A 72,089-nucleotide genomic window follows, 5' to 3' on the forward strand; every position below is an offset into this window, starting at 1 on the left:
AAGCTCGGCTAGAAGGTTCCATTGCGGAGGGCTACATATCGAAAGAGTGTACGACGTTTTGTTCAATGTATTTCCATGGAGTTGAAACGGTGTTTAACTGGGAAGAAAGGGACTACGATGGGGGTGACAATGGACCGGGGTTGGTGATTTTCACTCAAAATATTCGTCCTTTTGGTCACCTCCCAAGGGCAATTGATGTGTCTGTAGCTGACCGCGAATTGGCTCATTGGTTTGTCCTACACAATAGTTTGGAAGTGGACGAATATCTAGAGTATGATTCCTCATCATATATGCAACATACATTTCTTACATGGTTTTTATTTTTTAAAGTCTTCATTATTCCAATTACTTATGACTTACATTGTATTAACTAGGGAACACAAGCTCGTGTTGCAACAAAAATATGGAAGTTCATGCAACATTGCAATGCGACAATGCAAAGAATTTCCTAAATAGTTCAAAGATCGTGTAAACTAAAACTCGTTAGTGTATCGTTTGCAGATAACGTTTAATTATTCTAAGTTTGAATTGACATGGCATACTTTCTTATGTAGATGAACTAATTGCGAAATCAAAAGTCACCCGAAGCAACCGATGAGATGTGGTCATTAGCCAATGGACCTAATGCCTTAGTGAACACATATTCGGGATGCATTTGTAATGGCGTCCGATTCCATACTATCGACCGTGATAACCGTCGTAAATGTCAAAATAGTGGGTTGGCAGTGGAAGGCGACCACCAAGGCCAATTGATAAAGTTCTATGGCTACCTTTGTAAAGTGTGGGAACTGACATATTTGCTTGGACATCGGGTTGTTTTGTTCCAATGTGAATGGTATAACACTGGTAGTAGTCGAACTTTGCGTGTCAAACCACATGTGACAACTGTTGACGTAAGAAGTCGATGGTATAAAGATGACTCGTTTGTGTTCCCAAGCCAAGTTCAACAAGTTTTCTATGTTTATGATACGAAGTTAGGGCCGAATTGGCGAGTCGTGAAAAAGTTTCAACATCGACGAATTTGGGATGTGCCAGAGCTGGATGTGCCAAAATTTGATGAAGTGTTGCAAGATGATGAAGCCAGTACTGTTGTACCAACTGAGCCTATTGATGATGATGTTGTTTTGCATCGGGATGACATTGAACCTGAAATTATTTCAATGGAAGTTTCTCAGTCCAATAAGCGTGTACAACTCGGGGGTGTTATGGATGATGCTTTCATCTGTGATGACGATAATGAACTAACAATCGCGGGTGATGGTGAAGAAGAAGATGATATAGAAAGTGATTTTGATATAGATACGGACCTAGAGTTTTAACTCAGTTTGTTTCAGGTCAAATTTTTCATTCGGTCAGCTGTGCTGTTTGGCTGATTTTTTCACAATCTTTGGCAGATTTACTCATCTGCTTTGTCTCTGTTTGCTGACTTGGACAGTTCACTGCTGTTTTTGTCCACTTCGGCTGCTTGATGCTTGATTTTTATGCTTAGGTGCTAGCTAATGGTAGGATGGTTGGTTGGCTGAGTTGGGATGTTGTGTTGGTTGCTTAAATGTATTCATGCTGCTCTGCTGAGGCCTTGTTTTGTGTGCTGCTGTTTGGTTGTTAATCTGTTTGGTTGTTATTCATGTTGTGTTAGTTATTAATCAGACACAAGATTTAGTCGTTTGAAAATATATTTTGAAGGGAACAAAGCCATGAGAACACTCACATTTGCTGCTGGTTTTGTTTATGCTGAGAACACTCACATTTTGAGAAGTCATTTTTTTCACACTTTGGTTGATATTGCTTCCCAAAAGTCCAGGGGATTTTAATGTTGCTAGGTTCTGTCATGAAAAAGTTGGGGGGTCTAATACTTGGTCTAGTGCTCAAGAGTTGTTCAATACCACCCTCCTTCAAGTTTCTCTGGATAATATTTCTTATACTGGTTGTCAATTCACTTGGGCTAACAAGCAAACTGATGGTCTGTATATTGCTTCCAAAATTGATAGAGTTATTGTCAATGATAAATGGCTGCAATGTTTTCCTTCTATCCTGCAATGTCTTTTTCTTCCCATGTTTAGGATTTGCTGGAAACTTATGTCTCTTAAACCTCTGTTAAAAAATCTTAATAAAAAAGATTTCAGTGATGTGTCTACCAGGGTCTTTAGTTCTAGAGCTGAGTTAGATTAATAAACTACTGAGAGAGCACTGTGCAAGAATTACATCAACCTCTGCCAGGTTGAGGAGAGGTTAGCCCATCAAAAATCTAGGATTCAGCGGCTTTGTTTGGGGGATAGAAATAGTAATTTTTTCTTCAGATCTGTCCGGAACAATCAGAATAGGGGTAGAATTTGGAGAAAAATTGTCATGGCTTTGTTTCCTTTGAAAATATATTTTGAAGGAAATACCTGTGTTTCTTTCTCTTTTAATTCTGACTTTGATCCACCTCACCTGCTTGCATGTAATGCAGCTGTTTGACCAATTGGTAATTCCATGAGTTCTGTATAAATTGTTACATGCTATTCAATTTTTTGAAGTTTGGTCATCAGAAAACTCAGTTCTAGCTTGTTAAAGGATCAGAAATTCTAAGGAATTTTGAAATCTAAATGCTCTAGGTTTTAATGGTTTCTTTAACCCTTGCATAGTGAGTGTGATTTGAATACAAATTTTTTGAAGTTTCATTTTCATGTTTGCTCTATAGCTGAACCTCTCTTTTAATTCTAAGTACACATACAAAATGACAGTATATTTGTATTTGTTGGTACCATGTTTTCTCTACAACATGTTTGCTCTACAGAAAATTGTCATGTATGTTTGTTACGTAATGTAGGTACCATGGTTCCTAGAATCAAGACGGGGCGGCGGAAGAGAGCAACAAGTGGCAACGTATTATCAGCCTCTGAAGCATGTCCACAGGAGATTGGCACCCCGCTGACATTCTCTGATGAGACGCAACCACCAGATGATACACAAACAGTGGTGGAGGAGACGCAGCCAGGTGGAGTGGGTAAGAGCATTGAACTTAGTTGTTTAAAAATATTTTTTTTTTTTTTTTTTTTTTTTTGGGTGCATAAGTCATCAAGTAAGGCAATGAAAACCCCCTGAAGACAAAGAAAAACAAAGAAAAAAAAAAAAAACAAACATTACTTTGCACATAACAAGGACACCTACACAACAAATAAAATATTAGATAAATAACCTTCAAATCAGCTACAACAGCAGCAACAACCAATTGAATGTTGCCCCAGCTGCATCGATAGCAGCGAAATCCAAGTTGTAGCATAATTTACCGAGACTTTATGCAGCCAAACAGTAGCTGGCAGCAACAGTAGGCAGCAAAAAAACTAACAAGACCCACAACCAACATTTTTTTTTGAAGTTCATTAGCAATGTTTGTAATTTGTGACTTCCTTCCCCTTTTGTACCAGGGCAAACGAGGTCAACTCATGTACGAGGACCAACATTAGGCAAAGGAGTGCAGAAAAAAATTGCTAGGAAAAAGGGGGAGAAATTACATGTCTATGTCAATCGGGTGCTGAACTCAATCACAGGAGGAAATGCCACCCCAACAATGAATGAGTTGGGCCTTCAAATTAGACGGTTGTTCCCTCTTCAGAGCGTGAAGTCATGGAGAAAAAATGATCAAACTAGCAAAGATGCGGTCGTCCAAGCGGTGCTAGTATGAGATTCATCTTGCCATAATGTCTTTGTTATGTTATTTGTAATTGCTTAAATTAATTGTTGTACTACTTCTCTTATTATGTTTGTAGGACAAGTTTGTTATCGGCTATGATTTTGATAATGATGAACAAGCTCAATAGATCCTCAATAGATAGGCATATTTGCTATACAAGGATTGGAGGTACAATCTAAAGCAAGAGTTCCTCGAACTTGAGGAAAAGGGTGTTGATGACCCCTATAGTCATCCGCCTAGTGGAGCGAGCTTGGAGGACTGAAAATATCTGATTGATCTTGTTTGGAAAGAAGAATCTCACTTGGTAACAAATTAATTTGAAACCCCATTATTGAAATTAATTTATGTGTTAATATGTAAAAATTCTTCACTAATTTTTTTTTTCCCTATTTTTTTAGAAATGCTCTAAAGCGGGTAAAGAAAATAGGGGTATGCTCCCCTATAATCATACAAGTGGATCGCGATCATTTCCTATAGTAATGTCGCTTATGGTGAGAAGTTAATTTAGTAATGTAATGAATGATTGATTCTTCTTGATTTTGAATATTACCATGTACTAATCCCTGCATATGGAATTTTTCCAAACCTAATAGGCAAATGAGGATGGAGATATAGATTTTCCTGAATTTTATAAGAAAGCACACAAGTCCAAGAAGATGGGAGATTGGATTGACCCCAAATGTGGTGAGCTACATGTGAGTATTGAATGTTGAAACCAAGTGTGTTGCATATCAATTAGTAAAGTTGTTTTAAATTCCTTCTTTCATCTTGACTTTGTTGTTTTTTTGCCATGACATGATGATATGGTGAATCTACAAGTGGCAGCCACCGATACAGGGTTGCCATTGACCCACGAAGAAATATCAAGGCAAGTGCTCGGGGAAAAAAAAAATTACTTGCGTGGATGTGGGATAGGCCCACAACCCTCTTCCACAGCTTCTAGTGCAGCATGAGCACGTGATAAACATATGGAGTCAATGAGAGCGGAACTGGAGGTTCTTCGTGAGGAGCGCCAAAGAGATCGGGAGGAAATTATGAGGGAAAGAGACCAGCTGATCAAACAAGTCGATGAAGAAAAAAAAAAGCACGGGAGGCACAACAAGTACAACTCAATCATCTGAACGACGTCGTGTCACGGCTCACAACCCTCTTGGAGGGTTCAGATGGTCATCCTACTATTCGGTAAACAAAATTTTATTAACAAGCTACTGCAACTTCTACAAAAAATATGGATCATATTGACATAGAATTGTTTTCTAAAGTTGATATGCAAATTTTTTTTTTGTTATGTGCTTCGAATAGGTTTTGAGGCATAATGTGAGTAGACTTTGCAGCAGCCGACCTGGTGTTTTGATACATTACACAAAGGACCGTAATCTGATTTCCATAAGGTAACCACATGATTTCAATGAAATATTAAGTTCCCCAAAATTGGGTATGATGAGCCTATGAATATGAGGCATATTTACTATATTAGCAGTGATATCCAATTGAATGTCATTTCAAATTTAAGACTAATTGAATAAACCATGTGAAATTGGAATGAATTTTGATTTAGTACAATATAACTAGTACAACTGGACTGGTCTAAAGTGCATGCAAGCCATTATTGGTTCATAGTGATGAGTTTGAGAGAGAGAAGAGCTGTGAAGATACAATGCAAATTGAGAGCATTGAAAGGTACAAAAAGGAATTGGTTGGTTTTAGTGTTGACAATAAAACCGAACTGAAAACCGATTTTTTAGAAAACTAAAATGTTATTTGAATTTTTTAAGTTAGAAACAGTCGGTGGGTTTTAGTCGAGTCAATCGGTATATATTTTTGTAACGCTTCTATGTACAATGAACCTAGTCATTGTTTCTAGAGTTTTGGGGTCTGTTACTGGACAACAATTTTTATATATCCAATTGTTTAACAATATTTACATATCACAAGTATTTTGTTTGCCATGTCTCAATAATTCCACTATACAATTGTCATTTTTGTTGCGTAAAAAGGATGCTAATACGTGAAATAAATTAATGAAAGCCTTATTGTGCATTAGGAGTTCTGAACATTGAATCATGATTTTATTTGGGTTGTAATCAACATAATTCCGGGTCTATTTCCCCCTATTGACCATGTTCAATACGTTGGACAATTATGAGCTTCATTATTGTCATATTGGAAAAATATATTAGTTCAGTTAATCTCCTATGTAAAATGTCGTCTTACCAGAACACCATAAACTTAGCTGAGAAAAGGCCTTCGAAAAAGAGTTTTGAAAGCAGCCCTCGAACCACTGTGGGGATGGCATGGGTAGCTTTCTGGTGTCAAATAGGACCTATAGGGATAGACGGGACGTAATTAGCACGTGTACGTTGGGAGTTGGTGTGAAAAACGCCATAAACTTAGCTGAAAAAGGCCTTCAAGGGCCGAAAATTGAAAGTAGCCCCCGAACCACTGTGGGGATGGCACGGGTAGCTTTTTCGTGTCAAATAGGACCTATAAGGACAGATGGGACATAATTAGCACGTGTACGTTGGGAGTTGGCGTGAAAAACGCCATAAACTTAATCGAAAAAGGCCTTTAAGGGCTGAAAATTGAAAGTAGCCCCCGAACCACTATGGGGATGGCACGGTAGCTTCTTCATGTCAAATAGGACCTATAGGGACAGACGGGACGTAATTAACACGTGTACGTTGGGAGTTGGCATGAAAAACGCCATAAACTTAGCCGAAAAAGTGCCTTCGAGAGCCAAAAATTGAAAGCAGCACCCGAACCATTTTGGGGATGGCACGGGTAGCTTCTTTATGTCAAATAGGACTTGTGTGGATAGACGGGATGTAGTTAGCATGTGTACGTTTGGAGTTGGCGTGAAAAACGCCCTAAACTTAGCCGAAAAAAGGCCTTCGAGGGCTGAAAATTGAAAGTAGCCCACGAACCACTGTACGGTTGGCACGGGTAGCTTCCTCGCAACAAATAGGAGCTGTGGGGAAAGATGGGACGTAATTAGCACGTGTATGTTGGGAGTTGGTGTAAAAAACGCCATAAACTTAGCCGAAAAAATGCCTTCGAGGGCCGAAAATTGAAAGCAGCCCCCGAACCACTGTAGGGATGGCACAGGTAGCTTCCTTGTGTCAAATAGGACTTGTGCGGACAGACGGGATATAGTTAGCACGTGTACGTTGGGAGTTGGCGTACTTAGCCGAAAAAAGGCCTTCGAGGGCCGAAAATTGAAAGCAGCCCACGAACCACTGTTCGGTTGGCATGGGTAGCATCCTCGCAACAAATAGGACCTGTGGAGATAGATGGGACGTAATTAGCACGGGTACGTTCGGAGTTGGCATGGTAAATGCCATAAACTTAGCCGAAAAAGGCCTTCGAGGGCCGAAAATTGAAAGCAGGCCCTGAAACACTATAAGGATGGCATGGGTAGCTTCCTGGTGTAAAATAGGGCCTGTGGGGACAGACGGGACGTAATTGGCACGTGTACGTTGGGAGTTGGCGAGAAAAACGCCATAAACTTAGCCGAAAAAGGCCTTCGAGGGCTGAAATTTGAAAGCTGCACCCGAACCATTGTAGGGATGGCATGGGTAACTTCTTGGTGTAAAATAGGACCTGTGGGGACAGACGGGACGTAATTAGCACGTGTACGTTGGGCGTTGGTGTGAAAAATGCCATAAACTTAGCCGAAAAAGGCCTTCAAGGGCCGAAATTTGAAAGCAGCCACCGTACCACTGTAGGGATGGCACGGGTAGCTTCATGGTGTAAAATAGGACCTATTGGGACAGACGGGATGTAATTAGCACATGTACGTTGGGAGTTGGCGTGAAAAACGCCATAAACTTGCCGAAAAAGGCCTTGGAGGGCCGAAATTTGAAAGCAGCCCCCGAACCACTGTAGGGATGGCACGGGTAGCTTCCTTGTGTCAAATAGGACTTGTGCGGATAGATGGGACGTAGTTAGCACGTGTAGATTGGGAGTTCGCGTGAAAAATGCCATAAACTTTGCCGAAAAAAGGCCTTCGAGGGCCGAAAACTGAAAGCAGCCCACGAACCACTGTGGGGATGGCACGGGTAGCTTCCTCATGTCAAATACGACATGTGGGGTCAGAAGGGACGTAATTAGCATGCGTACGTTGGGAATTGGCGTGAGAAACACCAGAAAGCTTATAAAAATATATTAAAGCTTATATATTAAAGCTTACAAATATATATTTTCTATAAGCATCTCTATATATGTACATTTATGAATAAAATATATATATGTTTACACATTAGACTAAACTTGACTGGGGGCTCATGGTTGACTTGGGAAATTTCTTTGCACTATCAATTTACACTTTAAATACAATTTAAAGTGTAAAGAAACTATATTCAAATTCCTAAATTCAAACTATAGTTAAATACAATTTCAATTACAATTGACATCCTTGCAATTTGTGTTTTGGAGATGGCTATAGCTTTTTGTTTACAATGGAACTAATGGGTGTAATTCTTGTTGTGTATATGGCTTTTGGCATTGACATGTGGATCTTCTATTTTTTTGTCCGGAAGATAATTCACAGTTTTACAAATTTGGGAAGTTTTTTGTCGTCCTATAGTTTTTGTGTGGACTGTGGATGCATCGTACATATAATTTTTGGCGGGGTACATAGTATTTTTGAAGCTTGCATTAATTGCTCTGGTGGTATATATATATATATAGATTACCCTTTGTCGTGGTACATATTACCATGGTAAGTTGTACCTTGCGAAATGGTCATTACAATGCATAGTATCCCAAATCATGTTGTGTATAGAGGACATTGTTTTGGTAACGTATTTGGAATGTGTGATGTTAATATTTGTAATTGGAATGTATGAAGTTATATATAGTTGGTTTGTATATAAGTTTACATTAGTAGGTGTTCTTTTTTGTTTGATGGTTGTAAGTGAAACATGCGTTACGGAATAGGTGATAATATATATAGGTTGTATACCTATTACAGGTTGTAGTGGATACATACAGGTTCTGACAAAATTTATTAAAATGAGAAAAACAAAACAAAAATATAAAATGACATTTTTTGGTGACAAAACAATTGGTAGCTAAAAAGAAATAAATCTTTTGGCAACTAAATATTTAGTAGCCAAAACAAATCGAAAACAGTTATGGCGACTAACTGTTTAGTAGCTAAAACTCAAAACACTTTTGGCGACTAAATATTTAGTAGCCAAAAACGAATCAAAAACAGTTATGGTGACTAACTATTTAGTAGCTACAACTCAAAACACTTTTGGCAACTAAATTTTTAGTTGCCAAAACATAATAAAAAAATCATAGGCGACTAACCTGTGTAGTAGCTAAACAAGAATGAACCTTTCTGCGACCAAACATTTTGTAGTTGAAATAGCACTATTGGCGACTACTAATTTCGTTGCCGTACATATTTTTAGTTTTTGCGACAAAAGATTTAGTATCTAAAGATGTGAGTTAAACGAATTACTGCACCCTTTGGCGACTAATATGTTAGCCGCTAATGTCAGCCATCAGCGACTAAGGCTCTTTTCGTCGCTAATACCTGTTACTTTTGCCTACTAAAATATTAGTCGGTATTTTTTTAGTACTTTTGGCCACTAAATGTTTTTTAGTCACTAATACCTTCGGCGACTATGTATCCCCGACAAAGCCAGCGACCAAAATTTTTGGTCGCAAAGTATTTCGGCAACTAAAATCAATACTTTTGGCGACTAAAAATTAGTCACCAAAAGTGTATTTTCTTGTAGTGATGGTACATCGATTAGAGCTTCTTAATGGAATAATCGACTCGGGTACGATTAAACAATCCACTCAGTGGAGCTCAAACATAACCATGGTACTTTTAGACTGTCGCCTCAATGGCTGGGACTATCTAAGGATGCCATTGATGGATTTTAAACAAAATACAAGATATTCGTTCATTCAGAATTAAAATAAAGATTTCATAATCCATAGCACATCATCAAGTTTTCAAAACTAATTTATGAACATAACAGTACAATAATATTACTCACAGATGGCTCGTGCTCAGCTTTACACAGTAATGGCCTCGGTCTCTATGGACTCCGATATGCACTAGGTCGAATGGTTAAAAAGGGTGCCTCGGTAAAAATCGAGGTTTGTGTTCCCATCGTGGTAGAGCTCGTAACCGGCCAGCCTTATGGCACGCGGCCTCCGACAAACCGTCCAGGAATAGCAGACAACAAACATGGTGTCCTAGGCGCACCAATGCAAATGCAATGCAAAGAAGCACATAAGTGTAGATAAAACAACATATCATGAGTTTGAGTCAAGTTCTCTAAATCCCCAGCAGAGTCGCCAGAAACTGTAGACCGCCTGAACTCCGCTCCACGCGCGAGGGCGCAGATTAGGGTTCTAGGTACAACAGTTTGGACTCCTGTCACGGTTCTGAATCTAATCTCACAAAGTGCAATGTAAGACTGATAAATCACCAAAGAGTCCAAATCTGGCAAATTGTTTTGGAAAATCGATTTTAATCAAAAACGCCAAGCATGGACTGCTTTGCCAGATTTCAGAGTCGCCACCTAAATATTTTATTTTGGGAAATTTAGGAAACACTGACTCGTGCCTAAGGCCACGTGTCCGTCATCACCAAAGTTGCCTCGGCTCAGGAACTTGGTACGAGGGGGAAAGGTCATGAAATGAGCACCCCCGCTCGCCCGATCAAAGATCGGCCTCTACTAACGTGATATGTTGTTTTTGAAAACACATGTGTTTTTATTCTGGTTTACTAGCAAGCTTACTATGTGATGCGCACAACGTACAAGTATAGACTCAATCACGTGGATTGGAACAAAACAACTTATGTTTGTTTTTCGAAAATGGTTTGAAGATGCTACCCTTAAGTAGGCTAAAATGCAGATTTGCCACCCTCAAGTGGGCTTGAAACATGATGATTTTCCACTTCAAGTGGGCTCAAAACTCACATTTTGATGAATTGTTCCAATTCAAGTAATGAAGCCTTCATCCACAGGCATTCATGTAGTTAAACACTTAAGTAGTTAGCCTCATGGCAAGCATGCTATCATGGAAGTCACTTACACACAAGCAAGGATGCTAAAGCATAAACACTCACAGTGTACTCCGAGCCAAAACAGAAGCTATGTTAGAAAGCAATGCATGATCCTAGCTATGTTAACAATGTCTAATGCAACACATGTAAAATGTAATTAAGTAGGCTCGACTATCTAGGATGGCATATGAATGCAGCTTGACAACATGTATTCAAATTGGTATTGAAATACAATGCGGTTTGTATGATGCGCCGAGCCCGGTGCATGTGATACGAATGAATGATGTACGCATGCAAAGTATAAGTATGCTAATTGAAACATGCCCTAAAACTAACCGCTGAAAGCCGATAAGTAAAAGGGAGAAAGACGTGGGGTTGGAAGACATGCATCACACAAACGCACACTTATTACAACATTTGCCCTCTCGATGGAGGGTCTAAATGAATTTTCCTAACTAGCTACGCTAATTAAACTAATTATTAGAAATCAACTAATTAACTATGCTAAGCTAATTAATTATTACAAAACTTAACTAATTAAACAAAATCAATTAAGTTACAAAGCCAATTAAACTTAAGAAATAAGGCTTTAAAATGTGCTGCCACAGCTCTGTTTGGGAGAAACGGAAGATGCATGCTCGGTTCTCGCCCCGAAAAGCTCTCCGATTTCTCTTAAGAGGCTTTGTCTGTAGGGTGTCCTTGAGAACTAGCTGCTGGATCTCACCAAAACAGTGCTGAGGAGTGCACCAGTGGCCTGCCGGCCATGAGAAGCTGCTGCCGACCCCCCTGCCGACCAAAAGTGTACACTGCCGGCCACAAATGAAGAGCTGCCGACTAACAATAAGAGGGTGCCGGCCTCTGGTGTGCTGTGACATCAAGCTGCAGCAGAGCACAAAATAGAGAATAGAGAGGGTCTCCCAAGGGTATGTACGTACTATGCCACTCCATATCACCTCAAAACATCAAGGGAGAGGCATAATTGGATCCAAGACCATCAATCACGCATCTCGATGCATGATGGCCAAAGATCCAACTTATACAAATTTCAATGAATGTATGACAAATAAGACACGTAGACCATCTCCTTATCATGGGAAATCAAAGGAAATGGAGACCAAGGGTGATTGGCTCATTTCATCACTTCGAGTATGAAATGAGCTAATCCCCCCTTGTGTTCAATACGACAACCGATTGAACACAATGCAATGCGCACACAAACAACATGTTATGCAGACAACCATGCTAATCTTGACATGTTAAGATGGCATGCGAGACTTTAACATGCAAACACTCATGCACCACATGCTAAGGGCCAAGAGCACCAAGGCTAGTGAAGAGAATAACACTATAAGCATGCATCACAATGCTCAAACAACCAAACCAGCCCCAAACAGAGTTACGTCATGACCAAAACAGTGGCAAAACATGCTAAGATAGAAGCTCAAAGGACTAAACAAACAAGCATACATGTTAGTCCAAGATTAAGGCACAAGACACAACTCTCCAAAAGCGTTGAAAGAGTGAAACATGGAGTGTAATGGCATATGTTCCAGCATTGAAATGCCATGCTAAATGACTGGAAATCATGCAAACAACCCATGTAATGCTTGTTGAAAGGTTTAAGCATCAAAGCTAGTGAAGTGTATTACACTAGAGACATGCAAGACAATGCTCAAATGGCCAAATCAGCCCCAAACAGACCTTATACAGGCCAAAACAGTAGCCAAAATGGACTGAGATAATGGCCTGAAAGGCAAGAAAATGAGGCTCATGCAATGGCTCACAAATAAGGCATAAAGGTACAACTCTCAAGAGCACTTAAAGAGTGAAAAATATGAAAGTGTAACAACACTATATGCTCTAAAATATCATTCGAAATGATACGAAAACATGCAAATACCTCAAGTCAGGCATGCAAGATACCTCGAAACTCAAAGCTAATCAAAGCTATTGCACTACAAGCATGCATAACAAGCATCATTTGACCAAGAAGCCTCAAAATAGAGCAAAAACATGTTAAAACATGAGTGAAAACTTGCTGGAATGGAGCCAAAACATGCTAGAATAATAGGCCAAAACACCAAGTATACTAGGCTAGTGAGCAAGGTTTACACTACAAGTGTAAGAAGCAAATGATGGATGCACTAACCAACCAAAAACAAAGTTGTATCATGCCAAAATAACACCAAAAACATACTGAGATAGAGCCAAAGTAGGCTAGCATGATGGATCATGGCATTGAACACACAAGGCTAAATGGCAAGTTTACACTACAAGTGTAAAAAGCATACATGAGGTGACCAAACCAGCCATGAACAGAGTTATATTAGACCTAAAAACTCACAAAAACATGCTCACACTAAGCCTTAAGCGGATAGAAATACATGCTCATTTGATAAGCCAATAACACAAACAAACAAGACAGGAAGAGAGGGGACCACCCCCTCTCATTTGAGGCCTCAAAACTACATTTCTACCACTAAAAATCTATTGGATTTCAGTGGCTAAAAGGCCAAACAAAGATGAACTCAAAGGCTTTAAGAGATGACTCTAAGCCTAAGCAAATAAGGCACACAAGAGGGTAAAACACCCTCAACACCAAAGAGGCCTCAAACAACCATCTTAAACACTTAAAATCAGAGCTTTTTGTAGTTGAAAGCAAGGCCTAAAACAATATGCAAGGATGGCCAAATAAGCAATGAATATAAAGCTTTAAAGAGGATAAGAGACTCACTCTTGAAGCACAGAAATAACAGCAAGTTTCTGAGGCAAAACCAAGCTAAAACCACTCAAATACAACCTCCAAGAACCTCAGCTCAAGAGTGAAGGTGTTATACTAGGTGTTGTAGTGCAAAAGTGAAGAGAAAATACAGTTTAAGGCACAAACTAGCACAATACAGAGAGAGAGATATATATATTGTCTCTAAAATTTGCTGAACCTTTGTAAAGAGGAAGGAGCCTCCCCTTATATAGAGGCATGCGATGCAAAGCTTGTTAAACAAGCTTGAAATGGGCTTCATCCCTCCATACACGTGTATGGAGGAGGGCTTAGTGAAAACCAGCTGGCTCAAAAGATCTAGCACAAAATCTGCTGAGACAAGGTGTTTTGCTGGGTAGTGCCTCATTGATGGCCGGCAGACTTCATCAATGGTTGGCAGGGCTAAATACATGGCCGGCAGTGCCAAAAAGTGGTCGGTAGTGCACCATGATAAGCATGCTGAAAGGACCAACACATGGTCCAAAAATGGGGCAGAAAGGATATAGGGTTTGGAAAGCACAAACCTGTGACGTTCCGTCGCGAAATTTGAGTACTCGACGAGCAATCGAACTTGTCACTGGATGTACCTGCAAGCATATCCAAGTCTTGAGGACGGTCAAAAATGGGGTGTCTACAGTTGCCACACGTGCGGGGATCAATTCCACATGTGCGGAATGCTGGCCGCATGGGTGGTGTTTTAAGCTGCATGTGTAGAAATTTGGGTAGGTTCGAGTTCTTGGCTGATTTTGGGCTTCCGAACTCATTTTTCTCACTTTTAAATTCCAAAACATGATATATGACATCCTAATATGAAAAAACATGATGCAAAATCAATGGAAACATATTTGTATCCATTGATTTTAGATCAAAACAACTCAAAGATGGATTTAATTCAATTCTCATTTCTTTTTCAGACTTCTCTTTGCTTCTTTACTTTCCATTCTCTAGGACAAGATTTGAGGGTTCCTAAGTATAAACAGAGGATGTAGGTTCATGGCATAACACTTGTTGTCATGACCCAAATCCACCTCTATAGGTTTAGCGTCGTGACCGGCTAGTAATCTTGGATTACCTATGGCCTCTGTTAACAAAACATCTTTAGATTAATTTGCGGGGCCTAGTGGAAGCAATATAAGACTTGAAGATAATCCATTGAGCCGTGCTTATATGAAAAGGCTTCACATTAAAGCTATGCAACCATTCATAAAGCACACACATAACAAAAGTTTAAAACATCCAAGCCATCCAACAAAACTCCACAATTTATAATTAAACAGAAACCCCTATACAAAAACCAAAACCAAAAGTTCAAAACAAGAGTTCATAACAAAAGAGGTTTAGACTTTGCTTGGCTCCATACAAGCCCAAGTTGGCTCCTTTTTGGAACCTCTACAAAAGGCTAACAAAAGGGGTAGACCTCAAGGCATTTTCTATCCTTGATGCTCAAATTGCTCACCTACATATACATATAAACAGTGAGCTAGGGCCTAGTGACTAATAATAGAACAAAGAGGTTATATGAATGAAGTTCAATAACATTTCAACTATTAGTTCCAATTCTATTGAAACCTCGATATCAATACCCATTTCATTCAATATATGTGGCATATCCAGTAGAGTAACAATGCTTTAATGACAATGGGACCATAAGGGTATTTCAATGGGACCACAATGGGTCAATCAATATGTGACAACGTGGGTTTAACATCAGAGATTTCTATGTTTCAATTGATCCAATGGACCACAGTATTGTTTTTCCTAGGCGAGGGCCAATGGGCCATGGTATTGTTTCCCCCAGGTAAGGGCCTATTAAATAATGGGCCATGGTATTAATTTCCCTCAAGCAAGGGTTTATTAAACATATGGGCCATGGTATTATATCCCCTAGGCAAGGGCCTCACTAAAGGATGCTACGATTACATTTTCAAATGGAACTCCATTCATTAAGGAAAATAGCATTTCAATAAACCATTCCATCAATCATCATAACATTTCAATAAATTATTCAATCATTCATGTATCAATTTTAAGAATAATAACAGTTTCGAAAGTAAATATCACTTAAACATATCGTTATAAAGTTACTACTCATAGTGGGTTCTATCGATGCTAGGTTTCAGATGTCCACCTATACAAAACACATAACAAATACACAATTGAAGCACCATTCAATGACCATTTCACTTTAATTCAACTTTTCTTATGTGTTTCTATCTCATTCCATGATTATATGAGTCCAATTGGTGCCTAAGGGTACTTGAAATGATATGAGGATGTAGGTATGCACTTAAAAGGGTTAGTCAAAATTTGCTGAAAACATGGTCTTCGCTCAAGTGGCCTGCAAAACTCTGTAAAAGTACTGGTTGCTTGCCTTTTAGGCTCTAGCCAACTTTTTGTCGCTCGAGCCATGAGTAATGCAAAACAAGGTTCACTCGAGCGCAAGTTTTGCCGCTTGATCCACCTTGCAATTCTATGTAAAACTTTTGGGAGCTTAACTTTTATGCTCGAGCGCCACTTCCTTCGCTTGAGCGAACTGGTAGAATTTTAGATTTTCCAGATTTATGTTTGAAGCTCAAAACATGATTCAAAAGGTTCAAAGCTTGCAAGTTTGGTATAAAAACATGGAAAAACATTGTGTGACATGAAAACACTCTCAATTTGAAACCAATTTCTCAACATCATGAACCAAATTCCAAAATTAAGCTTAAATCATGAGGTTGAAACCATGCATGACATGAAATGCACTATTTTGTTTTCAAAACTCCCATGCATGAGATGAGAAATGTTAGAACTGTGGAATACCTTAAAAAATATCAAGTATAGATTTATGCATGTGGAAGATTTCATGAAATTCAAACTCAAAATGATGATTCATGCATGCATGTACATAATCATGCTCAATTCCTCCATAATCAAGATGATCCTAGCTTATACTTCCTAAATTCATGCAAATGGTCTCAAAATGTGGTGAATTCAATTCCAATATGGATTATCTACAAGAATTGAGTTCAAGTGTAATCTTAGCTCAAATCTTCAAGTCTCCCACAAATTCTTTACAATTCTCTTCTCCATCTCCCTCTAGAGTTGATTCTCTTTCTCTTCTCTCAAATATCAACTCATGTATGTATATAATATGAGTTCAAGACATGAGTTAGCTTATACATGGTGTAATTAACTTAAGTTAATTAAGCTTGCTTAAGGATATTTACTCCCACTCAACTTTGATTAGTTCTAAATATTTTATTCTAATTATTTTGATCTGAATCAAATTTCAATTAAAGTTGCCATAAAATTCTAAATACCCTAATTAGTCTATTGGGCTAGTCAATTTTGGTTTTTGAAACCGTTTGGGTCTTCAATTTCTAATTCTAAGTTGATAAGTGAACAAATATTCCATGCAATAATAGATAATCATAGAATTAAGCTTTTAATCACACAATTTAACACATAATCATGCAATTAAGCTTATTAAAATATTTGAATATAATATTACGGAGGTTAGGGTTATCACAGTCTCTCTCCCTTAGAATGTTTGGTCCCCCAAACTTTAGTTACCTTCAAACGAAAACAAATGCGGATCTTGTTGCCGCATCTCATCATTTTTTTCCCAAGTGGCTTCTTTCCCATAATGTTCTTTCGACTCGACTTCACCATAGGAATAGTGTTATTCCTGATTTGCTTCACTTGTCGGTCAATGATTTGTACAGGTCTTTCTTCATAAATCATATTCTTGTCTAAAGCAATTCGATGGTGATCAATCACGTGAAACGGATCTCTAAGTTACCCATGACGCATAGATACATGAAATACATTGTGCATTTGTTCCATTCCCGGTGGCAAAGAGATACAGTAGGCAACAGGGCCCAATCTCTCAAGAATCTGAAACGGTCCAATGTAGTGAGGAGTCAATTTTCCCTTTCTGCCAAACCTTCTCTGCCCTTTCATCGGTGTTGCTTTGATAAATACATGATCCCCCGCTTCATACTTTAAGTCACTTCTTCGTTGATCCGCATAGCTTTTCTGTTAGCTCTGTGCAGTTTTGAGCCTTTTCTGAATGATTTTTATCTTCTCGGTTGTCTCTTGCACAATTTATGTTCCATAGATAGCCCTATTACCAACCTCTGTCTAACAAATTGGCAATTTACACTTTCTACCATGCCATATAGTGCCTCATATGGTGCCATACCAATGCTAGCGTGTGTAGCCGTCCCACGAACGCCCCGGGAGAGGAACGAGTCCCCCGTTCCGTTCGATATTGGGCTCACTACAGTTCAGGACTCTTAATTTTGTCACGGTTCTAAGTCTGAAGCAAAGAGTCCAAATCCGGCAAATTGTTTTGAGAAAACAGATTTTTGAAAGAAGTGCCAAACATGGACTGCTTTGCCAGATATAGAGTCGCCACCTAAATGTTTTATTTTGGGGAAATTTAGGAAACCCTGACTCGGTGCCAAAGGCCACGTGTCCATCATTGCCGAAGTTGCCTCGGCTCCGGAGCTTGGGTACGATTGGGGAAGGTCAGTTATGAGCACCCCCTCTCGCCCGATCCGAAGATCGGCCTCTACTAACCGTGATATCGGATTTTTGAAAACATTATGCGTTCTTATTCCGGTTATTAGCCTAGAATTACTATGTTATGCGCATAGCAAACAAGTATAGACTAGATTGCCTAATTTGGAAATAAGCATTGCACGTCTGTTTGTCTTGAAAAACACTTTGGAATTTGCTACTCGCAAGTAGGCTAAAATACGGATTTCAACGAGTTTTTCCAACTCAGACAATCTAACCTTCACCCACAGGCATCCAAACAGTTTGTCACATAAGCAACTAGCCACATGGTAAGCATGCTGTCATGATAGCATTCACACGCATGCGATATGCTAAAGCATAAATACTTACATCGTACTCCGTGCCAAAACAATAAACTAGTTAGCCAACATGCATGGTCCTAGTTCATGTCAAATTGACTAATGCAACACATACAAGATGCAATTAGTGCAGGCTCGGCTAACCTAAACATGGCATGTGAAATGCAATCGATTGATGCACGTATTCAATTTGGAATTGAAGTGCAAATGCAGTTAGCATGATGTACCGAGCCCGGTGCATGCAATATTGATGAATGGATGCACGCATGCATAGCATAAGGTATGCTAATTTAAACATGACCTATTACTAACCATCAAAGCAGGTAAGTAAAAGGGAGAAAGAAGTGGGGGTTGGAAGACATGCACACACTCACCCACACTTATTACAGATTCACCCTCGTTTGGAGGGACCGAAAGAATAATACAAATTAACTAACTGTGGCAGCGCCCGCCGGGGGGGGGGACCTCGCTACAGTTCGGACTCTCGATTTGTGTCACGGTTCTTAATCTGAACCAAAGAGTCCAAATCTGGCAAATCGTTTTGAGAAACAGATTTTTGAAAAAGTAGTGCCAAACATGGACTGCTTTGCCAGATACAGAGTCGCCACCTAAATATTTTAAAATGGGGAAATTTAGGAAACCCTGACTCGGTGCCGAAGGCCACGTGTCCGTCATCACCGGAGTTGTCTCGGCTCGGGAGCTTGGGTACGATCGGGGAAGGTCAGCTATGAGCACCCCCTTTCGCCCGGTTCGAAGACCGGCCTCTACTAACCGTGATATCTGATTTTGAAAACTTTATGTGTTCTTAACCCAATTGTTAGCCTAGAATTACTATGTTGTGCGCGCAGCAAACAAGTATAGACTAGATTGCCTAATTTGGAAATAAACATTGCATATCCGTTCGGTTTGAAAATGCTTTGGAATTTGCTACTCGCAAGTAGGCTAAAATGCGGATTTCAACGAGTCTTTCCAACTCAAACAATCCAGCCTTCACCCACAGGCATTCAAACAGTTTAACACATAAGCATCTAGCCTCATGGCAAGCATGCTGTCATGGCAACATTCACACTCATGCGATATGCTAAAGCATTAAAATACTTACATAGTACTCCATGCCAAAACAAAGAACTTGTTAGCAAACATACATGATCTAAGTCCATGTTAAGTGCCTAATGCATCGCATACAGAGTGTTGTTAGAATAGGCTCGGCCATCCTAAACATGTCATATGAAAATGCACAATTATCACGTATTCAGTTTGAAAATTGAAGTATTGATGTAGTTAGCGTGATGTACCGAGCCTAATGCATGTAATACAAATGCATGGATGCACACATGCATAGCATAAGGTATGCTGAATTAAACGTGCCCTAATCTACCATCATAAGCAGGTAAATAAAAGGGAAGAAAGACGTGAGGTTGGAAGACATACACACACTCACGCACACTTATTACAGATTTGCCCTCGCTCGGAGGGACCGAATAAATATTACAAATTAATTAACTATGCAAGCTAATTAATATTACAAATTAACTAATTTAATTAACAAATTAAATAAATTAATTAAAACAGGAAAACGCCTCGGGAAGTGCGCCACCATGCGTGGGCTGCCTCTGTTTTCCTTCTTTTCCTCCTCTGGAGGCTGTCAAAGCCTCAGGACTGATCCCTTGGACAGAGAGGATCATCACCGGCTGGTTGAGATTGCCACCGGCAGTGTGGTATGGCCATCGGCACAAAATTGAATCTGTCGGCAGAGAAAATGTTGCCGGTCGGCACATTACACTGCCGGTCGGCAGAGTATTCCTGCAGAACCTACAACTCACAGCAACAGAGGGCAAGACAAAGCATGGTAGCACAATTCAAAGCATGTATGCACCAACCATGTCTCTTATCATTGTAATGACTCAAAGGGACATGTGCCTCGATTCTCGGACCACCAATCACGCATTTCCATGCATGATGGCCCAAAGAACTAAGTATGCAACTTTGATTTCAAATGCATGCAAACCAATCAAACAAACAAGGCCCAATTCCTATCATCAAGTCAAGGAACAAGGCATGCATGCAAGATGCAATGCAACCTAGGCATACAAGCTAAGGATGCAACATGGCATGGTGACAAGCTTATGCAAGCATACAAGCATACATATGGCAATGCAAATGGATGGCAAGATGGACTTATACATGAATTAGGCAACTCTAAAAAGGGCCTAAAACAGTGGCCAAAGTGCTTTAAAATGAGGGCTAAATGGCATGCACACACACATGCACATAAGGACCAACACTTAAGCACAAATCAAACAACATTCAAGCACACTTGAAAGGGGGGGATCATGGACAATTAGCATGCAACATAAGCATTGAAAATGCATGTTAGGATGGTGCCAAACCAAGCAACTAATCAAGCTAAACATGCAACAAAAAGTCTAAGTGTTCAAAGCAAATCCAAGGAGCATTGAAATACACTTGCAAGACTAAACATGGTATGAGCTTATTAACCCAAAACAGAGTTTTAGCACATAACATAAGGCCCGAAAGACCACTTAGATGGCATCTAGATGGCTCAAAGACAAAGGCATGCAAAGGCACCAAAACATGGAGCAATACTACACATGCTTCCAAAGCATTAAAGAGGCATGCAAGGCAATCCAACAAGCATGGAAATAGGACTGAAATGGCATGTAGAATGATCCCAAATCACCAAAACAATGCAAAGGTGCCATGCTATACATTCACATACTCAAGGCCAACAAGCCCAAATACAAAGGAGCTATATAATGCATGCTAAAATCGACCCAAACACTTATGGACAGACTTAGAACATGGCAAAATAAGCACATAATCTTCACAAGACTAAGCCTAAAACATGCTCCAACAAAGGCTAACAACCTAAGGCACATTAAGGCACAAACAAGGCATTACATGGCAACTATGCTAAGCATGCATGGAGTTCCAAAACCAACTTGAAATCATGTTATATTATAGATATATAAGCATGAAAAACAAACCAAACATGCTCAACACACACTCAAGCATAGGCTTTCTTAAGAGGCCAAAATATGTCCTTTTCAAGGACAACAAGGAGAGGGGGTGGCCCCCTCCTTCTTGGGACTTCAAAGCATCATCTTCACCACTGAAATCCCTCAAGATTTCAGTGGTGAAGAGACCTCAACACCAAAATCCCGGAGCTAACACAAAATGGCTCAAAAAGAGGCCTTTTGAGGCCTAAGGGTGGTCAACAACCCTCAAACCGCCAAACACTCTTAATAAACAATAAAGAGGGCCTAAAAACAGAACTTTTTTATGTTATACAATAATCACAAAAACAGCTCTAAGATAGGTATAAAATCAACGCAAAAATGGGGAAAAAAAGGACTAGAATCTCACCCTTGAAGACCCCTTTACAAATGGTGCTCCAATGGCCTCCTTGAGCTTGAATCCAACACCAAAATCTCAAAACAAGCTCTTTAGAACCTCAGCTCCAAGAGGAAGGTGAAGCACTAGGTGTTTGTGTGCAATAGTGAGACACAAAACACCTAGTGTACAAATAAGAGGGAAAGAGAGATAGATTGTGTATCTAACACTAACCCTAGAACCAGAGCTCAACAATGGCTGTTCTTGCTCTCCAAAAATATCTAAAACTCTCTTTTTTTGCCTTAGAGAGAGCTCCTCTCTATATGTCTTGTAAAGCTTACAAGACAAGCTTTACAAGGGGGAGATCCCTCCATACACGTGTATGGAGGGGAGCAAATGCAAGACAGCTGTCTAAAAATATCTGCAAAAGCAGATGAACAGCAATCGGCCGGCCAAAAATGCTATCTTGGCCAAAAAGAGTGCCGACCGGCACAAAAAAGTGCTGACCGGCAACAAATAGTGCCGGCCGGCAAACTATATTGCCGGTGGCAGCAGACACCAGCCGGTGGCCTCTAGCCACTGCCGGTGATGGGTAGGGATGGTCTACAAGCCCCACCCTGCCTCTCAAGGGCAAGATGCAAGTGTTTGGTGCAAAACCAGACACTAAACGGTCGAGTTCGGAGATCCTGAGGCAAGGCACGCGAGCCGAGGCCTCCGGGAACTCCAAACGAACACAAACATGGAAGATCACCGTGTGTTCAAACGGTGACGTCCAAGTCTTGAGGACGGTCAAAAATGGGGTGTCTACAGTTGCCCCTCTTTGACAGAACTCGAAAGTCATAACAATGACGGGAGTGAATGTCAAAGCCCAGAGACGACCCATTTTTGACAAGGCCGAAGACTTAGACAAACATACAAGAAAAATAAGATATGCGCCCGAAGGCAGGGGCAAAATGCAAGACAATGCACGGAGCCGAGCATAACTTATGATCATGCAAAGAAAGCTGTAACGAAGCAAGCATGCAATAGTTTTAAGCTAGCATACCAAACTACACTACAATGCAGAAAGGATGTAAGAGAATTATGGGATTCTCAATACGTCTCACTCAGAGGATACAATACCTGTGCGGCTCGTCTGGTTGCACCAGCCTCAAATGAACCGTACATACAATATCGTTCCTGCAAAGAAAACAAACTTAACAGGTATAATATTGTTAGCAACATGCATGACAATGCAAGAATAGTGGTGTACTCGAAATGCGTGACAGCGCAAAGCAAGTGGGGAGCATAACAATGCTGTGGAAATACAACTAGGTACGTGGAGCAAGCGGTCTACGCAGGCGACGAAATTGATCATAAGCATGCGGTCTACGCAGGTAACGAAACTAATAAGCGGTCTACGCAATTTAAAACATGCGGTCTACGCAGGTGATGAAATTAAACATGCGGTCTACGCAATTAAAACATGCGGTCTACGCAAGTGTTGAAATTGAATATGATGCGGTCTACGCGATCAAAGCATGCGGTCTACGCAATCAAAACATGTGGTCAATGCAGGTAATGAAATTGAATATGATGCGGTCTACGCAATCAGAACATGCGGTCTACGCAGGTATTGAAATTAAACATGCGGTCTACACAATCAAAACATGCGGTCTACGCAAGTATTGAAATTGAATATGATGCGGTCTACGCGATCAAAGCATGCGGTCTACGCAGGTATTGAATTTAAACATGCGGTCTACGCCATCAAAACATGCGGTCTACGCAAGTAATGAAATTAAGCATGCGGTCTACGCAATCAAAACATGCGGTCTACGCAGGTAATGAAATTAAGCATGCGGTCTACGCAATCAAAACATGCGGTCTACGCAGGTAATGAAATTAAGCATGCGGTCTACGCAATCAAAACATGCGGTCTACGCAGGTAATGAAATTAGGCATGCGGTCTACGCAATCAAAACATGATATGCGCAAAGCCGCGCAACGGAATGCAATGCGCAAAACAGCGCGATGGTTTGAAATGCACAAAACAGTGCGATGCGCAGAACAGCGCGAACAATTTTGAAATGCACAAAACAGTGCGATGCGCAGAACAGCGCGAGGTTTGAAATGCACAAAACAGTGCGATGCGCAAAATAGCGCGAACAATTTTGAAATGCACAAAACAGTGCGATGCGCAGAACAGCGCGAGGTTTGAAATGCACAAAACAGTGCGATGCGCAGAATAGCGCGAACAATTTTGAAATGCACAAAACAGTGCAATGCACAGAACAGCGCGAGGTTTGAAATGCACAAAACAGTGCGACAATTTGAAATGCACAAAACAGTGCGATGCTAAGAGCGACACGCATGCCACACGGAATGTAAACGGGCTTAAATGCGCAACAACGCACGTATTCCGGAATGCATGACAATGCATGGGATGGAAATGCAATGATGATGCATGAGAAATGTGCACGACAATGCAAAGGGGTGCGTGTTGCGACGCTTGTAACACGTGCATAACAATGCAAATGAGTGGCGCACGACAGCGCGATGTAATGCACCGAAGTAGTGTGATGAACTTGTGCAACACACATGGGACAACTTTTGAATTCAAAAGGATACAAAAAGGATACATCTTGTACGAATTCGAGTGCCACGCACTGGAGACACGGCCGAAGTCAAAACGGAGGCTGGTTGAACGTCGGAGATACACTTTCTTGCACTTTCTTGAGCTATGAAGACCACAAACTTCTCATATGGCCTAACCAAGGCTGTGGGAACCCCACCGGCCGAAAGATGAGGCCACCGGCTGGCCACCGGCACAAAAATAATTCCACCGGCACAAAAAAAAGTGCCGGCCGGCACAAAATATTGCCGACCGGCAAACAGTTGCTGGTGCGGGGCAGTTTTGACTTTTCACCTTGGGTGTTATAAAATAGGGCTTCAAGCCCTATTTCCTCATTTCCTCCACGCCGAAAACCTTCACACTCTCTCTCTCTAGAGCATTTTTCCTTCCCCGTTTCTCCGTTTCTTCGCGTTCTACGCCCGTTTCGTTGTTGGATTCGCGTTTCTCTTCGCGTTTCGGACGTTTTCCACCGATCACATTTTCGTTTCGGTGCCTCGTTTGGCGTTCTCGCCTTTTCGGGGTTTGTTCCCCTCACTTTCCTCTTCATTTCCGTGCCTTTCCACATTCCGGCCTTCCCGGCCATTTCCGACCCTCTCAGGAGTTGACTTTTCAGTTGACTCTTCACATTCCGACTCGGTTTTCCTTTTCCGGGCCATTTTCACATCATTCTCTTCATGGCGGACGACATTCCATGTGGCGGGACTCCCTCGGACCACGAGATGGATCCCGGGGTCGAGCTCTTACCACTGAGCGAGCGCCCGTTCGACCCGGCGACCTACCGGCCGGCGATCCATGTTCTGCCCCCAGACGGCCTGCGTCAGTTCCGGAGCTTTGAGAGGCATGTGGCGCCTGAGCTACTGCTGCGTGAGCCTACCTCCCACCTTTCATTCGGCACTTCCGAGGTAACTCCCTTCTTTCTGCTTTACTTTCTGCAATGTAGGATACAAAACTGCCATAGTTAGTTGTATTCTCTAACTGCTGAAATCTGATATGCCGTAGACCGTAGTTGACTGTAAACATACATACAACTGATATCTGCTTGAGATTGGCACATGCACACACACTGCACTAACCCCGAATCACTCAAACACACGGCACACACTGTTTTTCACTGTATACACACTGGCATCCAGTATTTGTCCGAATCTGTTAGATTTGCACACATGCTACATCTGTTCTGAAATACCTAAACACGCTGACATAGCACACGTATTTTCCTGTAAGTACACCGGCACCCGGTATTTGCCTGAATCTGACAAACTTGCATACATGCCATATTTGTCCTTTCAAAACTGCATTTTGAATGTTGTCTTGCAATTGTCGTTTTCTGTTTGCAGGAGGGTTCCCATACCATTCGCGGGTATGGGAATACTGGTGCACGGGAGTGGTATGATGAGCTCCCTGATGCGGTCCAGCGCATCGTGGACCGAGCGGGCTTCGGCACCTTCTGCCGAGGGCTCTCTAGGTTGTCCACATGCAGGCCTCTTCTTGTTGCTTTGGCGGAGAGGTGGTGGGACACCACCGATTCTTTCCACTTTTCTGCTGCAGGGGACATGACGATGACCCCTTATGACTTCTCGATGCTCACAGGCATCGGGGTAAGGGGGGATCCGATCCCTTTCGACACCGTCATGGATGAGTGGACCGCCGCTCAGGTCCATCTACTGGGGGAGGCCCCGCCACTAGCTCGTCCAGGTTTCGTCCGATACTCCTGGTTCGAGGTCCAGTTTCGGGTCCAGCCCGCATTGGAGGAGGAGGCGCAGATGACCCCGGAGGATGAGGAGAGGTATGCTCGCGGCTTCCTCATGTTCCTGTTCGGGACTACCATCTTCGCCGACCGGGCGAACACCGTGCCTCTCTGTCTTCTCAGCGCACTGGTGGACGTCCGGGACATCTTGCACTACGACTGGGGTGGCGCTGCTCTGGCCACCCTTTACGGATACATGAGCTCGGCTTCTCGCGGCAGCGGCCAGCTGCTTGGAGGCTACTGGCGGGCTTGGGAGGTACATTTCTTCTCCGTTTTTTTCATTTCTATCTCGTACTTTCTGTACTCTGTACACTGCACACACTGTGGTCTACTTTACACTTACTGTATACTGTACACACGGCACACACATACATTCTGCTTTACACTGACTGTACACTGCTCACACTGTACACTGTACACAATACAAAACACGGCTCTGCCATTCCTGCTTTATTCTGCATATTCTGCTTTATCTGATGGTCATACTGACATCTGTTTTACAGTTGTGGGTTTATGCCTACTTCCCTAGGCTTGCACCTGTGCCAGTTGCGGAGCATCCTCCGGCTGTCCCGTTCTCGAGTCGCTTTGACGGGAGATGCACCCGGCGACCACGGGAGACTTTCGGCTTCTTCCGCCGATATTTCGACACCATCACCCCGGCCGAGGTATGCTTTACTTTCAGTTCATTTAGGCTTCGCTTTCCCACTGCATATTTCAATAACAGTAGATAACAAACTGTCTGTCACTTTCAGATCACATGGCGGCCATGGGCTTCCTTGCCGTCGGCGATGCGGGGTCGGTTCCCTGGTGCTGAGGAGACCTCGCGTTTCCGGATCTTGCTAGAGGGCCCGGTCTGTCGGGCTTGGTACCTGGGGGAGCGTTTTCTACGCCAGACCCGCGGGTTACCTGAGCAGATAGTCCCGGCTCACCCTCCTGCAGAGATGAGGGAGACCGAGGGGCTCACCACTGAGCAGCTGGATGATTACTCCATCGGCTGGGAGGAGGCCGGCTTCCGAGGCACCGGCGACTATCAGGAGTACGTGCGGACGTACCTGATGCGCCCCTTGAGCGGCCGTCGAGCAGAGGGGGCCAGGCATGTGGCATCGGCGGCTGGGGCCGGAGCGGGAGCAGGGGCTGGATCTTCGAGAAGGGCCCGGGTCCATGGTAGGGGTAGAGTGCAGGGAGGACGAGGAGCTGGCTAGCCTGCCCTGCCTGCTGTACTGACTTTCCAGGGGCAGGGTGGGTCGACCTATCAGATCCCTTTCGCCCCTCCACCGGCTGGTCATGAGTTCGTTGACGTCCCCGACTTACCGCCGGTACGTATCACTGCATTTTGTACAGTTATTAAAATCGATTTACTTGATATTCCACAGAATATTGATGCGTCTGATACTTTTGCAGGCTTCTTCTGAGTACACCCGCCAGTCGTTGGCGATGAATGCCTCGATGATGGGGATGCTCCAGCGGACATTCGACTTGCTAGCCTTCTATAGCATACCGGTATGTCCTTCTGACACTGGCCTCAAACCATTCATCCACTGCTTTACATAATCTGATTCATGGCACAACACCTGACACACTGATCTCACAGCATCTGATACACTGCATACACTGCATTCTGCACCGTACTCTGTACTGATAAACTGCTCACGGCATTCCTATACTGTACTCGCACACTGCATTCTGCACTGTTAAACTGCTCACGGCATTCATTCACTGTACTCGCACACTACATTCTGCATTGCTAGACTGCTCACGGCACTCTTACTGTATTCATACACTGCATTCTGCACCTTTAAACTATTCACAGTGTACTGATGCATTTCCCTTTTGTGTACTTTTTCAGCCTCCTTTCCAGATTCCCATGGCAGGAGGTGCTCCAGCTGGGCCTTCCGTCCCTGCTCGGGGGAGAGATGAGGGGGGCAGGATATTTCCCCGTACCAGGGGAGGGCGTACTCACGTCGGGAGCAGCTTGCGAGCTCCAGTCCCGGATGATGACGACGAGGAGGAGTCAGAGGCGGAGGCAGAGGCGGAGTCCGAGTCATCGGAGGAGGAGACCGGAGACGGTTCTAGCTCGGGCTCTGACGACGATGCTGATGATGCTCCTGGACCCTCGTCCAGGAAGAGGATCAGGACAGGCTGACGACCCCCCCCGGAGTGCTTGATATGGATGTAGATTTTTGCTATCTTCTCTTTCTTTCCTTGTACTTTTCTTTTTGTTGGTAGATAGATTACCTTGTACTGCCGCAGGCAGATTTTTGTTTCCAAAACTTGTACATTTGAAAAGATAATGAAATGAAACGGACTTTTTATCTGAAAAAGTGTTTACATTTACACATTTCATGTATTGCATCGCATCTCATCATGTTACACCTCAATGTAAACGAAATTGATTGGTTATCTGAAAATTGAACACTTGCACTGGTAATAATCAGATAACTAAACAGCCGACGGCGAAATAACCCAAGCAATCCACTGCCTGATTCTGGACACACAGCCCTTGCTCTACTGGGGATTAATCTGTATACAGCCCATAACACAGCATTCAATTTATTCTGCACACGGAAAATTCTCAAACGAACAGCCCAATCTGACAGGACGGACCTCAAAGATGGAACCGGTTGGAGTCGAAACGCGTTCAAATGTAGAGAATGGCACAGCATTCTGAGCATAAGCGATTTTTGAAATCGAATGAGGGTTTTTCAAACCGGGATATCGAGCCTACAACTGAACACAGCGGGGAGGACTCAAACAAAGAGGTACACGACCTAAACACAACGAGACACACTCGGGAAAGACTATAAACAAAAGACGAGAACGTCAAATGAAAGAGACACGACACACAGACGCGTTAGCGAAGATGGGGACCTCGGATTGCGAGGAGCCAGTTCAATCTGGGTATTGTTTCCCACCCTTTCTGATTTGTGATTCTCACATCACTCGACTCTCAAGCTCGGATTTTTCTCTCAAAACCCTTTTTCTCGCTTTTCTCTCAACTCACACCTCTCTATTCTTCATTCTCTCATTTTTCATCCTTCCCCGGGGTGGTTGATGGATAAAAAGAAAGGTGTGGATTCATGCTCAACATCGTTAGCTCACAGCTATTTCTTCTGGCGGGTAGAGCGCCCTTCTGGCAAGTACGTCGACGACGGGGGAAAGACAGAACGCCTGGCTCGACTGTGCCTCTAGTTCATCATTTTAACCATTTTTTGTTTTTGCTTTCTACTAAAACAGTTTTGATCAAAATGAGAGTCGTATTAACGTACTTGTTCGATTTTTGATTTGAAAACCGTGCAAGTCAGGTTGTAAACACTGAAAATTTTCCTCTTTTGGGTCCAAGACAATGGTCCGATTTTGGAAAATGGAATAGTTTTCGAGAAAATAGTCAACCTCAGTAAAAATTTTCAAAAACTATTTTTCAGACAGCTGATGCTCAACAAGCATGGAACTTACCCTTTGAGATGCGCAACCTCGGATCGGAGGCAATGGAAAATTGCCCCTGGTTTGAAGGAGGGTGGGAGGCAACGGAAAGTTGCCCCTAGTTTGATCGGCGGCTCACGGCGGCTCGTGGCAACGGAAAGTTGCCCCTTGTTTGGGATGGTGCCGCAGCAATCTGTAAACAGTCTTCATTGGCGATGGTCGAACTCTCAGACACAGAGATGACGAAGACGGTCACAACACATATATGGACACAATCACCTTGAAGGGTGTTGGCCACTGGACTTTGGGATGAAGTCGAAACCATTGCATGGACTGAGACGCTATGAAAGCGTTGGGGGCTGGACTTCATGATGAAGTTTCCTACGTATCCCAAACATGGGAATCAAGCCGTACGTAGTTCCGGTTAAGGTCCACTCGGGTATTTTAACCTTCACTTTGTTTGGCTCTCACTTTTGCCAAGGCGCCCAATGCGGGTTTTCGACCTTGCGAGCTTCTTTTCATTTTCTATTTCTTTTTCTTCTTTCTTTCTTCCTTTTTTCTTTTGCATTTTTTGTCTTTTTCTTTTCTTTTCTTCTTTTTTGTATTTTTTGCTTCTTTTTTTTTCGTATTTTTCTCTTGCTCTAACTTTTGCCTGGGCCGCCCTTCCGGGTTTTCGGCCCAGCGAGCCTCTCAAAGGGTAAAAGTGTAGCAAGTCCATGCCAAATGGTTTTCGAAATTGAAGCCTCTCTGTGTCTAGGAGAACGGCTGTTGCACTGATTTGCGGGGAATCCATCATGGCTGCTCCACGAGCTTCTTCCGGCGAGATCTACTCCTTCTGATTCGACTTCGATGCTTCTTGATCGAAGGCTACTTCAAAACTGGCCATACAGACCTTTCATGGCGTTTGTCCGTTGAACTTTCTGAACATTCTGAACGGGTTCAAAGTCGGAAAACAAACAGGTTGGATCTTGAGGCTGAGAGCGATCCTAGGCTGCGCGACCTCAAGAGGGATTCCACACAAGTCTTCGCAGGGCCGCGTAAAACATTTGTTTTTGAAAGTTTTTAAGAAAGCGACGAATCGCTCGCGCCGAAGATAGTGCGGAACCAATCTGGATCAGGCCAGGATCCTTCTCAGTACTTACGCTGACAAGCATGGTTTCACTCATTAAAAGGCTTAGCACGCCTTTCTTTCTCTCAAAATGATCAAAATTTTGCAAAACCCGAGGAATTCCTTCCGCTTCGTTTTTATCACCGCGGTGTTGAAAGAGGCTGTTTTTTGGAAAACTTAGGTTAATACAATGAGTTTGGGCACACAGGAGAGCAGGCGAGATGTACTGTCAGCCCGATCAAATTCTCTGGCACTTATGCTAAAAGCAAGCATGGAGTTTGAGATAGCAACAACTGTTTTAATCGGCTCTGTTGGTGCAACTGGCTCCTTGGCAGAAACAGACTCAAAACAAAAACAGATAATTACAAAACAAAACGGTGTTCGGGACAACAACCCCAGAATCACCTAGTATTATATGCAACAGGGACTGACTCGATACAACAAGACAGACCCTTAAGCAAAAAAGACTGACTCAAGACAAAGAGACAGACTCGAAACAAAAGACTGACTCGATATCCAAGCCAGGATTTACAAAACTCGGTTTCACCGATGCTCAAAAATGCATGCCAGACGCTTCAAAAAATACACCAAATGTTGCCCGCAGGCGGTTCACTTTACATACTCGCAGTATCTGAGCCCTCGAAATCCAACAACTGAGTGGTGACGGGCTTGCCTGAGGTAGGTGGTAGGATAACCTGGTTATCAATCAAATCCTGCACTTCATGACGAAGGCGGGAACACCCATCGGTACTGTGACTGGACTGTTGATGGTACGCGCAGTACAAGGTAGCATCATGAGTGGTGGGGAGATTCTTCGGGAGTGGCCGGGCCTCCAAAGGCTTAAGATGCCCATTCTTCGCCAATATTAACAATGCCCTAGACAAAGGCATGTGGAGGTCGTGAAAGACTCTGCGCCCTCGGGGCAGGTACTTTGCAGTTTGAGGATTCTTGCCAGATGCGCTGGCGAAAGGATCAGCTGGCGCTGCCTTGGCCTTTTGAACCTTTCCCGGTGCAGGGGTGGGAACTACTGGAATTGTCTGGGCATGACGGGGCCCATCCCGGTTTTCTATCTGGCTTGAACTGCCTTTGGTTGGAGCGGGGAAAGCATCATCTACAGCTTTGGTCACTATTGCAGATGTTTGTTGCTTGTTCATCCCTCTGGCCTTCAGAGCCTCGACTGCCCACAGCAGTTGCTCAATGGGGTCGGCGTCTATCTTTGCCTTGTCCTTTCCTCTGGCCTCAGCCTGATCAAGGGTCTGGGTTGGTGCTGGCATGTCGTGGCTATAGCCGGAAGCCACCTCTGGCTGGCTGAGCTCTATCACAATCCGCCCCAGTAGCGGGGGCTCCTGTGGTACAAAATTCCCGGCATACGGCGCCGCTGGCAGTGAAGCCGACATTCCATAGGCGAGGTCTGCCACAGACCTTTGGAGATCGCCTATCATCCCCATCAATTCGAAGGGGGTGGGCTCTCGAGCCTGATATAATTGGGGAGCCCAAACCGGGTGCACAATGGGCGACCTGGGCGGGTATGACATACTGATGCTGGCCTCATTCTGCGGAGCGGTTCCCTGCTCCGATGCAGGTGCCATAACCACAATTTCTTCTGAACTTTGTGCCGCCATAAATCCTGCCTCAGCAAGGGGGGACACTGGCTATTCCGTATCAACTCTGCAACTCTCTGAACTGAAAGAAAAACAGATAGCATTTCAGCCCAAACTGATCGGATACGGGCGTAGTCAAACAACTGTACCCTACTGCTGATCACTGTTCCCAGATTTGTGTTCCCGAAAACTGAACCGATACCCGCGGATAACTGATTCCTGATAACTGATTCTCAACAATACTGATTCTGGTGCCCCCAGGTTTGATACTCAAACTTGCAAACTGACATGTGCGTTCCTGTAGAGCAACACTCTAAAAACACATAGCAAGTAAAGAGAACAAAACACCCCTATGTTGGGGGAGGGTTTCCCTGTCCTATTTTGTCAGGAGCTAGGGTTTCACTACGCACACAGCGATTTTCAAACAACCTAACATCGGGTAAGCAACCTGCCCTAGCTTGGAATGGTCATTATGGATCCGAATATGCACTAGGTCGAATGGTCAAAAAGGGTGCCCCGGTAGAACCGGGGTTTGTGTTCCCACGCTGTCAGAGCCCATAGCCGGTCAGCCTTATGGACATGCCTTGACAAGACAAGCCTCCGGCAAACCGTTCAGGAATGGCAGATGGCAAACACTGTGTTCCTAGGCGCACCAATGTACATGCAATGCAAAGAAACACATAAATGAGATCAAAACAGGATATCACGAGTTCGAGTCAAACTCTCTAAAACTCCCCAGCAGAGTCGCCAGAAACCGTAACAGCGCCCGCGGGGGGGGGGGGGGACCTCCCTACAGTTCGGACTCTCGATTTGTGTCACGGTTCTTAATCTGAACCAAAGAGTCCAAATCTGGCAAATCGTTTTGAGAAACAGATTTTTGAAAAAGTAGTGTCAAACATGGACTGCTTTGCCAGATACAGAGTCGCCACCTAAATATTTTAAAATGGGAGAATTTAGGAAACCCTGACTCGGTGCCGAAGGCCACATGTCCGTCATCACCGGAGTTGTCTCGGCTCGGGAGCTTGGGTACGATCGGGGAAGGTCAGCTATGAGCACCCCCTTTCGCCCGGTTCGAAGACCGGCCTCTACTAACCGTGATATCTGGTTTTGAAAACTTTATGTGTTCTTAACCCAATTGTTAGCCTAGAATTACTATGTTGTGCGCGCAGCAAACAAGTATAGACTAGATTGCCTAATTTGGAAATAAACATTGCATATCCGTTCGGTTTGAAAATGCTTTGGAATTTGCTACTCGCAAGTAGGCTAAAATGCGGATTTCAACGAGTCTTTCCAACTCAAACAATCCAGCCTTCACCCACAGGCATTCAAACAGTTTAACACATAAGCATCTAGCCTCATGGCAAGCATGCTGTCATGGCAACATTCACACTCATGCGATATGCTAAAGCATTAAAATACTTACATAGTACTCCATGCCAAAACAAAGAACTTGTTAGCAAACATGCATGATCCAAGTCCATGTTAAGTGCCTAATGCATCGCATACAGAGTGTTGTTAGAATAGGCTCGGCTATCCTAAACATGTCATGTGAAAATGCACAATTATCACGTATTCAGTTTGAAAATTGAAGTATTGATGCAGTTAGCGTGATGTACCGAGCCTAATGCATGTAATACAAATGCATGGATGCACACATGCATAGCATAAGGTATGCTGAATTAAACGTGCCCTAATCTACCATCATAAGCAGGTAAATAAAAGGGAAGAAAGACGTGAGGTTGGAAGACATACACACACTCATGCACACTTATTACAGATTTGCCCTCGCTCGGAGGGACCGAATAAATATTACAAATTAATTAACTATGCAAGCTAATTAATATTACAAATTAACTAATTTAATTAACAAATTAAATAAATTAATTAAAATAGGAAAACGCCTCGGGAAGTGCGCCACCATGCGTGGGCTGCCTCTGTTTTCCTTCTTTTCCTCCTCTGGAGGCTGTCAAAGCCTCAGGACTGATCCCTTGGACAGAGAGGATCATCACCGGCTGGTTGATATTGCCACCGGCAGTGTGGTATGGCCATCGGCACAAAATTGAATCTGTCGGCAGAGAAAATGTTGCCGGTCGGCACATTACACTGCCGGTCGGCAGAGTATTCCTGCAGAACCTGCAACTCACAGCAACAGAGGGCAAGACAAAGTATGGTAGCACAATTCAAAGCATGTATGCACCAACCATGTCTCTTATCATTGTAATGACTCAAAGGGACATGTGCCTCGATTCTCGGACCACCAATCACGCATTTCCATGCATGATGGCCCAAAGAACCAAGTATGCAACTTTGATTTCAAATGCATGCAAACCAATCAAACAAACAAGGCCCAATTCCTATCATCAAGTCAAGGAACAAGGCATGCATGCAAGATGCAATGCAACCTAGGCATACAAGCTAAGGATGCAACATGGCATGGTGACAAGCTTATGCAAGCATACAAGCATACATATGGCAATGCAAATGGATGGCAAGATGGACTTATACATGAATTAGGCAACTCTAAAAAGGGCCTAAAACAGTGGCCAAAGTGCTATAAAATGAGGGCTAAATGGCATGCACACACACATGCACATAAGGACCAACACTTAACCACAAATCAAACAACATTCAAGCACACTTGAAAGGGGGGGATCATGGACAATTAGCATGCAACATAAGCATTGAAAATGCATGTTAGGATGGTGCCAAACCAAGCAACTAATCAAGCTAAACATGCAACAAAAAGTCTAAGTGTTCAAAGCAAATCCAAGGAGCATTGAAATACACTTGCAAGACTAAACATGGTATGAGCTTATTAACCCAAAACAGAGTTTTAGCACATAACATAAGGCCCGAAAGACCACTTAGATGGCATCTAGATGGCTCAAAGACAAAGGCATGCAAAGGCACCAAAACATGGAGCAATACTACACATGCTTCCAAAGCATTAAAGAGGCATGCAAGGCAATCCAACAAGCATGGAAATAGGACTGAAATGGCATGTAGAATGATCCCAAATCACCAAAACAATGCAAAGGTGCCATGCTATACATTCACATACTCAAGGCCAACAAGCCCAAATACAAAGGAGCTATATAATGCATGCTAAAATCGACCCAAACACTTACGGACAGACTTAGAACATGGCAAAATAAGCACATAATCTTCACAAGACTAAGCCTAAAACATGCTCCAACAAAGGCTAACAACCTAAGGCACATTAAGGCACAAACAAGGCATTACATGGCAACTATGCTAAGCATGCATGGAGTTCCAAAACCAACTTGAAATCATGTTATATTATAGACATATAAGCATGAAAAACAAACCAAACATGCTCAACACACACTCAAGCATAGGCTTTCTTAAGAGGCCAAAATATGTCCTTTTCAAGGACAACAAGGAGAGGGGGTGGCCCCCTCCTTCTTGGGACTTCAAAGCATCATCTTCACCACTGAAATCCCTCAAGATTTCAGTGGTGAAGAGACCTCAACACCAAAATCCCGGAGCTAACACAAAATGGCTCAAAAAGAGGCCTTTTGAGGCCTAAGGGTGGTCAACAACCCTCAAACCGCCAAACACTCTTAATAAACAATAAAGAGGGCCTAAAAACATAAATTTTAATGTTATACAATAATCACAAAAACAGCTCTAAGATAGGTATAAAATCAACGCAAAAATGGGGAAAAAAAGGACTAGAATCTCACCCTTGAAGACCCCTTTACAAATGGTGCTCCAATGGCCTCCTTGAGCTTGAATCCAACACCAAAATCTCAAAACAAGCTCTTTAGAACCTCAGCTCCAAGAGGAAGGTGAAACACTAGGTGTTTGTGTGCAATAGTGAGACACAAAACACCTAGTGTACAAATAAGAGGGAAAGAGAGATAGATTGTGTATCTAACACTAACCCTAGAACCAGAGCTCAACAATGGCTGTTCTTGCTCTCCAAAAATATCTAAAACTCTCTTTTTTTGCCTTAGAGAGAGCTCCTCTCTATATGTCTTGTAAAGCTTACAAGACAAGCTTTACAAGGGGGAGATCCCTCCATACACGTGTATGGAGGGGAGCAAATACAAGAGAGCTGTCTAAAAATATCTGCAAAAATAGATGAACAGCAATCGGCCGGCCAAAAATGCTATCTTGGCCAAAAAGAGTGCCGACCGGCACAAAAAAGTGCTGACCGGCAACAAATAGTGCCGGCCGGCAAACTATATTGCCGGTGGCAGCAGACACCAGCCGGTGGCCTCTAGCCACTGCCGGTGATGGGTAGGGATGGTCTACAAGCCCCACCCTGCCTCTCAAGGGCAAGATGCAAGTGTTTGGTGCAAAACCAGACACTAAACGGTCGAGTTCGGAGATCCTGAGGCAAGGCACGCGAGCCGAGGCCTCCGGGAACTCCAAACGAACACAAACATGGAAGATCACCGTGTGTTCAAACAGTGACGTCCAAGTCTTGAGGACGGTCAAAAATGGGGTGTCTACACTAACTCGCAAGCTAATTAATTATTACAAATCACCTAATTAATTAACGAGCTAACTAAGCTAGAAAGACAGTAAACTGCCTCAGGAAGAGAGCTCAATGCAATGCATGCTCGGTCTTGCTAGGGAATTCACTGCCATGCGCAATCTGCCTCTGTTTTCCCTGCTCTGCTCCTCTGAAGACTGTCAAAGTCTCAGAATTGCTTCCCTGGACATTGGGAGACACCACCGGCTGAGTAGAATGGTCACTGGCAGTGGTTTAGTGTCCATCGGCATATAATGAATCCATCGGCTGACGATTTATTGCCGGTCGGCACTCTATGCAGTCGATCGGCAATAAGTTCCTGCAGAACCTATTTGACAGCAGCAGAGGACAGGACTTTGCATGGCAATACAATTCAAACCATATATGCACCAATCATGTTACTTGTCATGTGAGTGAGTCAAAGGGACATGCTCCTTGATTCTCGGACCACCAATCGCGCATTTCAATGTGTGATGGCCCAAGAGACCAAGCGTGCACATTTTGATGTCAAATGAAATGCAATGCACACAATCAAACCAAGAGGCTTCTACCTCCATCATGACTTGGTCAAGAGGTAGAGCATGCATACCAATGCAATGCAACTCTAATCATGTGAGCTAGCATGCAACATGGGCATACAAGCAAGTGATGCGCACTAGGTACATAGACTAGGCAAACAAGCATACAAGCATGCCACACTATGCAAACTACTTAGAGCATGCAAGATGTGATCTAATCATGCAACATGCTAGTAATTTGACCAAGGGAATGCATGCCAAATGCAAATGATTTCAAGCATGCAACACATGCAACCAAAGCATGCAAACATGGGATAATGTAACAACACTTGAATGGCATACAAGGGATGGACTTAAACATGATTTAGGCAGCCTTAAATCGACCTAAAACAGTGGCCAAAGCCAAGGAAATGAGGCCCAAAACACACGCACACATGTATGCGACTATGGTCCTATTCCAAAGGCTCACCAAAGAAGCATTGAACTACACTTAGTGCAACCACACATGGCATGAATTAAATGACTAAAAACAGAATTTTAGCATATTAAAACAAAGCCTAAAGATCACTTAGATGGCATCCAAATGACCTAAATTCAAAGGTGTGCACAAATGCCAAAACATGGAGCATATAACACAAGCTCATAAGACATCAAAGGGGCATCCAAGGAAAACATACAAGCATGCAAAGGGGACTGAAATGATGCCATAAATGGTGCCAAACCATTAAAATAAAGCAAGTAACGCATGGTACACACTCGCACACTTAAGGCCAACAAGCCGGAATGCAAAGGGGCTATACCAAACATATCATGGCCGACAAAAATGATGAAGGACAAACCTTTAGCATGGAAAAATAAGCACAAAAGCTTCACAAAGCTCGACCTAATACATGCCTGGACAATGGTTTACAACCTAAGGCATGTTAAGGCCTAAACATGGAATTACAAGGTAGGTATGCTAAGCAAGCATGGTGTACCAAAACCAATTAAAAATAGAGGCATATTATGACATAATAAGCACAAAAATCGGCTAAGGCATGGTCAACATGAAGCTTAGCTAGGTGCTCCCTCAAGAGGCCAAAAATGGTCCTTTTCAAGGACAACAAGGAGAGGGGGTGGCCCTCTCCTCCCTAGGACCTCAAGGCACCATCCTCACCTCTGAAATCCCTCAAGATTTCAGTGGTGAGGAGGCCCAAACACCAAGGTCCCGGAGCTCACTCAAAATAGCACAAAATGGGGCCTCTCAAGGCCTAAGAGGGGTCAAACACCTCCAAACCACAAAACACTCTAAACAAACTATTTAGAGGGCCTAAAAACAGAACTTTTTTTATATTATACACTAAGCTCAAAAATAGTTCTAAGATAGGCAAAAATAGTATGCAAAAATGGGGAATAAAAGGGCAAGATTGTTACCCTTGAAGGCCTCTTTCACAAATGGAGCTCCAGCAGCTCCTTAAGCTCCAAACCAGCTCCAAAACTTTGAAAACAATCCCTTAGAACCTCAATAGCCAAGAGAAGGTGTAATGGTAGGTGTTTGTGTGCAATACTAAGAACAAATGCACCTAGAACACTTAAGAGAGAAAAAGAGAGATAGAATAGCTACAACTATACTAACCCTAGAACCAGAGCTCTCCTCTATATTTTTTGTCTCTAAAATGCCTAACCCTAAGCAAGGGAGAGGAGGGCTCCTCTTATAGAGAAGCCAATCTTGTAAAGCTTACAAGGTAAGCTAACAAGAAGGCCATCCCTCCATACACGTGTATGGAGGGGAACAAAATGCCATACAGCTGTATTAAAATATCTGCAAAAGCAGATGAACAGTAGTCGGCTGCTCAAAATTGCCATTTTGACAAAATTGACTGCCGACCGGCAACAAAGAATGCCGACCGGCAATATACATTGCCGATGGCAACAAAACACCAGCCGGTGGCCTCTGGTCCAAGGCAAAACACAAGTGTTTGGTGCAAAACCAGACACTAAACAGTTGAGTTCGGAGATCCTGAGGCAAGGCGCGTAGCCGAGACCTCCGGGAACTCCAAACGAACACAAACATGGATGATCACCGGGTGTTCAAATGGTGACGTCCAAGTCTTGAGGACGGTCAAAAATGGGGTGTCTACAGTTGCCCCTCTTTGACAGAACTCGAAAGTCATAACAATGACGGGAGTGAATGTCAAAGCCCAGAGACGACCCATTTTTGACAAGGCCGAAGACTTAGACAAACATGCAAGATAAACAAGATATGCGCTCGAAGGTAGGGGCAAAATGCAAGACAATGCACAGAGCCGGACATAACTTATGATCATGCAAAGAAAGCTGTAACGAAGCATAACATGCGACAGCTTTAAGCTAGCATACACCAAACTACATTACAATGCAGAAAGGATGTAAGAGAATTATGTAATTCTTGATACGTCTCACTCGGAGGATACAATACCTGTGCGGTTCGTCTGGTTGCACCAGGCTCAAATGAACCGTACATACAATATCGTGCCTGCAAAGAAAACAACTCAACAGGTACAATATTATTAGCAACATGCATGACAATGCAAAAATGGATGCAAAATGATATGCAATATATACAAAACTATGTATAAACAATGCAAATGAAGATGCAATGTGATTGAAACAATGCAACTATATGCAAAGCAGTTGAATCATGATCCAATCATGAGTGGTTCGAAACCACACCTATGTCAAATAGATTGATGGAGGTAACAAGTCTGTCTACCATAGAACGGTCAACTGAACTATGAGTAATGTAGATGGACGCAAGCACAAGTATTGGGGGGGGGGGGGATGACATAAGTGGGGAAACGACCCGCTGAAGAAAGGACAATGATCCTAATGCCGGATGCAAAAATTACACTACAATGCAATATATATATATGGATATGCTGGGGAGATGGCAATGGATATGGCACGCGGGCCAAACCAAATCTTGCCTAGGGAAGGCATGTACGCATACAAGCCATGTTTAACATAGAACGGTCCACTGAACTATGCTTTGACACGAGAAGTATGGGCACATACCAGACCAAGCTTAACATGGAGAGGTGCGAGCCATAGATGGCGGTGGTGCGATGAATGCATGCGATCTACAATGCAATATATACAAATATGCAATGGAATGGAAATGCAATATAATGGATATGGCCTGCGGGCCAAACCAAATCTTGCCTAGGCAAAGCATGTACACGTACAAGCCGCGTCTAATCATAGAACGGTCCACTGAACTATGTTTCGACATGAAAAGTATGGGCACATACCAGACCAAGCTCAACATGGAAAGGCGCAAGCCATAAATGGAAGGTGATGCAATGAATGCATGCAAGCTATAATGCAATATCTACAAATATGCAACGGAATGGAAATGGATATGGCCTACGGGCCAAACCAAATCTTGCCTAGGAAGGGCATGTACGCATACGAGCCATGTCTAACACAGAAAAGGTGCCGCAACCCTCAAACCAACATACCAGCGTGGAATAGGCGCGTAAACATGCAGAATTGTGCTTTAACGTGAAAAGTAAGGGCGCATACCAGACCAAGCTCAACATGGAAAGGTGCAAGCCATAAATGGAAGGTGATGCAATGAATGCATGCAAGCTACAATGCAATATCTACAAATATGCAATGGAAATAGAAATGCAATATTTACAGTGGAAATGCACGACGAATGCACTATTCTACGATGCATGATGCATGGAATGCGCGGCAACACGCGGCTTTTGAGACACACGACAATGCAAACGAACTGTGCACATCAATGCGCCAAAGGTTTTGCACTTTCCAAGGATTTAAGGTCTCCTAGACCGTACAATTTAAGGTCTCGCCGATTGCATGGTAATGCATGTGACCTTGCCAACAGTCGTTCGAGCACGACAAACACCGAAGGACTTGTACCTTCAGAGGATTTAGGGTCTCCTAGACCGTACAATACCTGTGCGGCTCGTCTGGTTGCACCAGCCTTAAATGAACCGTACATACAATATCGTGCCTGAAAAGAAAACGAACTTAACAGGTACAATGCATATTAATGTATTTGAAAATGCGTGACAACGCAAAGCAAGTGGGAAGCATAACAATGCTGTGAAAGCACAGACATGTAAGTGGAGCACGCGGTCTACGCAGGCAACAAAATTGATCATAACCATGCGGTCTACGCAAGCCATGAAATTGAACATAAGTATGCGGTCTACGCAAGCAGAACATACGGTCTACGCAAGTCATGGAATTGATTACAAATATGCGGTCTACGCAAGCGAAACATGCGGTCTACGCAGGTAACGAAATTGAACAAACATGCGGTCTACGCAAGTAATGAAATTGAACAAACATGCGGTCTACGCAAGCAAAACATGCGGTCTACCCAAGCAAAACATGCGGTCTACGCAGGTAGTGAAATTGAATGAACATGTGGTCTACGCAAGCAAAACATGCAGTCTACGCAGGTAATGAAATTGAACAATCATGCGGTGTAAGCAAGCAAAACATGCGCTCTACGCAGGTGATGAAGTGATTACGAACATGCGGTCTACGCAAGTAACATAATTAATCATAAACGTGCGGTCTACGCAAGTAATGAATTTGAACAAACATGCGGTCTACGCAAGCAAAACATGCGGTCTACGCAGGTAATGAAATTCAACAAATCATGCGGTCTACGCAATCAAAACATGCGATCTACCCAGGTAATGAAATGAACAAGCATGCGGTCTACGCAAGCAAAACATGCGGTCTACGCAAGAAATAAAATTTGAACAATCATGCGGTCTACGCAAGCAAAACATGCGGTCTACGCAAGCAAAACATGCGGTCTACGCAGGTAATGAAATTGAACAATCATGCGGTCTACGCAAGCAAAACATGCGGTCTACGCAGGTAATGAAATTGAACAATCATGCGGTCTACACAAGCAAAACATGCGGTCTACGCAGGTAGTGAAATTGAATGAACATGCGGTCTACGCAAGCAAACCATGCGGTCTACGCAGGTAATGAAATTGAACAATCATGCGGTCTACGCAAGTAAAACATGCAGTCTACGCAGGTAATGAAGTGATTACGAACATGCGGTCTACGCAAGTAACATAATTAATCATAAACGTGCGGTCTACGCAAGTAATGAATTTGAACAAACATGCGGTCTACGCAAGCAAAACATGCGGTCTACGCAGGTAATGAAATGAACAAGCATGCGGTCTACGCAAGCAAAACATGCGGTCTACGCAAGAAATAAAATTTGAACAATCATGCGGTCTGCGCAAGCAAAACATGCGGTCTACGCAGGTAATGAATTTGAACAATCATGCGGTCTACGCAAGCAAAACATGCGGTCTACGCAGGTAATGAAATTGAACAAACATGCGGTCTACGCAAGCAATGAATTGATTGAATGCATGCAGAATGCAATGAGATGCGCAAAACCGCGCGATGCGTTTTAGACAACGCGAGCGCACAAGACAGTGCGATTGATATGCGATACGCATGGGGCAACTTTTGAGTTTTGTAAAAGCCAAAAGGATACGAAAAGGATACACCTTGCACGAATTCGAGTGCCACGCACAGAAGATACGACCCGAGGTCAAGACGGAGGCCGGTTGAGTGTCGAAAATGCACTGTTTTGCACTGTTTTGAGCAATGAGGGCCCTGAACCACAGATATAACCCAAACAAGGATGTAGGAGGCTCCAAAAACACTGTAGGAAACCACCGGATGTGCACCGGCCATCATAATGCATCACCGGCCGTCCATCGGCCATCATACAATTCCATCGGCAAAATATATTGCCGACCGGCAAAGAATGTGGCCGACCGGCAAAGAATTCCTGTATCGGGACAGTTTTGTCAATTGGCCACGGGTCTTTTAAAATAGGGTTTCTAACCCTATTTTCTTCATTTCTCTTTGGTCGAAAATCCTTCCCCCTCCCCTCTAGGGCATTTTCCTCCCTTGATTCTCTCATTTTCTTGCGTTCTAGCTCCCATTTCGCTGTTCGATTCGCGATCTCCTTCGCGTTTCGGACATTTTCAACCGAACGAAACTTCGTTTCGGTGTTTCTTTCTTGATTTTCGCCACTTGGGGCTTATTTCCCACGAGTTTTTCTCGATACCCGTACCTTTTCCGTACTCCGGCTTTTCCGGCCTTTTCCGACCCTCTCGGGGTTTGACTTTTTGTTGACTTTTCACCTTCTTGCCCGATTTTTCGTCTTCCGGCCATTTTCGCATTCTCTTCGAGATGGCGGACGACCTTCCACAGGGCGGGGCCCCTCCAGAGCACGAGATGGACCCTGAGGTCGAGCCCTTGCCACTCCGCGTCCGGCCGTTCGATCCAGAGACCTACATGCCTGCGGTTCATGAGATGCTTTCTGACGGACTACGCCAGTTCAGGAGCTTTGATAGGCACGTGCCACCCGAGCTACTACTGCGTGAGCCTACCTCCCACCTGTCCTTCGGCGCTTCCGAGGTAACTTTCCGTCTCTGCTTTACTTTCTGCAATGTAGGATGCAAAACTGCCGTAGCTGGTTATGCTCTTTAACTGCTTAACTCTGATATACTGTATACTATAGTTGATCGCAAACATACGTGCAACTGATATCTGTTTGAGACTGACACATGCACACACACTGCACTGGCTTTGAATCACCCAAACACACGGCGCGCACTATATTTCACTGCATACACACTGGTACCCAGTATTGGCTTGAGTCTGAAAATATGCACGCATGCCGTATTTGTCCTAGACCACTCAAACACGCCGACATATCACACGTCGTAGTTCACTGTAAGCACAACGGCACCCCGATATTTGTTTGAATCTGTTAAAACTTGCACGCATGCTACATCTGCCCTGAACCACCCAAACACACTGACACATCACACGTTGTAGTTCATTGGCGAGTACACCGGCACTCGGTATTTGTTTGAATCCGAAAACATGCACACATGCTGTATACCTATATGCTTCTTAGAACTGCATTTTGAATATTGCCTTGCAATTGTTGTTTTTGATTACAGGGGGATTCCCATACCATCCGCGGGTATGGGAACACCGTCGCTCGGGACTGGTACCTCGAGCTGCCAGATGCGGTTCGTGACATCGTCGACAAGGCCAGCTTTGGCATCTTCTGCAGGGGGCTCTCTCGACTGACTACTTGCAGGCCCTTGCTCGCTGCTCTAGCGGAGAGGTGGTGGGATACCACCAACTCCTTCCACTTCTCCGTCGCAGGGGACATGACGATGACCCCTTACGACTTCTCGATACGTACTGGCATTGGGGTAGGGGGTGATCCGATCCCCTTCGACACGGATATGGACGAGTGGGGCGCTGCCCAGCTGTACCTACTCGGCACTCAGCCTCCCCTCGCTCGAGCGGGGTTCGTCAGGTATTCCTGGTTTGAGAACCACTTTCGGGTCCAGCCGGCCTTGGCAGAGGAGGCGCAGATGTCTCCAGAGGAGGTGGACCAGTATGCACGGGGCTTTATCATGTTCCTCTTCGGGACGACTCTCTTCGTCGATCGGGCGAACACCGTGCCCTTATGCCTGTTGAGTGCGCTGGTGGACGTCGGGCAGATTCGCCATTACGACTGGGGTGGCGCAGGCTTGGCCACATTGTACGGTTACATGAGCTCTTCTTCCCGCCTCAGCAGACAACTTCTCGGTGGCTACTGGCGAGCCTGGGAGGTACGTCCTCTTCCCTTTTTACATTTCTGCTTCCTGCTTTCTGTATTCTGCACACTGCACATATACTGTACACTGCCCCACACTGACTGTACACTGCACACCCGGCACACATATACTCTGCTTTACTTTGACTGTATACTGCACACACTGTATACTCTGTACAATACACTGCACAACACACAGTTCTGCTATTTCTGCTTTATTCTGTATTCTGCCTTATCTGACAGTCATACTGACATCTATTCTGCAGTTGTGGGTGTATGCCTACTTCCCTAGGCTTGTCCCAGTGCCCGATGAGGAGATCCCACTCGGCGTCCCCTTCTCTCATCGCTTCGATGTGTGATGCGTGCGGAGACCACGGGAGTCTCTTATTTTCTTCCGCCGATACTTCGACACCATCACCGCCGCGGAGGTATGTTCAACTTTAGAGTTTATTTTTTTGGCTTTGCTTCCCACCGTATGTTTTCAATAACAGATAAATAATAAACTGCATTTCATTTTCAGATCACCTGGCAGCCCTGGGCTCCGTTGCCGGCTGTGGTGAGAGATCACTATGAGGGCTCAGGGGAGGCTGCCCGTTGTCGGATCTTGTTGGAGGGCCCAGTCTGTCGGGCTTGGTACCTGGGCGAGCGTTTCTCGCGTCAGACCCTAGGTTTACCGGAGCAGATAGTGTCGGGTCCACCTCCTGGCCACATGAGAGATACAGAGAGGTTCACCGCCCGGGAGATGAGGGAGTACACCACCGGCTGGGGTGAGGAGCATCACAGAGGCGAGGGTGACTACGTAGAGTACGTCCGGACCTACATTATGCGACCCTTGAGTGGTGGTCGCCGAGCTGAGGGGGAGAGGCCAGCGGCGCCAGTAGCTGGAGCGGGGGCTAGGGTTGGAGCAGGCACATCGAGGAGGGCTCGAGGGCATGGCAAGAGCGGAGCTCGGGGGGGACGGGGGACTGGCTGGCCCGCCCTGCACACTGTACTGTCATATAGAGGGCAGGATAGGGTGACCTACCAGATCCCCTTTGCTCCTCCCCCGGCTGGTCATGAGTTAGCCGGCATCCCCGACTTGCCTCCGGTATGTATTACTTCATTTTGCATCTTGCATCTGGCATTTCATTTCAGTTTATTTGATATTCTGCGGAATACTGATATATCTTATACTCTTGCAGGCGTCCTCTGAGTACACCCGGCAGTTCGTGGAGTTAAATGCCTCCATGATGGGGATGCTACAGCGGACCTTTGACCTTTTGGCCCTCTACAGTATTCCGGTATGTTCTTCTGACAATGGCCTCAAACCATTCATAAGCATGATTCGCGTAATCTGATGCATGGCAGAACACCTGACACACTGATCTCGCAGCATCTGATACACTGCATACACTGCATTTATACACTGCGTTCTGCACTTGATAAACTGCCCGCGGCATTCACACACTGTATACTGCATTCTGTACTGATAAACTGCTCACGGCATTCTCACACTGTACACTGCATTCTGCACTGATACACTGCTCATAGTATTCTGATGTATTTGTCTTTTGTGCTTTTCAGCCTCCCTTCGAGATTCCTCCGGTGGGCGGTGCTCCAGCTGGGCCTTCTATTCCTGCTCGAGAAGGGCGTGGAGACACTGCACGTCCCCGTACCAGGGGAGGGCGTACTCATGTCGGGAGTAGTTCTCGGGCGCCGACCCCTAATGATGATGAGGATGACGATGATGAGTCCGAGGCAGAGGCAGAGGCCGGGTCATCTGAGGAGGCTGGAGACGACTCAGACTCAGGCTCAGATGGCGACGCTGATGATGATGGCCCTGGACCTTCGTCCAGGAAGAGGGCGAGGGCAGATCCCCAGGCCCGAGACTACTGAGGATGACCCAGATTGCTGCTTTTCTTCTTCTTTTTTTGTACTTTTTCTTTTGTTTTCTCTTTCTTTTTTTCTCTTCGCTGGTAGTTAGATTACCTTGTACTGCCGCAGGCAGATTTTTGTTTTCCTCAAAACTTTGTACTTAAAAAAGATTATGAAATGAACAAACTTTTTGTTTAAAAAGTGTTACATTTACATATCTCATGTATTGCATCGCATCACATCATGTTACACCTCAATGTAAATGGAATTGATCTATGGTCTGAATGTTGAACACTTGCATTGTAATGACAAGATAACCAAACCAAGTAACAGCAAAGCAACCCGCACAAACCGCTGCTTAACTTGAACACACGACCCATACTCAGCTGAGGATTAATCTGCATACAGCCCATAACCCAACACTTGGTTTATTCTGCACACGGCAAACTTTAAACAAAACAGCCCAATCTGACAAGACGGCCTTCAAAGGTGAAACCGGCTAGGGTTGAAACATGCTCGGATGCCCCAACTTTTCCCTTCCTTCTTTTGGTTCGCCCAAATGTAGAGAATGGCACAGCACTCCGGGCATAAACGATTACTTTCGGAAAGGGGTTTTCTTAACCGGGGTATCGAGCCTACAACTGGATACAGCGGAAAAGGACTTCAACAAAGGTACACGACCTAAACACAACGAGACACGCTCGGGAAAGACTAAAAACAAAAGGCGAGACCGACAAATCAAAAAGACACGACACACGGGCGGGCTAACGAAGACAGGGGACCTCAGATCACGAGGAGCCAGTTTCTCTGGGTATTGTTTCCCACCATTTTCTCATTTGTGATTCTCACATCACTCTGGCACTCAAGCTCGATTTTTCTCTCAAAACCCTTTGGCTCGCTTTTTCTCTCAACTTCCTCCTCTCTTTTCTTTACTCTCTCATTTTTTATCCCTCCCTAAGGTGATTAATGAATGAATAGGAAGTCGCGGGTTCATGCCCGATGCCGTTAGCTCACAGCTATTTCTTCTGGTGGGTAGAGTGCCCTCTTGGCAAGTACGTCGATGACGGGGGAAAGACAAAACGCCTGACTCAACTGTACCTCTAATTCATCATTTTGACCATTTTTCGTTTTGGTTTTCTACTAAAACAGTTTTGATCAAGATGAGAGTCGGATTAACGTACTTGTTCGATTTTTGATTTGAAAGCCATGCAGGTTAGGCTGTAAGCACTGAAAATTTTCCTTTTTGGGTCCAAGAAAATGGTCCAGTTTTGGAAAACGAAATAGTTTTTGAGAAAATAGTCAACCTCAGTAAAAATTTTCAAAAACTATTTTTGCAAACGGCTGATGCTCAACGAGCATGGAACTTACTCTTTGAGATGTGCAACCTCAGATCGGAGGCAATGGGAAATTGCCCCCTGTTTGAAGGACGCTGCACGGCAACGGAAAGTTGCCCCTGGTTTGAACGGCGACTCACGACAACGGAAAGTTGCCCCTTGTTTGGATGATGCCTCAGCATATCGCAAACAGTCTTCATTGGGGATGGTCGAACTCTTGGACACAGAGATGACGAAGACGGTTATAACAGATATATGGACACAATCACCTTGGAAGGTGTTGGCGACTAGACTTTGGGATGAAGTCGAAACCATTGCATGGACCGAGACCCTATGAAAGCGTTGGGGGCTGGACTTCAGAATGAAGTTGCCTACGTATCCCAAACATGGGAATCAAGCCTTACGTAGTTCCGATTAAGGTACACTCGGGTATTTTAACCTTCACTTTCTCAGGCTCTAACTTTTGCCAAGGTGCCCGATGCGGGTTTTCGACCTTGCGAGCTTCTTTTCATTTCCCTTTTTTGTTCATTTCTTTTTCTTTTCTTTTTCGCATTTTTTCTTTTCTTTTCTTTTCTTTTTTTTTTGTATTTTTTTGCTTTTTTGTATTTTTCTCTTGCTCTAACTTTTGCCTGGGTCGCCCCTTTGGGTTTTCGGCCCAGCGAGCCTCTCAAAGGGTAAAAGTGTAACAAGTCCATGCCAAATGGTTTTTGAAGTTGAAGCCTCTCTGTATCTAGGAGAACGGCTGTTGCAATGATTTGTAGGAGAATCCATCATGGCTCCTCACGAGCTTCTTCTGGTGAGATCTACTCTTTTTGATTCAGCTTTGGTGCCTCTTGCTCGAGGGCTGCTTCAGAACTGGCCACGCGGGCCTCCTCCGACAGTTGACCGTTGAATGTTCCGAATGAGTTCGTGGTTCAAAACAAACAGGTTGAATTTTGAGGCTGAGAGCGATCCTAGGCTGCACAATCTCAAGAGCGGTTCCACACAGGTCTTCACAGGGCTGTGTAAAACATTTGTTTTTGAAAGTTTTTAAGGAAGCGACAAATCGCTCGCGCCGAAGATAGTGTGGAACCAATCTGGATCAAGCTAGGGTCCTTTCCAGTACTCACAGTGACAAACATGGTTTCATTCATTAAGGGCTTAGCATGCCTCTCTTTCTCTCAAAATGATCAAAATTTTGCAAAACCCGAGGAATTCCTTCCTCTTCGTTTTTATCACCGTAGTGTTCAAAAGGTTTTTGAAAAATTTAGGCTAATGCAATGAGTTTGGCGCGCAGGAGAGCAGGCGAGATGTACTGTCAACCCATTCAAATCCTCTGGCACAACTAACTTATATTGAAAGCAAGCATGAAAATGAGATAGCCACAGCTGTTTCATTCAAATTTGTTGGTATAACTGGACCCTCGGCAGAAACAGACTCAAAAAAACAAAAACGGGTAATTACAAGACAAAACGGTGTTCGAGGCAATAACCCCGGAATCACCTGGTATTCTGTACAAAGGGGACTAACTCGAGACAACAAGACAGACCCTTAAGCAAAAAGACTGACTCAAGACAAAGAGACAGACTCAAAACAAAAGACTGACTCAATACCCAAGCCAGAATTTACAAAGCTAGCGTTCGCAGATGCTCAAAAAATGCGTGCCAGATGCCACATCAAAAATGTACTGAATGCCGCCCTCAGGTGGTTCACTTTCTGATTACATACTTACAGTATCTGCGTCCTCAAAATCCAATAACTGGGTGGTAACGGACTTGGCTGAGGTGGGCGGGAGGATAACCTCGTTGTCAATCAAATCTTGCACCTCATGACGGAGGCGGAAACAATTGTCGGTTGCATGGCCTGTCTGCTGGTGGTACGCGCAGTACTGGGCCGCATTATGCGTGGCAGGGAGATTCTTCGGGAGAGGCCGAGGCTCCAAGGGTTTAAGGTGTCCCCTCTCGGCAAGGATCTGAAGTGCCTTAGACAGAGGCATGTAGAGAGCATGAAAGACCCTGTGCCCTCGGGGCAGGTATTTTGAAGTCTGAGCGTTCTTACTGGACGCACAAGCGAAAGGGTCGGCAGGCGCCACCTTGGCTTTCTGATCTTTTCCCGGTGCAGGGTTGGGAATAGGAGGAACTGTTCTGGCATGACGGGGCCTATCCCGATCTTCTAACTGACTTGAACTACCCTCAGGTGGAGTGGGAAAAGCATCCTCCACAGTTTTTGCCACAACTGCGGATATCTGTTGCTTATTCATCCCCCCGGCTTTCAAAGCCTCGACTGCCCGCGGCAGTTGTTCAATGGGATCGGCATTCGCCTTCACTTTGTCTTTTCCCCTGGCCTCAGCCTGATCGAGGGTTTGGGTTGATGTTGATATGTCATTACCATAGCTGGAGGCCATCTCCGGTTGGCTAAGTTCAATCACAATTCGCCCCAGCAACGGGGGCTCCTGGGGTACAAAACTCCCGGCATATGGTGCGGCTGGAGGTGAAGCTGACATTCCGTAGGCGAGATCCGCCACAGACCTCTGGAGATCACCTATCATCCCCATTAGTTCAAATGTAGTAGGCTCGCGAGCCTGGTATAGCTGGGGGGCCCAGACCGGGTGCGCAACAGGCGACTTGGGTGGATGTGACATGTCAATGTTGGTCTCACTTTGCAGAGTGATCCCTTGATCTAATGCAGCTGTCATAACCACGATCTCTTCTGAATTCTGCGTCGTCATAAGTCCTGCCTCAATCAAAGGGGAACACTAGCTATTCTGTACCAATTCTCTGGACACTCTGAACTGAAAGGAAAAACAAACAGCATTTCAGCCCAAACAGATCAACCACAGGTGTAGCCGAACAACTGCACTCTATTGCTGATCACTGTTCCCCAGAATCACTGTTCCCAAAACTGAACCTGATATCCGCAGATAACTAATTCTCATAAACTGATACTGATGCCCTCAGGTCTAATACTCAATCTTGCAAACTGTCATGTACGTTCCTGTAGAGATACACTCTAAAAGCACATAGCAAGTAAAGAGAGCCAAAAACACCCCTATGTTGGGCGAGGGTTTCCCTATTCTATTTTGTCAGGAGCTAGGGTTCCACTATGCACGCAGCAGTTTCAAACAACCTATATCGGGTAAGCAACCTGTCCTAGTTTGGAATGGTCACTACGGATTCCGATATGCACTAGGTCGAATGGTCGAAAAGGGTGCCCCAGTTTTACCGGGGGTTTGTGTTCCCATACAGTCAGAGCCCATAACCGGTCAGCCTTATGGCATGCTTTGACAAAGTCAAGCCTCCGGCAAACCGTTCAGGAATGGCAGATGGCAAACACGGTGTCCTAGGCGCACCAATGCACATGCAATGCAAAGAGACACATAAATGAAATCAAAACAGGATATCACGAGTTCGAGTCAAGCTCTCTAAATCCCCAGCAGAGTCGCCAGAAACTGTAGACGTCCCCCGAACGCCCCGGGAGAGGAACGAGTCCCCCGTTCCGTTCGATATTGGGCTCACTACAGTTCAGGACTCTTAATTTTGTCACAGTTCTAAGTCTGAACCAAATAGTCCAAATCCGGCATATCATTTTGAGAAAACAGATTTTTGAAAGAAGTGCCAAACATGGACTGCTTTTCCAGATACAGAGTCGCCACCTAAATGTTTTATTTAGGGGAAATTTAGGAAACCCTGACTCGGTGCCAAAGGCCACGTGTCTGTCATTGACAAAGTTGCCTCGGCTCGGGATCTTGGGTACGATTGGGGAAGGTCAGCTATGAGCACCCCCTCACGCCCGATCCGAAGATCGGCCTCTACTAACCGTGATATCCGATTTTTGAAAACATTATGCGTTCTTATTCCGGTTATTAGCCTAGAATTACTATGTTATGCGCACAACAAACAAGTATAGACTAGATTGCCTAATTTGGAAATAAGTATTGCACGTCCGTTTGCCTTGAAAAACACTTTGGAATTTGCTACTCGCAAGTAGGCTAAAATACGGATTTCAACGAGTTTTTCCAACTCAGACAATCCAACCTTCACCCACAGGCATCGAAATAGTTTGTCACATAAGCAACTAGCCACATGGTAAGCATGCTGTCATGATAGCATTCACACGTATGCGATATGCTAAAGCATAAATACTTACATCGTACTCCGTGCCAAAACAATAAACTAGTTAGCCAACATGCATGGTCCTAGTTCATGTCAAATTGACTAATGCAACACATACAAGATGCAATTAGAGTAGGCTCGGCTAACCTAAACATGGCATGTGAAATGCAATCGATTGATGCACGTATTCAATATGGAATTGAAGTGCAAATGCAGTTAGCATGATGTACCGAGCCCGGTGCATGCAATATTGATGAATGGATGCATGCATGCATAGCCTAAGGTATGCTAATTTAAACATGACCTATTACTAACCATCAAAGCAGGTAAGTAAAAGGGAGAAAGAAGTGGGGGTTGGAAGACATGCACACACTCACTCACACTTATTACAGATTCGCCCTCGTTCGGAGGGACCGAAAGAATAATACAAATTAACTAACTCGCAAGCTAATTAATTATTACAAATCACCTAATTAATTAACGAGCTAACTAAACTAGAAAGACAGTAAACTGCCTCGGGAAAAGGGCTCAACGCAATGCATGCTCGGTCTTGCTCGGGAATTCACTGCCATGCGCAATTAGCCTTTGTTTTCCCTGCTCTGCTCCTCTGAAGACTGTCAAAGTCTCAGAATCGCTTCCCTGGACATTGGGAGACACCACCGGCTAAGTAGAATGGTCACCGGCAGTGGTTTAGTGTCCATCGGCATATAATGAATCCATCGGCTGACGATTTATTGCCGGTCGGCACTCTATGCAGTCGATCGGCAAGAAGTTCTTGTAGAACCTGTTTGACAGCAGCAGAGGACAAGACTTTGCATGGCAATACAATTCAAACCATATATGCACCAATCATGTTCCTTATCATGTGAGTGAGTCAAAGGGACATGCTCCTTGATTCTCGGACCACCAATCGCGCATTTCAATGCGTGATGGCCCAAGAGACCAAGCGTGCACATTTTGATGTCAAATGAAATGCAATGCACACAATCAAACCAAGAGGCTTCTACCTCCATCATGACTTGGTCAAGAGGTAGAGCATGCATACCAATGCAATGCAACTCTAATCATGTGAGCTAGCATGCAACATGGGCATACAAGCAAGTGATGCGCACTAGGTACATAGACTAGGCAAACAAGCATACAAGCATGCCACAACTATGCACACTACTTAGAGCATGCAAGATGTGATCTAATCATGCAACATGCTAGTAATTTGACCAAGGGAATGCATGCCAAATGCAAATGATTTCAAGCATGCAACACATGCAACCAAAGCATGCAAACATGGGATAATGTAACAACACTTGAATGGCATACAAGGGATGGACTTAAACATGATTTAGGCAGCCTTAAATAGACCTAAAACAGTGGCCAAAGCCAAGGAAATGAGGCCCAAAACACACGCACACATGTATGCGAATATGGTCCAATTCCTAAGGCTCACCAAAGAAGCATTGAACTACACTTAGTGCAACCACACATGGCATGAATTAAATGACTAAAAACAGAATTTTAGCATACTAAAACAAGGCCTAAAGATCATTTAGATGGCATCCAAATGACCTAAATTCAAGGGTGTGCACAAATGCCAAAACATGGAGCATATAACACAAGCTCATAAGACATCAAAGGGGCATCCAAGGCAAACATACAAGCATGCAAAGGGGACTGAAATGATGTCATAAATGGTGCCAAACCATTAAAATAAAGCAAGTAACGCATGGTACACACTCGCACACTTAAGGCCAACAAGCCGGAATGCAAAGGGGCTATACCAAACATATCATGGCCGACAAAAATGATGAAGGACAAACCTTTAGCATGGAAAAATAAGCACAAAAGCTTCACAAAGCTCGACCTAATACATGCCTGGACAATGGTTTACAACCTAAGGCATGTTAAGGCCTAAACATGGAATTACAAGGTAGGTATGCTAAGCAAGCATGGTGTACCAAAACCAATTAAAAATAGAGGCATATTATGACATAATAAGCACAAAAATCGGCTAAGGCATGGTCAACATGAAGCTTAGCTAGGTGCTCCCTCAAGAGGCCAAAAATGGTCCTTTTCAAGGACAACAAGGAGAGGGGGTGGCCCTCTCCTCCCTAGGACCTCAAGGCACCATCCTCACCTCTGAAATCCCTCAAGATTTCAGTGGTGAGGAGGCCCAAACACCAAGGTCCCGGAGCTCACTCAAAATAGCACAAAATGGGGCCTCTCAAGGCCTAAGAGGGGTCAAACACCTCCAAACCACAAAACACTCTAAACAAACTATTTAGAGGGCCTAAAAACAGAACTTTTTTTATATTATACACTAAGCTCAAAAATAGTTCTAAGATAGGCAAAAATAGTATGCAAAAATGGGGAATAAAAGGGCAAGATTGTTACCCTTGAAGGCCTCTTTCACAAATGGAGCTCCAGCAGCTCCTTAAGCTCCAAACCAGCTCCAAAACTTTGAAAACAATCCCTTAGAACCTCAATAGCCAAGAGAAGGTGTAATGGTAGGTGTTTGTGTGCAATACTAAGAACAAATGCACCTAGAACACTCAAGAGAGAAAAAGAGAGATAGAATAGCTACAACTATACTAACCCTAGAACCAGAGCTCTCCTCTGTATTTTTTGTCTCTAAAATGTCTAACCCTAAGCGAGGGAGAGGAGGGCTCCTCTTATAGAGAAGCCAATCTTGTAAAGCTTACAAGGTAAGCTAACAAGAAGGCCATCCCTCTATACACATGTATGGAGGGGAACAAAATGCCATACAGCTATATTAAAATATCTGCAAAAGCAGATGAACAGTAGTCGGCTGCTCAAAATTGCCATTTTGACAAAATTGACTGCCGACCGGCAACAAAGAATGCCGATCGGCATTATACATTGCCGATGGCAACAAAACACCAGCCGGTGGCCTCTGGCCATGGCCGGTGATGTGTGGGGATGCCTCACAAGGCATTCCCTACCCCTCCAAGGCAAAACACAAATGTTTGGTGCAAAACCAGACACTAAATAGTCGAGTTCGGAGATCCTGAGGCAAGGCGCGTAGTCGAGACCTCCGGGAACTCCAAACGAACACAAACATGGATGATCACCGGGTGTTCAAACGGTGACGTCCAAGTCTTGAGGACGGTCAAAAATGGGGTGTCTACAGCGTGGAAACTATTGTTATAAGCAAACTCAACCAATGGAAAATATGTTTCCCAATTGCCTTGAAAATCTAAAACGCACATACAAAGCATATCTTCTAAGGTCTGAGTAGTCCTATCGGTTTGTCCATCAGTTTGTGGATGAAATGTTGTACTAAACCTCAATTCTGTCCCCATTGCATCCTGTAGACTATGCCAAAATATAGAAACAAATTTAGGATCTCTATCGGATATAATAGACACTGGAACCCCATGTAATCGAATATTTCATCAATGTAGATAGCAACAAGTCTATATGCATTAAAAGAAGTCTTTACAGCAAGAAAATGAGCAAACTTAGTCAGTCTATCAACTACAACCCAAATAGAGTCCATACCTCTAGGTGTTCGAGGTGGGCCAACAACAAAGTCCATGGTTATCTGCTCTCACTTCCATGCCAGAGTAGGGAGGGACTGAAGTAAGCCTGCCGATTTCTGATGCTCCGCTTTCACTTGTTAACATTGTAAGCATATAGAGTTGAAGTTGACAATCTCTCTTTTCATGGTAGGCCACCAATACACTAACTTCAAATCTTGGTACATCTTGGTATTTTCCTGGATTCATAGCAAACACCGACTTGCGAGCCTCCTCCAAAATTATCATTTTCAAATTTGCATCATTAGGAACACATAATCTCCCTTGGAATTTCAGTACTGAGTCTTCAATTGTGAATTCGGGTTTTGCTTTGGTTTCAAACTCATCACAAATGTTCTTCAGAAACTCATCATTCATTTGTTTTTGTTTGACTTTGTCTATAATTATTGGTTGTGCAGACATTGCAGCTATCAAGCTATTTTGTTCAAAAAGCACTACTTTTATTTCAAGCTTTTCAAATTCTTGCACTAATTGTGATAACCTTGTTCCGATTTGTTCTAATTGGTCCTTAATATGAATATGATTATGTGTTTAGTGTGATTTTGTGTGCCATTATGTGAAAATATGTGGCTTTGAATTTCTATCTGTTCACCGTAGGAATATCTGTTTGATTGTCTGCTTTGGAAATTAAATTGAAGGCCCTATCGGCCACAGAACCCAAAATTGATTGCGCCATTGTGATTAGCGTAATTTTTAGAGCCTGCGGTGAAATTTGATTGAAAACTGATTCGGATCGAATTAATTAGATTAAATCGTTGGCATAGTGCTCAAATTATTTAAATATTGGTTATATTGGTTAGTGGGCTTATACATAAAAGGGCATGTACACTCAACCCCTCTTTTAATCAACTTGGCTGATTTAACTCTAAGGAAAGGGGAGAGGGTCGGCTTAGAGAGAGAGTGAGAGCCCACAATTAAAGTTGATCATTGAAGCTTGAATATTTGAAGGCCAACTCTAGATTTGACCATAGATTGGAAGAATTGAGGCTCTAGGTAAATGAATTCATGAGTTTGGTGTTGTAAATTGTGAATTCAAGTTTGATTATTGGTCAAGAACATGAATTAAATTGTTTATGAGGAGATTGACTTGTATGTATTGAATTTAAAGTCAATAGATGCATGCATGTAGGAAATTACTATGAATTTCCATATTTGAACATAATGTGTATAATCTATGTTGAATCTTGTTTGAAATCCATGTATTTGACCATCTCTTCACCAATTAAGTTGACATGAATGAATATTTCTCACATGCAAGAGTAGATCATGGAGGTATGAGCTTTGCATGTTTGAATTTGATGTGTTGGTGATGAGTTTGGGTTAATTTGAGCCATGCATGTAAGTAATTCAAGGAATTGAGCTTCATTGTGTTGTAATTTGGTGTTGGTATCATGTTGGTATATGTATATGTGTAATTTGAGCCATGGCATACAAGAAATGTTGGTTAGAGTGTTGAATTCGAGCTCTAGAACCATTCTGGAAAACACAGAATTTTTTATGTCCGCTCGAGCGGGGGAACCGCCGCTCGGGCGGGGATTTCGAGCTCCCAGTATTTTCTTGCAGGCATGGTGTCCGCTCGAGCAGGGACGTTCACGCTCGAGCGGGGAGCTATGTAGGACGAACTTCCGCTCGAGCATCCGAGTTCACGCTCGAACCTTCTGTGTTTTGTTTTCTGTTCTCTTTCACTTCTAAGTACTCTTAGGCATACATTGAGCTTTGTAATTGAGTTAAAGAGATAAGAATGGAGCCTCAAGAGGAAAATGTGAATTTAGAATGGATTGAATTGTTTGTGATCCTTTTGTGTTCATGGAATGTGTAGGGTCGAGCTCCAGGGCAAACCAACCAACCGATCACTGTGCGTAATGTCTTAACAAGATATTTGAGATATGTTATTGTCCAATTGTTTACTTATATGTAATTTTTGTAAGTTCATTAATTTGAATGGTGGACAACGATTGATATGAATGATTGGGCCGAAGGCCGATTGACATGAATGATTGGGCCAAAGGCCGATTGACATTGACGATAGGGCCGAAGGCCGATTGACATGAATGATTGGGCCAAAGGCCGATTGACATAAATGATTGGGCCGAAGGCCGATTGACATGAATGATTGGGCCAAAGGCCGATTGACATAAATGATTGGGCCGAAGGCCGATTGACATGAGCGATTGGCCAAAGGCCGATTGACATAAATGATTGGGCCGAAGGCCGATTGATACGAGTGATTGGGCTAAAGGCCATCTGTTGTAACTGTTTCAAAGATTGCTTATGTATCTTCTTTATTCGATATTATTCACTGGGCTTTCGCTCACGCTCATTGATGTATATGTATGTGAGCCAAAGGACGTCCATAACCAGCCTCGGTGAAATTTTGAGGAACAGTCTGAGTTTTGAGGAGTCAGCCCAAACGTCTCACGCACGAGACTGCCTTCGCCTTTGTCCTTTGTTCATAGTTTTACTTATGTTGGCGAAAGCATTGAACTACTTTTGTATATAAGTCTTGGGTTCGACTGACTTAAACTTGTATGATCCTGTATGTATAGTGTTTTGTGTCAATAAATATTTCGATGTGAGTTATTAACATACAAATGTTTGGAATGTTATGGTGTGCATATAAGCACAGCTCTATGGATAAAGTTTTAAATTTTGCTTCCGTTTGGCCCCTTTTCTCTGATGAGTTTTATTTGGTTTGGTTTGAGGCCGTAGGTAATCTCGTGATTACTGGCCGGTTATGGCCTTAACCCATAGGGGCGGGTTTGGGTTGTGACAGAGTGGTATCAGAGCACGAGTTAATAACTCACACACACTTGTCCAAAAGAGCAATAAGCATCTAGAAATGATCTAGGATGCATTCATGTGATAAGTATGAATCTGAAAGCATCAAAAATTCGCTTAACTGTTAAATGTGAACAACTATGTGTTATACGTTTGTGAACTGCTTGCATTTCAAATTATTTGATTATGTATGCTCTTTATTATATGCATACCTGTGTATCTTTTGTATAAAGTATAACGCAAGTTTAATCAGATGGTGAGAACAAGAGGTGATGAGATACAGGAATCTTCTACTGCCAGACTGGATAAAATGGAAAGACTAATTCAGGAAATGGCAGAGACATTGAGGCAACAATAGGAATGGCAACAACAGTGGCAGTAGCCACATCCTCCACCTCCGCCTCCGGCACCTCCTGTGCCAAATAATCAGAATGATGACCGAATCATTGCTCTCACCAAAGAGTTCAAGAAAATGAAACCACCACAGTTCCATGGTGGATTAGATCCTTTGAAAGATGAAGCTTGGGTCCTTGGCATCGAAAAACTGTTTGAAGTGTTCCCGTGTTCGGAGACACAGAAAGTGCTTCTAGCCACCTTTATGCTAGAAGATGAAGCAAGAAGATGGTGGATGTTAATGCATGAGAGTTACAAAGATACTGATTGAGCAAAATTTCTAGAAATTTTCTATGACAAGTGCTTCCCACAGTGTGTCTGGGATAGGAAGGTGGTAGAATTCATGGAACTAAGGCAAGACAATATGACTGTAGCCGAGTGTGAGGCCAAATTCACTGAATTGGCCAAGTTTACGCCACACGTGATTGATACAAACTATAAGAAGGCGAGACATTTCGAAGGCGGGCTTCAAAGTGACATTCTAGAGAGGGTGAATATCTTGAAGCTGGAAACCTACATCGGGGCACTAGACAGGGACATAATATCAGAAGCTAATATAGCTAGACAAACTAAACCGACAACTGACTGGAAGGGTAGTAAAAGGCAGGGCTTCTTTTCAAAGAAGTTTTCAAAGAAGCAAAATACGGGCTCCTCGAATACTTCTAATTCTTCCCGAGATACAACCCCATTGTGTACTACTTGTGGTAACATGCATCGTGGGGTTTGTTACCATGTGTCAGGAGCTTGTTTTAATTGAGGTAAACAGGGGCATATGGCTAGAGATTGCAAACAGAATAGTGAAAAATTTGCTGCTAGTTTGACAACATCAGTCCCAAAACCAGGAAATGCTACGAAATCTACTCCCGCCGGAGATACCGTGAAACAAGGGAGAGTTTTTACGCTTGTTCCGGGCGATACCCGGAATGCCAATGCAGTCGTCTCAGGTACCATTTCTATATGTAATCAGGATGCTTTTGTGTTAATTGACTCTGGATCAAAACACTCATTTGTAACATGTGCATCTGCATCTAGACTGAGTAGACCTCTAGAATTATTGCCATATCTACTATGCATGTCTGCTCCATCTGGGGAATCGGTGTTGTGTGAATCTGTCTATCGTTTTTGTGACATGCGAATTGGAAATGCCATTCTATATGTGGACTTGTTACCCTTGAACTTTAGGCACTTTGACATAATTCTGGGCATGGACTGGTTAACTAAATATTGTGCCATCATTGACTGTGTGACAAAACGGGTTGTGTTTAGACCACCAGAACAAGAAGAAATTGTGTTTGTGGGTAACGGGGTAGTGCCTCCACCTTATTTGATATCTGCAATGAAAACATGTAAATTGATCAGGAAAGGGTGTCAGGGTTGTTTGTGCTATGTGTTGTCTGAACAATCTGTAAATGCTGAATTGAATAATATCCCTATTGTTAGAGAATTTCCAGATGTGTTTCCAAATGAATTACCAGGGGAATTAGTGGACAGGGAGATAGAATTCACTATTGAAACTGTATCAGGCACCCAGCCTATTTCTAAAACTCCCTATAGAATGGAATGAAAGAATTGAAAGAACAGTTACAAGACCTGCTTGACAAAGGATTTATCAGACCTAACACTTCGCCATGGGGTACACCGGTGTTGTCTGTGAAAAAGAAAGATGGAACCCTACGCTTATGTATCGACTATCGGGAATTGAACAAGGTAACAATAAAGAATAAATATCCCTTACCCCGTATTGATGACCTGTTTGACCAGTTGCAGGGATCACAAGTGTTTTCCAAGATTGATTTGAGATCCGGGTATCATCAGTTGAAGGTAAAGGCGGAAGATGTTGAGAAAACCGCATTCAGGATGAGGTATGGACATTTTGAGTTTCTTGTTATGCCATTTGGAGTGACTAATGCTCCGGCAGCATTTATGGACTTAATGAACCAAATTTTTAAAATCTACCTTGACGAATTTGTTGTGGTTTTTATTGATGACATTTTGATATACTCTAAAGATAGACTTGAACATGAGCAGCATTTGAGAACTGTCCTGCAAATACTTAGGGAAAGGAAATTGTTTGCTAAACTAAAGAAATGTGAGTTTTGGTTGGATGAAGTTGTTTTCTTAGGGCATGTGATCAACAAGGAAGGGATTTCAGTGGACCCACAGAAAATAGAGGCAATTGTGAATTGGCCTACACCGACCAATGTAACAGAGTCTGCAGTTTTATGGGTTTAGCTGGGTACTTTAGGAGGTTTGTGAAAGATTTTTCGAAAATAACTGTGCCTCTTACCCAACTGACACGCAAAGGGCAACCTTTTGAGTGGAATGATGAAAGAGAATCAGCCTTTCATGAATTGAAAACAAGATTGACCACTGCACCGATTTTGACACTACCATCAGGTACAGAAAATTTTATAATTTTTAGTGAAGGGTCTTATAAAGGTTTGGGTTGTGTGCTAATGCAGAACGGAAAGGTTATTACTTATGCCTCCCAACAGTTAAGACTGCACGAGAAAAACTAGCCAACACATGGCTTAGAATTGGCCGCAGTTGTTTTTGCTTTGAAAATCTGGCGGCATTATTTGTACGGGGCAAGGTGTGAAGTCTACACGGATCACAAAAGTCTGAAATACTTCTTCACGCAGAAGGAGTTGAATATGCGATAGAGGAGATGGCTGGAACTGATAAAAGATTATGATTTAGAGATTCAGTATCACCCTGGGAAAGCTAACACAGTTGCTGACACCTTGAGTACTGAACAGAAAGAGATCTTGCAAGATTTTGAGAAGTCTGAAATTGAAGTGGTAATGTGTGAATAGGGCGGATTGATAGCCGCTATTACAGCCGAGCCAGCAACCATTGATGAAGTCAAACGGAAACAGAAAGAGGATGAATTCCTCAAGAAGGTGATTGATGAATTTGAGACAAGTCCGAAGGCAGAGTTTAGTATTGAAAATGAAGTGTTAAAGTTCTGAAACCGAATGTGCGTCCCAGATGTACCGGAGCTGAAAAAGAGGATTTTAGATGAAGCCCACAAATCAGTGTTTGCTATACATCCGAGCAATAAAAAAATGTATCGGGATTTGAAACAAACCTATTGGTGGCCTAAAATGAAGATGAAGATTGCAGAATGCGTGTCCAAATGTCTTTAGTGTCTGCAAGTTAAAGCTGAGCATCAGAAACCAGGCGGTCTACTGCAACCTCTCCCTATTCCTGAATGGAAGTGGGAACATGTGGCTATGGATTTCGTTGTTGGCCTACCTCGAACTCCTCGAGGTATGGATTCTATTTGGGTTGTAGTTGATAGACTGACTAAATCTGCACATTTTCTACCTGTTAGAACTACGTTTAATGCTTATAGATTAGCTACCATATATGTTGATGAGATTGTCCGTTTACACGGAGTTCTGGTATCTATTGTGTCAGATAGAGATCTAAAATTTGTATCTAGATTGTGGAAAAGTTTGCAGGAAGCTATGGGGACAGAACTAAGGTTCAGTACTGCATTCCACCCACAGATAGATGGGCAATCATAACAAACAATACAGACTTTGGGAGATATGCTTCGAATGTATGCTTTAGATTTTCAGGGGAGTTGGGAAGACTATTTGCCACTTGCAGAATTTGCATACAATAACAGCTTCCACTCCAGCATCGGTATGGCACCATACGAGGCTTTGTATGGTAGAAGGTGTAGATCACCTATTTGTTGGACAGAAGTCGGGGATAGAGCTTTACTTGGGCCTGAAATTGTGTAAGACACTTGTCACGACCCAAACCCGCCCCTATGGTTTTAGCACCGTAACCGGCCAGTAATCCGAGATTACCAAAGGCCTGCTTAACAGTAATACAGTAATACAGAGTACATGGGTTGGCGGAAGCCAAAGTAGTAACTAAAAGATGTCCAATGAGCTGTGACAGTCTGTATGCAAAAAGACTTTTCATATATATATACAATCAGTACCAAAACAATATGTACAATATATACAATCATTCAGGACAGGGACTTAATCCCTATTAGAACAGTAAAGTACAACACCATTCAGTCTATACAGAACATAAACAAAAAGGAGGAAAACTGAAACACCCCAAAAGCCCTAGCTTGACAGGCTCGGAACCTCGCAGTGAGGCACAGTGGTTGGCTTTGACAAAAGGGAGTCTAACCCACGCTCCTAGCTTCGGTCTGGTGCCTGGACACCTACATATATATATAAACGGTGAGCTAAAGCCCAGTGAATAACATAATGTGTAAAGAGGTTAAGAATGAATGTTCTTACAGTAACGAAAATAGTTCATTCAATCAGTATATCAGTCATTTAGTCATAACAGTCATATGTGGTACATCCATTAGCAGAACAGTACAGTAAACAGTAGGTCTTAAAAGGCCGAACAGTCAATGATGGCCATCGTAACAGTAAACAAAAGTTCCAAGATAGGAACTGACAGAGATCTCCGTAACAGTAACAGTAACAGTAACAGTAGTTGCTAAGGATGCCACAATACAGTTCAGAATAGAGGATAAACATTCATTCAGTTAACAGTAAACAGTTCAGAAAACAGTTCAGTTGATCATTCAGAAAATATTCATTTTCGAACATATCTTTACGACATTGTTACTCACAGAGTTCTGGGCTATAAGCAGCTAGAGCGCGTCTCCGAAAGCCAACCCTATGCAGTGACAGAACGAACACACACTAAGTTACATATTTGGGAATCAAAGACTTAGTCCCTACTTTGGCTCAGTGTGGTTCTACATCAATATCCTCATTAAGATGCCTTAAACTAGGCCTAAGAATGCCTAGGACGAGATGAGAATGCAAAGATGCCCTTTTAAAACACCTAACAAATTTTCAAAAAATAGGGGTCCCGCTCTAGCGTGGATTTACCCGCTCGAGCGTACAGGCAAACAAAATACTCCGCTCGAGCTCGAGTTACCCCGCTCGAGCGGACTGTAAAACATGCCAAAAGTACTGGATGTGTGAAAATCACGCTCGATTGGGCGCTCGATACCCGCTCGAGCGTGTGACACAAGTCCTTGCTCGAGCGTCCAATACACCGCTCGAGCGGACTATAAAACAGTGTAAAGTGCTGGATGCACGAATTTCACGCTCGAGTGCCAGTCACTCCGCTCGAGCGTGAGTCCAAAATCTGGAATTTCAAGATTTGGACCTCAAGCTCAAAATCAAGTTTTAATGCATCAAATTCGATCCTTTCGGGCTAATTTTCTGGAAAACACTTCAAAACTCATAATATGACATATTTCAAAGATCAATTTGAGAAATCAAAGCCCAAGGGTAGTTCAATTAACATGATTTTAAAACAAAGACCAAGAACAATATTTCAAATGTGACATGCATGTCTTTAATCAACTTCAAAGCTTCAAAGCAAGCTCAAAATAGTCTAAACTTCCAAAAACATGATGAATTCTTGTACTAGAACCATAATATGAACATGCATGTAACAATTTCCATGAAACAACCTCAATATGCTAGAACATGTACATGCATGCATGGATTAAGCTTCAATTCAACATATTAGGACCAATTCTAGACTTAAATCACTAGAGGCTCATGAACCATGCAAGAATCAACTCAAATACACAATTAAAAGGGAGAACTCCCTACCTTAAGTCTTGAGTGTAGAGTTTGGAAGCACAATCATGCAAATTTCCTTCAATTCTACCAAGTTTCCAAGCCAAAATGAGATGAAATGAAGCTATCTCCCTATTCTCTCTCTCTCTAGTCGTTTTTGCTTAGAAATGGCTGATGAAATGTTTTGCCTAAGTGTATTCAAGCCTCAATATGTGTAAGAAAGTGGGCCACTAAGCGACAAAGTTTCAAACAAGGCCAACTCTTGTAATTTAGCCTTATTTAATCCAATTTAAACGTATCAAATCACAGTTCAATTAAATACACCATAAAATCATATAAATCTCAATTAGCATTAAACACTAATCAGTTTCCGGTTCGGCCACCGATAAGGTCTTCAATTTGCAATTTAAGGCAGAAAACATGAACAGATAATTTAACAGTCAACAGATAGAATTGCATTTAAACTAGCACAATCAATCAATTAGTTGAGTAATTCAGTCAGTCAGTTAACATGCCTAATCATAGATTAGCACTAATCAATAGTGAGGGTTGTCACAGTCTCCCATCCTTAAAAAGAGTTTGGTTCTCCAAACTCGAATTACCTTCATTTTGGAAGAAAGTAGGATTCAGTGGGAACAAGTCAGGATATCTTTTCATCGTATCATGTTCCCTCTCCCAAGTGGCATGCACGCCACCATGGTTCTACCAGTCAACTTTCACTAACGGAATCTCTTTATTTCTCAACTTCTTGATCCGTTTGTTCACAATCTGAATGGGTCGTACTTCATAAGTGTAGTCATCACTTAGCACTACATGGGTAAGCACAATCTCGTGGAAGGGATCCTGAAGGTATTCCCTCAACATTGAAATATGGAACACGTTATGCATATGCTCCATTTCAGGAGGAAGCGCTACTTGATAGGCCACCAGATTAATTTTCTCAATAATCTCATACGGTCCGACATATCGCGGCGCTAACTTGCCTTTAACTCCAAAACGAGTCTAGCCCTTCATCGGTGTCACTTTTACAAAAACGTGATCACCTACTTCATATTCTTTGTCTCGCCTTCGGACATCCGCATAACTTTTTTGTCGGCTCTGTGCAGTTTTCAGTCTCTGTTGGATCAGGTTTACTTTTTCTGTAGTTTCATATACAATCTCGGGCCCAAGCAAAGGCCTATCTCCAACTTCTGCCCAGCAAATCGGAGATCAACATTTCCTGCCATATAAAGTCTCGAAAGGCGCCATACCAATACTTGAATGAAAGCTGTTATTTGTAGGCAAATTCAGCCAACGGTAGATGACTTTCCCAATTTCCTTGGAAATCAAGAACACACATTCTTAGTAAATCCTCCAGAGTCTGGATGGTTCTTTCTGACTGACCATCTGTCTGAGGATGGTAGGCACTACTTAGTTTCAATTCAGTATCCAATGCAGTTTGCAGGCTTTGCCAGAATCTCGATGTAAACTTAGAGTCCCTATCAGAAACAATGGACACAGGCACTCCATGCAATCTCACAATTTCATCAATATAGAGTATAGGCAATTTGTCCGCATTATAAATTATTTTGAAAGGTAAGAAATGAGCAGATTTAGTCAATCTATCAACAATAACCCAAATTGAATCCATACCTTTACTGGAGCGAGGCAATCCAATAATGAAATCTATGGTGATATGTTCCCATTTCCACTCTGGTATGGGTAAGGGTTGCAATAAGCCTGGGGGTCGTTGATGTTTCGCTTTGACTTGTTGGCAATGAAGACATTTTGATACGAAATCAGAAATTTCTTTCTTCATTCCCGGCCACCAGAAATTCAATTTCAAGTCTTGGTACATTTTTGTATTCCCTGGATGGATAGACAGTTTCGAATTATGGCCCTTTTGCAGAACTCTTGTTTTTAGTTCAGAATCATTCGGTACACATAATCTTCCCTAGAATTTCAACACATTGTTCTCAAATTGGAAATCCGACCTCGGTTTGGATTCCCGTTCATCGATGATCTTCCTTAAGGAGTCATCCTGTTACTGTTTCTCTTTAATTTCTTCAATCAGTGCTGGTTGAGCAGAAATAGCTGCTATTATTCCACCTTGTTCTCGCAAAACAATCTCAATTTCAGATTTCTCAAGGTCACAAAGCAACTCTTTCTGTCCGGTGAGTAAACAGGCTAAGTTTCCAATCGATTTCCGACTCAGTACATCGGCAACGGTGTTAGCTTTCCCCGAATGATACAAAATCTGTAGATCATAATCTTTTATTAGTTCTAACCATCTCCGCTGCCTCATATTCAGTTCTTTCTGTGTGAAGAAGTATTTCAAACTCTTGTGGTCTGTATACACCTCACATGTTGCCCCATAAAGGTAGTGACGCCAGATTTTCAGTGCAAACACTACTGCAGCAAGTTCTAAATCATGGGTCGGGTAATTCTTTTCATGCGGTCTCAGTTGTCGGGAAGCATAGACAATAACTCTCCCATTCTGCATTAAAACACATCCCAAACCCTTATGAGAAACATCACTAAAAATGGTAAAACCATCCGTACCTGAAGGTAGGGTAAGAACCGGTGCAGTCACAAGTCGAGTTTTCAACTCTTGGAATGCTGATTCTCTTTGGTCAGTCCAGTCAAATGATATCCCCTTCTGAGTCAGCTGTGTCAGTGGTAGAGCAATTTTGGAGAAGTCTTTGGCAAACCTTCTGTAATACCCAACTAACCCCAAAAAGCTTCGGACTTCTGTAACATTTGTTGGTCTAGGCCAATTTATCACGACTTCACCTTTTTGTGGCTCAACTGAAATGCCATCTCTACTAATAACATGTCCCAAAAACATAATATGATCAAGCCAAAATTCACATTTACTCAATTTTGCATACAGTTTCTGTTCTCTTAGGGTTTGTAAGGCAAGTCTCAGATGATGTTCATGTTCTTCTCTACTTTTAGAATAAATCAGAATGTCGTCTATAAATACAACAATAAAGTCATCGGTGAATGGTTTAAAAATTCTGTTCATAAGGTCCATAAATGCAGTAGGTGCATTGGTAACTCCGAAAGGCATAACTAGGAATTCGTAATGCCCATACCTCGTTCAAAAATCAGTTTTGTCAATGTCCTCTGGTTTAACTTTCAGCTGATGATATCTGGATCTGAGATCAATCTTATAGAACACTTGAGCACCCTGTAATTGATCAAATAAGTCATCAATACGTGACAATGGATATTTATTTTTCACAGTTACCTTGTTCAGTTCACGGTAGTCAATACAAAGTCTCAGTGAGCCGTCTTTCTTTTTCACAAACAAGACAGGTGCGCCCCATGGCAAAGTACTGCGCCTGATGAACTTCTTATCTAACAGTTCTTACAGTTGCACTTTCAATTCTTTCAGTTCAGTCAGAGCCATTCGGTAAGGAGCTTTAGATACTGGCTGTGTACCCGGAATCACATCAATGGTGAACTCAATCTCCCTATCAATCAAATCCCCTGGAAGATCATCTGGAAATACATCTGGAAATTCTCTGACTATATAAATACCGTTCACCTTACCGTTAACATCAGTACATAGAGTCAATACAGAACATAAATACCCTTTACACCCCTTTCTAATCAGTTTGTATGCTTTCATAGATGAAATCAAATATGGGGGAGGTACCACTCCACTTCCGTTAAACACAAATTCGGGTAGGCCAGGTGGACGGAAAACAACTTGTTTTGTCACACAGTCCATAGTAGCATGATATTTTGTTAACCAGTCCATTCCCAATATCACGTCAAAATGATCAATGTTCAGAGGCAGTAAATCAATATACAGATGCATATCCCCAACAATAATTTCACATGCAGGGTACATATAAGCACAAGTCACAGATCCCCCAACAGGTGAAGATACAGCTAACAAATAATTCATGGGTTCCAATGGTCTATTCAATTTTTGCGAAAAAGCATGCGATACATATGAATGTGTAGACCCTGAATCAATCAAAGAATACGCATTTTGAGCACAAATTGAGAGTATACCTGACACGACGGTCTCAGTATTTTGTACGTCTCCCGGTACGAGTGCGAACACTCGGCCTTGCCTCTTAGGCTCTTTACCAGTAGCTTTGGGGTTGGGTTTTGGTGGAGCAGTTGATGCTGCTGCGCTTGGTGTAACTTTACTATTGCCCTGAGGAGTGGAAGGGCAATCTTTGACCATGTGGCCCACCTTGCCACACCTGTAACAAGTACCAGATAATTTATAACAGACCCCTTTGTGTTTCTTACCACATTCAGAATAGGGCGGTATGGAACCACTTCCCTGACTGGAACTGGTTGTTGACCCCGTATTCTGCTTCTTATTCGATGAATTGTTTCTGCCTTTCTTGAATTTAAAACCCCGTCTCTTCCCGCGCTACTCAGTTACGGGTGTTTCAGTCTGCTTCAAAGCTTCGATATTTGCTTCGGCCATAATGGCTCAGTCCAGAACATCCACATATTTCAGTAACTTTAGCACATTGATTCTGTCCAGTATTTCTACATTGAGGCTGCCTTCAAACATCCTAGCTTTCTTGTAGTCGGTGTCCACCATGTGTGGTGCATATCTAGCAAGTTCGGTGAACTTTGTTTCATACTCTACTACGGACATGGCGCCTTGTTTTAGTTGCTCGAACTCGGTCACCTTTTTGTCCTTGACACACTGAGGGAAGTACTTTTTGAAGAAGGCTTCTTTGAATTAAGCCCAAGTCATAACAGTGTTGACATCACGGATAAGCATCCACCACCTTCTAGCTTCTTCTTGCAAAGTAAATGTGGCCCGTAGCACTTTTTGTGCTTCAGAACATGGAAAAACTTCAAATAACTTTTCAGTCTCAAGAACCCAAGCTTCAGCTTTTAGCAGTTTGAGGCCTCCCTGAAAGGATGGCAGTTTCATCTTACTAAATTTTTGTGTCAGAGCTATGATATCGTCATTCATAGGTGGCTCTAGTTGTACTGGAGGAGGTGGGGGCTGTTGGTTCTATTGTTGCCCTAGTCTTTCAGTTAGTAGTTCCACCATTCTCTCTAACCTTGCCATTCTTGCCTCAGAGGATTCAGTTTCATCAACATTTCTTGCGTTGTCCATCTCACTATAGGCAGTTATAACAATTATAAACATAGGCAGTTGCATACTTAGACAGATTATCACATTAACAGTCATATTCATGTCTTAGCCACACACACTTATCATGCTCATGTAATGCCCTAATCACTTTTCTAGGACATCCTATAGCTCATTTGGACACGTGTGTGCGGTATAACTCGTGATTTAATAATGCTCTGATACCACTTTGTCACGACCCAAACCCGCCCCTATGGGTGTAGCACCGTAACCGGCCAATAATCCGAGATTACCGAAGGCCTGCTTAATAGTAATACAGAAATACAGAGTACAGGGACTGGCGGAAGCCAAAATAGTAACTAAAAGATGTCCAATGAGCTGTGACAGTCTGTATGCAAAAAGACTTTTCATATATACATATATATACAATCAGTACCAAAACAGTATGTGCAATATATACAATCATTCAGGATAGGAACTTAATCCCTATTAGAACAGTACAGTACAACACCATTCAGTCTATACAGAACATAAACAAAAAGGGGAAAACTGAAACACCCTAAATGCCCTAGCTTGACAGGCTCGAAACCTCGCAGTGAGGCATAGTGGTTGGCTTTGGCAAAAAGGGAGTCTAACCCACGCTCCTAGCTCCGGTCTGGTGCCTGAACACCTACATATATATATAAACAGTAAGTTAAAGCCCAGTGAATAACATAATGTGTAAAGAGGTTAAGAATGAATGTTCTTACAGTAACGAAAACAGTTCATTGACTCAGTATATCAGTCATTCAGTCATAACAGTCATATGTGGTACATCCATTAGCAGAACAGTACAGTAAACAGTAGGTCTTAAAAGATCGAACAGTCAATGATGGCCATCGTAACAGTAAACAGAAGTTCCAAGATAGGAACTGACAGAGATCTCTGTAACAGTAACAGTAATAGTAACAGTAGTTGCTACGGATGCCACAATACAGTTCAGAATAGAGGGCAAACATTCATTCAGTTAACAGTAAACAGTTCAGAAAACAGTTCAGTTGATCATTCAGAAAATATTCATTTTCGAACATAACTTTACGACATTGTTACTCACAGAGTTCTAGGCTATAAGCAGCTAGAGTGCGTCTCCAAAAGCCAACCCTATGCAGTGACAGAACGAACACACACTAAGTTACATATTCGGGAATCAAAGACTTAGTCCCTACTTTGGCTCAGTGTGGTTCTACATCAATATCCTCATTAAGATGCCTTAAACTAGGCCTAAGAATGCCTAGGATGAGATGAGGATGCAAAGATGCCCTTTTAAAACACTTAACAAATTTTCAGAACACAGGGGTCCTGCTCGAGCGTGGGTTTACCCGCTCGAGCGTACAGGCAAACCAAATACTCCGCTCGAGCTCGAGTTACCCCGCTCGAGTGGACTGTAAAACATGCCAAAAGTACTGGATGTGTGAAAATCACGCTCGATTGGGCGCTCGATACCCACTCGAGCGTGTGACACAAGTCCTTGCTCGAGCGTCCAATACACCGCTCGAGCGGACTATAAAACAATGTAAAGTGCTGGATGCATGAATTTCACGCTTGGGCGCCAGTCACTCCGCTCGAGCGTGAGTCCAAAATCTGAAATTTCCAGATTTGGACCTCAAGCTCAAAATCAAGTTTCAATGCATCAAATTCGATCCTTTTGGGCTAATTTTCTGGAAAACACATCAAAACTCATAATATGACATATTTCAAAGATCAATTTGAGAAATCAAAGCCCAAGGGTAGTTCAATTTACATGATTTTAAACCAAAGACCAAGAACAATATTTCAAATGTGACATGCATGTCTTTAATCAACTTCAAAGCTTCAAAGCAAGCTCAAAAGAGTCTAAACTTCCAAAAACATGATGAATTCTTGTACTAGAACCATAATATGAACATGCATGTAACAATTTCCATGAAAACTACCTCAATATGCTAGAACATGTACATGCATGCATGGATTAAGCTTCAATTCAACATATTAGGACCAATTCTAGACTTAAATCACTAGAGGCTCATGAACCATGCAAGAATCAACTCAAATACACAATTAAAAGGGAGAACTCCCTACCTTAAGTCTTGAGTGTAGAGTTTGGAAGCACAATCATGCAAATTTCCTTCAATTCTACCAAGTTTCCAAGCCAAAATGAGATGACATCAAGCTATCTCCCTATTCTCTCTCTCTAGTCGGTTTTGCTGAGAAATGGCTGATGAAATGTTTTGCCTAAGTGTATTCAAGCCTCAATATGTGTCAGGAAGTGGGCCACTAAGTGGCAAAGTTGCAAATAAGGCCAACTCTTGTAATTTAGCATTATTTAATCCAATTTAAACGTACCAAATCACATTTCAATTAAATACACCATAAAATCATATAAATCTCAATTAGCATAAAACATTAATCAGTTTCCGGTTCGGCCGCCGATAAGGCCTTCAATTTGCAGTTTAAGGCATAAAACATGAACAGATAATTTAACAGTCAACAGATAGAATTACATTCAAACTAGCAAAATCAATCAATCAGTTTAGTAATTCAGTCAGTCAGT

The sequence above is a fragment of the Camellia sinensis genome, chromosome 10 (genome assembly GCF_055761805.1).
Source record: "Camellia sinensis isolate YWXY chromosome 10, ASM5576180v1, whole genome shotgun sequence".
Classification (NCBI taxonomy): Eukaryota; Viridiplantae; Streptophyta; class Magnoliopsida; order Ericales; family Theaceae; genus Camellia; species Camellia sinensis.